Source organism: Hevea brasiliensis, chromosome 9, assembly GCF_030052815.1.
Source record: "Hevea brasiliensis isolate MT/VB/25A 57/8 chromosome 9, ASM3005281v1, whole genome shotgun sequence".
In the NCBI taxonomy this organism is placed as follows: Eukaryota; Viridiplantae; Streptophyta; class Magnoliopsida; order Malpighiales; family Euphorbiaceae; genus Hevea; species Hevea brasiliensis.
Genome location: NC_079501.1, coordinates 26,527,811 through 26,599,899, shown reverse-complemented (window position 1 = coordinate 26,599,899; position 72,089 = coordinate 26,527,811). Strand labels below are relative to the sequence as shown.

Below are 72,089 nucleotides of genomic sequence, written 5' to 3'. Positions count from 1 at the left end.
TCTTGATAAAATCATGACAATTTTATCAAGAACTCTCATCTCATATGAGTGTTACATATGCACACTAGGACTAGTATCTGGACATCCAATGAATCAGTTTTGTTTTCATGCATACCCCAATTCATGTATAAATGCAAACAAGTTTAGTGGAGTTGAGTCAATGTGAACCATGTATGGATAAGAGAAGATGAAATAATGTTAGAAATCTCTTTTCCCTACATTGGACTTTTAGATTAAGAGATGGGAAATCAATTCCAATGTTCTGGATATAAAATCCTTTATTCCTAGGTTTGCTTAAGTGGTTTTCTCTCTTGTTAGGAGATCGGCTAACAGAACAGCTGATTTTGTAGCAAAAGCTTTTTTCTAGAGGGCTCTTTCTTGTAATCGGCTAACTGCCATTCCTAATAAGCTTCTGTCTACCTTGTACTTTGATGTAATTTGAAAAATGCTAGTCATTAAAAATATTCGACAATTACGAATGTAATACAAGTCATTATAAAGTTATATTATTTTTATTAATACCTGACTTTGATTAATCAGGTAAAATTCGACCGTTAGTATTTGTTGAAGGCATTTGATGTTGGCCGCTGCCAGTTTAAGGAAAACATTTTGGAAACGTACCAGATCATTTTGGCCCCCGCTAATGGCATGGCAATTGGAATCGATACCAAAATTATGTGAAAAAATGATCGCCACATTACCTTATGGTCATCTAAATATAATTTCATTAACAAAAGTTGCATACATTGTTATCACCAAATTCGATTAATGAAAATTTGAGAATCATTGGAACGCGCTCACACGAGCAACAGTCCCCCATAACATCGTCATAAACGTCTCCAACCTCACCAGGTTAATAATTTACGCGCACCGTGCCCGTCAAAACTACTTTTCAAGAGCTGAAAAAATACAGTTTATACACTAATTATCATTTTTATTTTTTATATCTAAAAATTATCAAATATAATTTTAAATTACTTTCAACATATTTTTTTAATTAATATACTTCCAAAAAGTGCTATTTCTTAACAGTAAGTGAAGAAGCGTGCAATCGCGCTGAGAGTCTCAGCGCGCAAAAATTGTTCTCAACTTACACCCTAACCGTGAAACAGAAAAAACATCTCTAAACGTGAATATTTTAACAAAAAGAAACATTCAAAATTTTTCCAACTTGAATAGTTTTATCAAACAATCCACACACTAGATTACATTTCAGCAATGAAAAAACTACACGATAATGGAATCGGTTCTTTGCCTTGACTCTATCGGATCTGGACTATTCCTGCATTGACGAGCTTCTGAATCTTATTCATCACCATGGGGTTCTTCATGTGCTCCTGCGCTGCCTTGGGATTTTCTTGGAAGTCTACCAACACCTGCAAAATTCACCCAACAACAACATTACTACGCAGAAGAAAAAGAAAACCACTTGGGATTTCACAAATTCAGTCGTTGATAAATGGACCAAGAAAATTTAACAGAAGTATGAAACTTTGAATCCTTTACCTGTCTCATGACAGGATCTGATAGAATGTTCTGAATCTCCGGATCCTGCATTGCCTTGGCCTGCAAGATGGAACAAACTTTAGACCATGCTCCATATGGCGTTCAATCTTTCACGCAACCAAAGCTAATTCCCAGGCATAATCTATGTGAAAAGGTGCATAAAAGGACTAACCTGTCTCTCTTTCAATTCCTCTGGGCTTATATCACCACGGCTTGCCTTGTTAAGTTGTTCCACACATCTGCAATATAATTAAGAGCATGATCTACCATTTTCAACTACCACATTTAATTCCTAAAACCAATTTAAACGTGATAGACTCATGTCACATACCTTCTCACGCCATCAAGCAATTCCTGGTTCTGAGGATCATGTTTAAGACCTTCCTGGTATGTTTCCAGAGCCTTGTCGTACTCTTTCATGAAAAATTGGATGGCACCTTTTCTTGTATAACCCTTTGAAAAAGTTGGATCAAGCTCAATACACTTCTCTGCATCCTTTAATCCCTCAGGTAAAGCCCCCAACTTAGTGTAACATGCAGCTCTATTACTGTATGCCTGAAAGAAGCAAGTAGCAAGGAGCCATACATTTACAAGTTGTTAGAAGAATCATCACATTTGTCAACAAATGAAAATGCCTAGTCCAGTCTTTTTACCTTAGGATCTTTGGGGTTTCTTCTCAAGGATTCTGTATAATGTTTCACAGCCTCTGGATACTTTTGTTGCTTGAAATATTCATTGCCTGCAGAAATTAGTGCCACCAGACAATTAATTGCAAGCATAGATAAAATGGTTTGCCTATAGATAGAAAGCAAAAAATTTGAGTGACAAAGATCATGTGTGTTTATGTATGAGTGATATTATTTTCTTTCTTTTACAGGTCAGAGAGTAACGGAGGATAAGCAAGGAAAACTAAAGGGGACCATTTACAATTTCCAAAAGATTATAGTTAAAGCATCATGACGGTAAATAATAAAAACAGCTAAATTTTGATATGTGGAGATACCTTTCTCACGCTCCTCATCAGCCAACTTTGGATCAAAATATTCTTGTTGCTCAAGTTCCTTCTTTGCCCTCTCCGCATCATTTAGTTTCTTCAATGTGTCTGGGTTGCGGTGCTCAGTAAGAGCTTTCTGGAATGTCTCAATGGCAAGATCATAGTCTTTTGAGCATTTTGCAATTTTCACCAAGGTAGTTCCCTTTCTTGTCAAGGCTCTTGAAATCATCTTGAAGTCTGATCTAAGTTCTCTACCCCTCTCAACAGCTTTATCACAGTCTTCTATACATTCCTCGTACTAAAATTGTAGAGCAGTTGGACCAGAAAAGGATTTAAGGTTGATGAATAAACAAAACATTTTGATTACTTCAAGAATTTGACAAATTAAAGTTTCAATAAAAATAAAACAAAAAAAATGGTAAGGATCAAGATATTCAACCACCATATCAAAGAATCAAACTCCCAAAATTGACAATGAAAAATCTTGTACTCTATTTCACAAGCACAATATCTTATCATTACCCAATGATTTGTTGTTAGGATGGTAACAGATTTTGATAACTAGATGCCTCACTTAGACTAACAAGTAGAAAACTATTGAAAGAAACCTGGCCAAAATCATGTGCTTGTAACTCAAATCATGAATGCCACGCAACCCAAAAGGCTTTGCAAGATGAAAGCAAGTTCTACACATATCTAGAAAAAGATATCCCCATCTGATAGCAACACTAAAATTTTATGGGACATATAACAACATTAATAAAATTGAACATAAGTACTGATTCAGCAGGAAATTATGAGTTGATCCAAGTATTATGTCCAATGCCTGCGTCCAAGAAATAGAGCATTCAATCCAGGCACCCTTTCACTAAAAAAAGATTTATTAGTCGGTCTAAGCAAAATCGAAATAGCATGCAAGGGGAATTTTTCAAGACAGTATTAATAATTAAAATGAAGCAAAACCAGCCTAAGCTCTAGATTAACATAAAAGAAATAGAAGCTGTAGCATAAAATGCAAGAAAAATACATGCAATTCCTAAATTCTCTATAAACTTAACTTTCAATCAAAGCAAATATACACAAACTCAAATTAAACTAAAAACAACATATGTTTTACCTTGCCCATCTCAAGATAAACAGCAGCACGATTTGTCAAATATGAAATATCCTCGTCGTCAAGCTCCATTGCCTTCGTGTAATGCGCAATTGCAGTCTCGAAATCCTTTTTTTTGTAAGCTGCATTCCCCAACTCCTTCTCTTTCACCGCTTGAGCTTTCCTCTCCTTCGCTTCTTTCTCCCCTTCTGAGACCTCCATTGGCTCTGGCTCCGGCTCAGAAACCATCTCCTCCTTTGTCGGCTCTGGCTTTCTCTCCGGCTGAGGAGGCGGCGCTTCAGCCTCCGGCACCTCCATATCTTCTCCAGCATTTGGTGCTCTGAATTTCACATTCAATAAAACCCCCAAAGCTTGCATCACCCTCTGATCTTTCAAGTAAATATTCAAATTGTTAGGATTCTTCTGAATCTCCTGCATCATCTTGACAAAATCCGGTTGCTGAAGATACATCCTTGTAGTTGGATCCGCTGTCAATTTCGCCCACATCTCCGGCCCAGAGAACGCATCCCCAAAGGGATTGGGCGGCGGCGGGGATCGCGACCTGGAAGCAGCTGCCTGAGCATCAGCCAAACCGGACTTCAACGCTTCATTGTTGGGATCAATCTCCAGCCCCTTCTTATAAGCTGCGATAGCATCCTGAATTTGGTTTAATCCCAAGTGTGCCGCGCCAAGGCGGGAGTATCCTTTAGACCAGTCGGGCTTAAGTTCGACGGTCTTCTTGGCATCGGCTAGCGCGTCAGCGTAGTTGTGGAGCGAAGCAAGAGCTGCAGATCGGTTAGAGTAGAGGACGTGGTTAGAGGGGGCAAGCGAGATAGCATCAGTGAAGTGTCTGACGGCTCCCGCATAATCGCCGGCTGAGAATGCGGCGTTGCCTTTGGCTTTGGCTTCTTCGGCCATGAACGGAAAGCTTCAGGAAGGACAGGAGTCGCAAGAGTAAGCTAGGGATGGTTTTCGAAGAAATGGCGATCTGGGAGCAGTGATTACAGAGAGAAGTAAGGATTAAGAGAAATGAGGGGTATTATAGGCAAGCAAGTTGAGGACGAGAGAGTTCTGGTGATTCGAGAAGGTGTTCTGGAATGTTCCGTAGCATACGTGGGCTTGGATTGGGCTTTTATTTACTTCCTTTACGATTTAGTCTTCAAGTATTACCATTATTAATAAGTTAGTCCTAAATTTTTTAAAACATATTGAAACGTTCCTAAAATTCATCTCCATTAATAATATAGTTCTTTCATTTAATTTTCTTCATTTATGTAGTTAGGGAATCACGAAAAGACTAAATTGCCCTTATTATTTAATTCTATTTTCTTGCTTAAATACTCTCAATCTATATAATTAAATGAAACCCTAACATTCACCAACTCCCATCTTCTTTCCCAACTTCTTCTAACTTCATCTTTTTCTTCTTCCTCCTCTCTGTATGTAATTTATCTCTCTCTCTCTCTCACTCACTCTCTCTTTTTTTTTTTTCACTTCCTGTTAGCAAATCATCATCATTCTACTTTCTAGATTATGCCCTTTGACTCAAACATTAAAAAAAAAAAAAAATCTTTCCCCAGTGATTTATGAATGAGAATATAAGAACTAATGTGTCTTATAAACTTGAATGGTATAACAGCTGATGTTATTCCTCTTTAATTTTTGTAAGAATTTTTCTACAAGAATGGGCTATAACCTTTTTCCAGAACAAGACACATTAGTCCTTACATTTTCATTTTCTTAATTATATAGTCTTCATAGTTTTTAATATCCAACTTATTAGTTTCTACCAAACACCATCAAAAGTCCAGTTCAAATAAAAAAAAAAAAATACCATCAAAAGTCAGTCTTTTTAACATTTGCAGTTGACATTCTCATATACTGCATCACAGCTGCCCATTATTTCACTTGTTCTAGACATAGCTTTTGAGTGAGTGAGGAAAAAAATTGGGAAATGGAGGGAGAAGAAGAAGAAGATGATGATGATGAGGTTAAGAAAGGCAGGAGATAGGTGAGAAACTTCCATGAATGAGACCTAAATGGGTGATTAAACTTCCATGAATGAGAGCTAAATGGAAACTCCGTTAGAGAAATGCAGCAACTCTTGTAACCAATAAGAGAATCTTGTTTAATTGATTGTATGGTGTATGAATTGTGAGAGGAAAAGGAGGAGGCATTATTTTCAATTTTCTGTAGTGTATGAGGATGTTTTAATGGGCGCGAGGGTAATTTTGGTTTTAGAAAGTTCCTCTCTTTTTTAAACGATAAAATTGATGAAAATTGGATTGAAAGATTAAACCGTTAATGAAGGTAAATCTTAGGGATGTGTTAATGAGTTTTTGAAAATAAAGGAATCAACTTGTTAATAATGGCAATATCCAAAGACTAAATCGTAAATCACCCTTTGTTTAGTTCCTTTTATTTAGATCTCTTGATTTGCCATAGAAGGGAACATCTCTCTAATTTTTAAAGAGAGATTTTTCTCTATTTTCTTTTGTTATGTGCATGAGGTTTTCGTTGTTCTTACTACATCTTATAGGGCTTCTCCTATTCCTTCTAGCTAAGGAAAGGTCATTCCTCAAATTAGAGAGTGAGTTGCTTCCTCCTCACCTCTCGGTTAGGATGTATATGCTGTTGAGCTAAAAGTGAGGAATTGTTGTTGTGAATCTTTGATGTGGGTGTAATCTTGTATGTGGTATGTAGGTTTGGATCTGTGGGGAGGGTGGTTCATTCGTGTTATTAGTTTGAAGGGTGGTATCTCAAAGGTTTTTAACGTAAGTTGAGGATGGTGGTCATTGGTCCCCTCTACCTAGAAGAAAGTTGGACGTCGTGCACTCTACCATTCTAAATCCATAATAATAAATCCATGTTCGATCTACTTGAAGCTTTTGGCATTGGTTTCGGAGTGATAGGCTTCTTTTTGGCCTTGGAGACGACCTTTTCTGTCAAGCATGGGTCCAGTGAAAAGGGGTTCCTATTCTCCTTGCTCTCTTCTTAGCGATTGTTGTTAACCTGTGGGAGCTAAAGTAACTTAGCGACATAGACATCTTTGTGTTGCACGGAGAGCTAAGCATGCTGGGTATGGAAAATGCCTCTAGGGTTTTTTGGTATTGGCCTCTGAGTTTTATTTTGTTTTGAGATTTGGATGGCTGAATCTTATTTGTGTTATGGATCTAATCCCTTTATAATTTGGCCTTGGGACTTATACTGCAATTTGCACTCCAATGAAATATTTATCTTTAACAAAACAAATTTGTCATAGAGGACTTTTAATTTTTATTTGGGTAAATTACTATGAAGTTTTGGCAATTTGTCAAAATTAACTATTTAGAGGGCGTTTGGTTTACGGATGGCAACGAGTCGAGTTTTTGCGGGTATCCGATCTGACCGAACCCTAATAGGACGGGTTTGGATATTATATAATTTGGTTCAGGACGGATTTGGATTTGAAAAATAATACCTGTAGCGGGTTCAGGTTGGGTTCGAATTTTATATGTTGGGTATCCGTTATCCGAACACGTTTACATAAATACTTAATTAAATATAAAATATATATTTTTATAATAATATTTACAAATTTTTATATATTTTATTTTATATAAAATAGAATTTAAATATTTTATAAAATTATTAAAATTTTAAAATATAAATTATTAATTAAAATAATTTTTTGTACAAAATATTAATTAAAATATATAAAATTAAAAGAGTTTAAGTTTTTTCGAGTAATAATAATCGGGGGTTTGGTACAAATTTGGATAATTGAGAATAAATTTTAAACGGGTTTGGGACAGGTTTAGATTTTGATAATATTGATCGGGTTTGGATTCGGGTAGAGTGATTTTTGTAGGTACCCTACCCATTGCCACCCTACCCATTGCCATTCCTAGTTTGATTTGACTTGTAAGTCGATTAAATCTCTTATATTGAAGTAACTGTTCATGTAATGTAAGCGGCCAAAATAGTTTGGGATTAAGGTTTGGTTGTTTTAATTCTACATCTTAGCTTATACAGCTCACCTATAAGCATACAAACGAAGATGCAGATTGAAGTTAAACTGATGTCAAACTTGTAATCCCAGCCAGCAAGTTGTTTGTGCGCCAATTTTCTGAAACTTTAATATTTTGTACCTTCTGCCCTGTTTCTGGGATTCTTTTATCTAGTACTTTTTATGTTGTTTTGACAAAATTGCAGTCTAAATACTGCATTCTTGCTTAATTTCTGTTACACCAATGTCCACGTATGACCTGGCAGTATTGCTCATGGCATGAAATAGGGGCGACAGTTAACTAATAGACATCCGACCATATATTATCTAGACCATGTGCTGTAATTTTGCAGCCAAGCCCTCCGCCAAGAGTTATTATCTTAGGAAACTCAAAATTCTATGGGCTATTTCTTGTCTCGTGGACGAGTTGCAGAGAGAGAGAGAGAGAATGTTGGAACTTGGAAGTGACGGGATCAAGTAAGCATTGGCCATGAATTGAATGGAAACTTACATACAGTTAGAAACTCTTAAAATATTTAGTCACCCATGAGTAGTAGTGGAGGGCATGGATGTGATGAACAAAAGTTGATGTTCTTTATCCATACATGATGTTTTGGGGAATTAAGTCTATGAAATTAATTGTTTTGTCTTGTAAGGGAAATGATCACTAATTGTCTGTATAAATCTCTTGTAAGGGAAATGTATAAATCTCTTGATTGATATCTAAGGTTCATTTGCCTAGCAAGATGTGTTTTTATTGTTGCTTGTAGGATTTGCAACTTGCAAATGACACGGTTGAACTCGTGAAATATTATTGGTCATCGCTTGCATCCTTCAACCTTTATCTCTCTCTTTTCTTCAAATACTTTCCCTTATCAGTATGAGGAACTTTTACGTTCTTTTTGGATGGCAGTGGAAAGTAAGCTAACAAAAGTATAAAAATATATATTTATTAATTAAATATAATATATATCTTTTTCCTCTATGTTTCTCGTGTACATACTTGGGACTGGCCATTTATATATTTGTGATGCATTGGTAGGAGGTACCAGGCTAGGGATTTGATGAAAGGTGCTTCTAGTAGCTTACATGCAGCTTTCTTCTACTGTGAAGAGCAAGTTCGAAGTTATGATTACCATAACTGTGTCTGCCTCCTTGAGCTTCCACTTGATATGTGAGAGGCTGCATTTGCCCTGCGTGCAGGATTGGTCTATTGCGCCTCCTCTGGTGACAAGAAACTGTAGATGAGATTTATGCCAACAAGTTGGTTGAGCACCCAGCAGCACAGGCCCTCTCATCAGTGATATCTGACAATAGAATGACTAGGGGATGGTTGAAATGGTCTCTTGAAGCACACTTCAATGATGCAAGAAAAGAGGTAACTGACATCCCAGAAACCTTACGAGAGTACACTATCAATATACTATATATGACACTTCAAGCTGGTGGCATCAGGTTGCAGCAGACCATGCTGTATCTCATATTGGTTAGGCAAGTCGTCTCCTATTGCTACTCGGGTCATTCCCATATCATGCCGGTCGCAACCGTCACTTCTTATATATACCAACTGATGTGGCAGCAAAACATGGCTTATTAGCCACGGAGGGAGGTCAATCAGAAGTCCACTTGGATTTGCGTGAGGGCTTATGTGATGCTGTATTTGAGATGGCGTCAATAGCTAATGTCCATTTGCAGAAAGCTCATGCATGAGCTGGAGCAGTAGCTGCTGAGGTTCGCCTAGTGCTTTTGCCAGCTGTTCCGGTGCAGGTTTTCTTGGACTCCCTGAGTAGGGAGTTTGAGCCAAGGTTGGAACGAGTTCCGGCCATTCCTCCTTTGTGGTACCAATTGAAATTAAAGTGGTCTGATGGAGGGGAAAATACTGACAAGTTAATAATACCTTAAACGGGAAAATTAGTGGGGTGGGCAATGTGAGAGAATTGTCATACTTTAGGTTCATGTACAATCAGGGGATTGTCTTCTACGAGAGACATGATGCTATCTTCAGTTGCGAAAGCTATGGCTAAACGTTTAGTTTGTGGAATATCCTTGATAATAGAATTGGCTTGAAACTTGGCATTTTCCGGGCATCGGCATAGGATCTCACGGCTCGCCTTAATCCAAGGCCAGGTTTATTTGGACAGAATCCTATGTGCCCAAAACTCCATAGCTCCATTTCTATGGTTTGTAGCCCAGGCAAGAACTTCGAAAGTCCAAAAGTAGAAGAGTAGAACCATAGCAATTGAGCCTAAACCAGGCCTCTTACAACAAAGTCAGAACTCAAAATAAAAAACACCATTGCCCAACTAGTCTATGATAGCTGCACCATCACTTCGACAGTCAAGTTTGGATGGTGTTTTCATACCTTGATGGGATGAACTTTCAGATTAATCATTTCACCGTTTTCATTTTTCTTCTAACACCAATTTTGTGAAACCTTGGCTAAGCCGCCTTGGTACGCAAGTGCTTGTCACCACTTTCATCTTTTGTCTATTTTTAAAATGGAATTAATTATTTGTTAATATCTGTTGTCATTAACACCTGTCTCTCTATTCACTTTTAAACTTTTTTTTTTTCATTAATCAAAGTAATTGAACGTTTAAAATATTATGAAATCTTATCAATACCCCCATCAATAAATGCATTTTAAACTAAAAAAGAATTATTTTTTCTGCAGAATTTTTTTAAAAAACACATTTTTCACATGAATAAATCATTATTTTTTCCAAAAAGATATTCTCAATAAAAATTTTTCAAAAAATTTCAAACAAACATTTGTTTCTTTTTTTAAAAAAAAATTAACACTCTTTTAAATATATGATGATTTTTTTTTAATTCTAAAAATTTACTTTTAGAATTTCTTAAAAAATTTTATTATTCAAAATAAATTTGTTTGACATATTTTTCTCGAAAGTAAATTTCTCTAATTTCTTTTCTTAAAATTTTTTTTTTCAAAAATTTTCCTTAAAAAATAATTTTTAAAAAGATTGAAAATGTTTCATATTCCAAGAACTAAATAAAAATTTAATTAGAACTTAGAAGTAATAATGTCGCTCGAATGTGAATTCATCCCAACCTTTATGAATAAACTAGCATATGCATTATGCATGAGTAATTTATAATTTTTATTTTTTAATTTTATTTTTAATTATATTTTAAATAAGATAATTTATTATTATTAAATTAATTTTAAATTAAAATTTCTCTCTTATTTAGTTTAATATAAATAAATTTTTACCTGCTGTAATAATAAATTTTTAATTAATTTATGATATAATTAATTAAAATACCTGTTTAATTCTTTATATATATATATATATATATATATATATATGTATGTATATTAGCTTTCATGATTATTTTATTTAAAATGTAATAAAGGTTCTTTATTCAAAAAATAATTTAAATTTTATAAAATATTTATATTTTATCTCATAATTTATATAAATTAATATTTATTTTTTTAAAATTTGAGAAAATAATATTATTTTAAAATTATATAAATATAATATTTTTTGTTATTAATATAGTAAAAAATATTAAATTTCTAATAATAAATTAAATTATTTAATTTTAGTAATAATGAAAATATATAACATTATTATTATTTAAAAATAACATTCTATTGTATTATTTTTAAAAAAAATACTATATCTAAGTGCAAATTTTTTTATTAATTTGATATATTTTTTATAAAATAATTCTTTGACAAAAATGTTATAAATTTACCTAAATTTATAATATGAAATAAATACATTTCATAAATATTAAAATTTTAAAATATCGTTATTTTTTATTAATATAATAAATATGAAAAATATATATTATTTTTTAAAAAATAGATTCTATAATTTTAATGTTGTAACTTTATTTTTTATTTATAGCTAAATTTTCTATACAATCATATTTGTAATTTATTTTTGAAATTCGACTTCTATATAAAAATATAGTTAAAAGATAATTTATACATACAAATATAGATATTTAATTAAAATTTAAAAATAATTTTATTGAAAATTAATGATAATAAAATATAAATAATCAAAATGTTAGTTATAATTACATTCGATAAATAATTATAATGAAATAAAATATTTAAAAGTTTAAGAAATATTAAATAAGAAATTTATAAAAAAATAATAATTAAATATGTTTAAATAAATAAATTTTGAGAATGATAATTAATAATTTTTTTAAAAAATAATAAAAAAATAGTGCAAATCAAAAATGAATTTGAGAGCATTTAGGTGAAATGAAGATACTTGATAAGAGGAGAGTACTTAATAAGTATCAAATGTCTCATAGGATATACTATATATAAATAAATAAATGAAAACTATTTAAATAAAAATTAATTTATAATTAATTATTATTTAATTGAAAAATGATAACAAAAGTATTTAAATTCAATTTTTATAACAGTAAAATATTTTCTATTTACTTAGCCGTTTCAATTAAATGGCTATAAATTGATCATAATGATAATAATAATAAGTATTAATTAATCTTAAGAAAGTAAAATAAAAAGAATATTAAATTATTAATATAAAAAATATTACATATTAATTATAAATAAGTTAAATCTCTATATTTTATTTTTATAACCTTTATATAGACTCTACCTTTGTCTCTCAAATTTTTTAAAAAAGATTTTATAATAAAAATAATAAAAAATATAATAATATAATAAAATTATTTATTGAAGATATTAAATAATTTAGGGTTAATTAATTTATATGATAGTTGATTATGATATTATAAATTAATTGTCAATTTTTTTAAACTAATAGCCTTCAATGATGATGATGATGATGGAGGATATGATGTGGCAAAAATATAAATGATATTTTTGCATAAATGAATTTATAAAAAAAATAATATAAATAATTTTTAAATATTGTATTTAATTACAAAATATATTAATTTTTAAAAATTAAATTTTTTAAAAAATAATAATTTAAATTATAAATATTAAAGTAGTATTGTAAATAATAATGATAATTAAAATAAAAATAAAAAAATTAAATAATAATTAATATAAAAAAGAGTATTTATGGAATGTGACACGTGGTAAGCTTTTCGAGAAAAGTGCCACGTGCCATTTCTTGAGAATACTACTCTACTTTATATATATAATATATAAATGAATTTATAAAAAAATAATATAAATAATTTTTAAATATTACATTTAATTAAAAAATATCTTAATTTTTAAAAATTAAATTTTAAAAAATAATAATTTAAATTATAAATATTAAGGTAGTATTGTAAATAATAATAATAATAATTAAAATAGAAATAAATAATAAATAATAATTAGTATAAAGTTGAGCTGAAAGGTGATATGTGACAAATGATATTTTTAAATAAATGAATTTATAAAAAAATAATATAAATAATTTTTAAATATTATATTTAATTACAAAATATATTAATTTTTAAAAATTAAATTAAAAATAATAACAAATTAAATTATAAATGTTGAGATAGTATTGTAAATAATAATGATAATTTAAATAGAATTATAAATAATAATGATAATTAAAATAGAAATAAAAAAATTAAATAATAATTAGAATAAATGAGAACATTTATGGAAGGTTACACGTGATAAATTTTTAAAGAAAAGTGCCACGTGTCATTTTCATGAGAATACCACTATGCTTTATATATATAATGTATAAATAAATTTATAAAAAAATAATATAAATAATTTTTAAATATTACATTTAATTACAAAATATCTTGATTTTTAAAAATTAAATTTTAAAAAAATAATAATTTAAATGATAAATGTTAAGGTAATATTATAAATAATAATAATGATTAAAATAGAAATAAAAAAAATTAAATAATAATTAATATAAAAGAGAACATTTATAAAAGGTGACAGAGTCAAATTTTTTAAAAAAAAGTATCACGTGTCATTTTTTTTGGAGAATATCACTCAACTTTATTTATATATATATATATTAGGATAAATTAAGAGTTTAATACGCCAAATGCCTTCATCCTCCACAAGGCAGCATCCAGCATTCTTAACTGTCTTGTTTTAAGGCATCATAACAAATCTTATTAATTTTTCTTTGTTTATAATTTTTAAATTAAATTTAATTAGGAGTAAAATATAATTATAATAAAAATTAAATTTAATTAATTATTAAAAATCAATATATATATATATATATATATATATATATATATATATATATATAACACGCCAAAAAAAGTTTATTTTATCCACAAATATTAAGAAGGAAACTGTAAAATTATTATTATTTTTCATAAATTCTTATTAGTATTAACTTCCTATTTTATAATTTATATGATATTGTATTTGATATCCTAAATTTGACAGAATTCTATTTAATGTGAAAAGAGAAAAAAAAAAAAAAAAAAAAAAGAATGGGGTGAATTCCTACGTACATAACATTACCAAAAAAAAGGCCTGAAAATTCGTTCAGTTTCTCTTATCTTTTCCTTTGAATGACGTAAATGTCACAATGTATAGTAATGTATTATCATAATAATTTTAATTAGGGTACGTTTATTCTCAAGTGACAAGTCGTTACGCTAAAACAAGTAAAGAAGTTTCTCTCTTTTTAGAAAGAGAGCCTCTCCTTTTTCTTTTTTTTAGTCTCTTGTTGTCCACGTCTTTCCCTTGCCTTTTTGGATGGTGGAGGTTCCTCTCTCTCTGATCAGTCTTATGGGTTAAACCCTCCTCATTGGATAGGGTTTGTATATAGTTTTGGTATGGTTTTTGGGTTCAGATTTAAACGTCAAAATGAGAGTTTTTGAGGGAGCTAGGTTGGATTGCTTTAGTAATTGTTTATTGTTCTGTTTTGAGTGTTTTTCTGTGGATGGTTTGGGCACGAAGGTGGAGAAGATTTGGGTTGCATCCAGGCTAGCAACTTTTGTCCAGTTGCACCTTGAAAGTGCAGACCGAATGGATGCCACTGCCCTCTGACTACAAGTAGGGGTGGAACCAAGAAATTGGATCAATGAGGTGAAAAAATTTTGTTTTACGCAATTCAAACGAAAAGAAATTATTATATCTAAATAAATTATTGATTGGTGTAAAAAAAAGTATAATAATGCATGTGAATTTTTTTTATGTAATAAAATATAGTAAATTTTAAATAAAATAATTTTGTAAAACAATAAATTATTCTCATAGTATTAAATTTACAATTGTATTTAGCAAATTCATACATTTTGGAATCATTTGCATTTAAGTTTTCTACAAAAAGAAGTAATACAATATTCATATTAGTAAGCTTTTGAAGTTATAAATTTATTACCATATAAAATAAAACTATTTGATGATAGTGTAAATTGGTGATTTGATGTATTTTTCGTTTTAACTCATTTATTATATATATATATATATATATATATATATATATATATATATATATATATATTATTCATATTCAAAATAACTATATTGCATTTTTTCACAAAATGGAAAAGAAAAAAAAATAAAACTATTTAATAGAGAATAGAAAAAAACGAACAAAGAAATAAAAATTAAAGAGGGAAAAATTGTGATTCTTGTGAATATGAGAAGGAAAAATAATATTGAGAAAACAGTTCAGATTTTATTGGAGTATAATATTGAGAATATAATTTTATTTACACCAGCAGCAGAATATAATTTTATTTCTTATTTCAATTGACTTAAATTAAAATTTTATATAAATATATAGAGAACATCTTTTTAATTTGATAATATTTTAACTGTTACATAATTATTTTTTTAAAAAAATTGGATAAATCATTTTTTTTATTATTCATAAATTTTAAATGAATTTTCTATATATATATATATATATATATATATATATATATATATATATATATATTTTTTTTTTTTTTTTTTTTTTTTTGAAACTTTCATCAAGTCAGTGGGGTCAATTGACCTCACTGACTTGCTAGTAAAACTGCCCATGACCATGAGAGATTGAAAGGCTGTTCTAATCTCTGCCTCCTCCTAAAGTCTCTGTTTTTTTATTTTTTCATTGGTGGGAATTGGTCTGAGTCTAGATATTTCTTCAACCCCGTGGCTTGTTCTCTTCTGGTTTCATTTGAGCTCTTTGCTACCTTACCGTTCTTTGTGTGCCTTGTTTTGCAAGTGTTTCCTTTGACCTTAAAAATGGTTTGTGTTGCCTCTGGAGGGAGGAAGACTTCATGGTGCTGATGATCCTAAGGCAGCAGCGCTGGCACCTAGAGAAGACGGGTCTTGCTATTCAAATCTGTACCCGATTAGGATAAGGTTTCTACAAGGGTATGGGTTGGGATCTATGTAATGAGCTGAACTTGAGTTAACTGAGTTGACTTTGTTGTAGCTAGAGTTTAGAGTTTTAGCCATGGCCATGCTAGGCTGTAATCTTGGCCTTTTCAAGCTTTTTTTGAATGCATCTCTATCTTTAGATAAAAAAATAATTTTAATTAATATTTTATTAAATATTAAGTTAATATATTTATGAAAAAAAGTAACTATCAAATTTATAATATATATAAAGTATAGATAAAAAGGGATGATCAAACTTAAAAAAAAATCAAAATTATTAAAAATTATTTATATATTTTTATATATTATAAAATTATAATCAAACTTATAAAATATAAAAGAATGGGTAACATGGGATGAACAAAATTATTAAAAATTATTTACACATTTTATATATGTGTGGTGGTGTTTTTGCTTTTTAGATTGATTTAGCTCCATTTTCCTATAATATTATTATGGAATTTGGATATCAACACTTAAAAGGTGGAGAGTTGACTAGAGTCGCAATTCAGATGAGAACCGGGACAAAATCAGAAGGGATGTGGGGCAATAACTCTCCCTTTGCAAATGTCCACTACCCTTCTCTCATTATAAGCCTAATGACTTAGTTTCGGGATAATGTGTATGGAAGAGAGAAGGTGTTAGGCACCATTTTTGCTTGGACTTACCATAGAATAAGGGTCTGCCTTCATTTGTGTTTCCAAAAGCCTTTTTTACTATATTTTTATTAAGGTTCTTAATTATAGAGAATGCAATTTCTAAGTTATACACATTTAGTTAACTTAATCTACCATAACATATGCATGCTGCAGCCCTATATCATGCTTTGTTGCCATTTTAACGGTTATTATCATATTTACCTTATTGCCCTAACTAGTATGTTTCTATATTGATTTGCATGCCTCTAGTATTCATACATATTGAAGGCAAATCTAGTATAATCACCCCATGCATGCCATGTCTCTATCATGCTTCACTTCTTTTAGTTTTCCTAGGTTAGTGTTACTACATTAACTTACATGTACTCAGTGATATTAAACAAGATAAGATGTTAAACATCCACATAATGGAGGGAGGAGAAAAGAATTACATATCTACAAAAATAACTTAGAACTAAAGAATGGAGGAAAGAAAAAAGAATCATATCCCAAAATAATAAAACTTTAAAGCAAAAGATCTAAATTTTATTACAAGACCCATTAAGTGTGATACCTTGTGCAAGAGGCTTTGTAGTTCCCATTCGTGTCACGATCCACTATATATGCTCATAGGATTACCTTGTCGGCTTTAAATCTTACTTGCCATTTTTTAGTACCATGACTTGCCTTATTGGGGGTTGTTTGAACTTACCATATTTAACATATCACTTACCATACTTATTTTTGAAAAGAAATTTTACTTACTATATTCATTTAAGAATAGAAAATATAACTTACCATATATCTAATTAGCATATTAGACCAAGGAAATTACATAAACAAATAGGAAAAGAAAATTAAAAAGGAAAGAGCCCAAATCCCATGTTGTACCTCCTTTCTTCCAAACCATGTCAAAGATATCCCATAAACATCACAAAACAAATAAACATGTTAGTCTTCAAACAAATCTTAATAAAAATTAAGAAACAAAACTAAATTATATGAATTTTTACATGGCAAAAGGTCGTTTTAAGCTTTAGCGAAATAACCCAATAGTTACATAAATTCTGGTTAATTCATTTAGTTTGTTTGAACCCTTGAGATTCAAAGAGAGGATAATAAAGCCCAAATTATCCATAAAACAGACTAAATAAACCAAAAAGCCAAACACGTGCATCTCACATGACTTGTGGCCGTTAATAGGTCATCCACTCCATCAATGTTGGCTCCATATGTTTATTACCTCCATATTTAATTTCATATATTAAAAATATATAGAAAAGGCAAATATATTACCACTTCACCATCTTTTATTCTGAAGATAAACTCAATCCTACTTCAACAAACAACACAAAGAAACCACCAAGTGCATGGCAGCACAGACACTTCCATAATTTCAAAACATTACAAGTGATTCCTTACAATCAATGATTAGTGAACAATAAGTAATTCTTTTCTGCTACAATTACACCACTAAGCCATAAAAGGATAACAATAGGTACTAATCTCCCTACTTAATCTGCTCTAGACTAGTTAGATTAGGAAGACAAAATAATGTCAACAATGAGTCAACACAATACCAATGCTTTAACAAAAATGAGGATAAGAATCATTCCAACAAAAAAATTTGGGTTTTTAGGCATTAGCTATCACACTAACATCACCAATAATTCCAATGACCATTCCAGCAAAAAGCCTACTAAGGCCACAAGCAAGATGAGATGAAAAATTTGCATACTCATCAAATAAGTAATATGATTTGGCCTCAAGGTTAATTCTATTACTGATAATAACTACAATAATCAAGCCATATATACCCAAAACACAAGCCATAACAACTAGTACAATCAACTTCATTACAAGTTTGGGCCTCATCACTCCTATATTTGCCACACCAACACCACTCTTAATTGCTCCATATGTTGCTCCCATACAGGAGAAGACAAGAATGACATAGTTGTCAAAGAAGCAAAAGAAAAGAGTAATGTCATTGCTGTTGAAACTAGAAGACATGGTTGATTAATGGATATAAAAATGATGACATTTGGATCTAAGATCACATAAACCATCTATGCTCTAGAGTTTTGATCTCTCCTTGATTCCTTTCTTTTTTTTTTTCTTTTTGGTCGTGAAAGAAACTTAAAAGTTAACTGTACAAAAGCAAAGTTCCTTCAACATGTATATTATTTATCATTTGTTACAGCACACTCCAGCTAATAGTGATCTCCATGTTCTACATGGATGATGTGCCTTCTGCTCACTTTGAATTCATTGCATCTTGAGCAACAGAAATGTGCCTACACTTCTATAGTCTTGTGCTAGAATTGATTACACTATGGTAAGGCAAACAAGACATCCTCATGAGAGGGAGGGGCTTTTAGAAAGGTAAGGAGTAATGGGGAGATATTGAAACAAAACTATTCTAGACACTTTCAAGGCATTTGAAGGATACTCGGCTCTTAGTAGCATAAAGAGTCACCAGTGATAATAATGGATTCGTTTCTAGTTTGCCACATAACAAATTTGCATGGAGAAGATAGAACACATATCTCCTAGGTCCTTTGCTTTGTGTTTTTTATTCTACTATATTTAAGTGGAAGTATCTCAAATTAAGCTAAATGAAGAGTTAACAATGTCAGGATTGGGGTTTTTTTTTATATACTTTTTTTGAATGTTAATGGTTAAAATGGACCAAATGAATTAACCTAGACTTAATTGATTATTTGGCTATTTTACAGATTTAAAAAGGCCTTTTGCCTTTTTATATTATTTTATATAAAGGCAGTAAAGATGTCAAATACATGAAAAATACTAAACATGCACCAAAATTCATGAAATTTTATGAGAATGTTTGTAAGACATTGTATAACAATTAGAAAAAAGAACCATGCAAAAAGAGTAACAAAAAAAATTAAAATCGAATTGCAAATTGACTACTTGTTAAACATGTCCAAATTCTATTCACTTATCTTAAAATTAAATTTTGTACAAAACTACAAGGAATTTGAAGAAACTCAAAACATGAAAAAAATTATCTGAAATCTTAAACTTAATTTTAGGTTCAAGAATCACTAATAAAGGTGAAAGCTACACTGAGATATAATATCATAAAATTTGGGTATGTCTAGAATTGTATTTAATCAGTTGCATAACTTTGAAAAATCACAACTCACTATAGAAAACTCGAATTGAGATGATCCAAAAATGAAAGTTACATAATTTTTCATCTAAAATACAAGAAAAATATGTATGGAGCAAGAAAAACCACTTAGATATGAAATATAAGCTAGATAGTAGTAGGGATACCCTAGGACTTTCATAGAGTTTATGAGTTTGCTCTCAAACTTTGTCTTAATCTATTGACAATTATGGCTCAAAGGTCCTTAATAACAACAAAAAGAGATGAAGATAAGATGATTTACATGATTTATCTATGTGTTTTTAATATTCTTACCTTTTGAAATAAGAAAAGAAGAAAAAAAAATTAAGTGAAGTGCAAGAGAGGGGAGTCGGCTATGAGAGAAGTGAGAGTGTGGTTGCCTTTGGTGTGTGCAGCGTGTAAGAGTGCAAGGGTAGAAAATTTTTGTGTTTTTTAATTGCCAATTTTGCTCTAATAGAAGTTAGAGAGGGTATTTATAGTGTTTTTACTATTTAGGAAGAGAAATCTTTATCCTTTCAGAAAAGGATTTGACTTTTCAAACTATTTCCTATTTAATATGATTTTCTTCCTCTTTTCCACTATCCCAATTTGTTAAGAAGATTTGGTTGTCTATATTTTTTTCCTTTTATTTATTTTTTATTTACTTCCTAATTAATGAAAATTTGTCCTAAAGTCCAAGAAAAATGTTAGATTCACTCACTCCCTTTCTCCTTTCAGCCAAACCATTCTTGGAGCTTTCTCTGGTCTAGTTCAAGCCTCATATGTTCTAGTGCAAGTCCAGCTGAAGCAATAGGACGTCATGCCTTATCTTGTGGCTTATTGGGCCTCCTAAATCCACTAACCTATTTTATTTTATTTTATTTTTTGTTAACCCTAAAACATTTTTCTATGGAAAAATCATCTTTATTCATCTCTTTAGTGCTTTTAGAAACCCTGAAACCTTTCAGAGTTTTCATCACTAGGCTCCTCACTACCTCAGAAATATAAGTCCTCAAGGCACCAAAAATAGGGGTCTAAAATATGTATATCTAGTTAATTTGCCTTTTTTTTATGTATTAGTTTTAGTTATTTTTATAAATATTATACTCTCAATTTCATTTTAGAATTTTCATAAGTATCAAAATTTTAATTATACCTTCATGTAAGTTAATTTTTTAAACAAATTCAAAGATCTATTTACTCCTCTCAAATTCATCTTTGTTATATGATTTTTATTTTTGTCAAAAGATAAATTCATTTCATTACTGTGAGTATAGAAATACAACAGAGATTTCATCATCTCTAACTAAGAAGATGTATAATGGCATAACAACTACATATGAAAAGATAAAATAAATAAAGTTTGAAACATGCAGAAAATTTATGCAGTTATAATATTAATAGGCAAGAATAAAGGAAATTCTTGAAACATGCTCTTTGTGCTCTTAGACAATAAGATTGACAATGAGGAATTGAAAATCAACTAGTCTCTTAAGATTCCACTTGCATAATTAACTTTTATTCCCATTGACCATATACGGTTGGAGTTGTGCGCTACAAATCTATTCCCCAAAGAGCATGGGTGGAGTTTTGCATCTTGGATCTACTTCTCATAAGCTTTTGCGAGAATTCTCCATCTCTTAAGAACCAGAGATCTCCAACCAAATTATATCTAGTGAGGAAGTAAAATATCTAAAATGAGATATGAAAAATCACTCTCACCTAGAACACTAGAAAGGTAGAACCCCATATCTAGTCCAAAACTTATAAGGAGGACAAAGTAAAAAAAAAAAAAAAAAAAAGAACTGTAAAAGGAGTACAAGGAAGAAAGGGGAGGGGGGGGGGGGGGAGGGGGGAAGGGGAAAGGAGAAAGAGGCGGAAAAAGAAAGGAGAGGGAAAGAGATTTGAAAGATGGGAGAGGGATAGGCTATTGGCAAGGTTTTCCCTTCCCCAAATATGTTGTAACACCCCTATATTCGGTAGTGCGTTCTACTGTTTCGGTGACCAGTGTTTGTCCGGACAGCTATAATGCTTGAAACTACAGTTAAATATTAGTGAGGAGACATGAAATAATGAAATACAATAGAGAAAAATAAAAGAAAAACAAAGGAAAATTAAAAGCAATGAAATGTGATTAAGTTCAATGAGCCAAAAACCGTAGCGATGGGTGACCGCACCGAGAAGTTACGGCGCAGGCAATAGCCAACCCAGGACTGCGGGAAACCCTTGAAATTAAGTTTTGAGATATAAATAAAGACTTATTAAAGTATAATTGACATTAAAAATGTCCAAGAAAAATTAATGAATTAGTACAAAGAAAAAATGAAAAATCAAGAAAACGACAAAAATTGGTGTTACCAAAAAATTGGAAATACAACCCAAAGAGGGGCATTTTGGTCATTTGATACCTAGAGTTGGCTTTTGACCTAAATGTCCATGAAAAATAAGTGGTATTACATTTTAAAAATTTAATGAAAAATAAAATTAAAGATAAAATGTAATTTAAGGGAATTTAAGGCCATAATTGCAATTAATGGAAACCTTAGTTATTATAATGTTTAATTAGGATTAGTGGAGCACTAAGTGGGATTTAGTGGGGTATATAAAGGCCACTAAGGACAGATTTCTCCACTTAAAGTCATCTTCAACCTTTATTCTTCTTCTTGCCAAAATTGAAGTTCCATTGTCCTCCATTGCCGCACCTTCATAGAGCTCTCTCTCTCCATGATCAAGTCACTTTCTCCCTAAGTATCTTCACTAAATCTTATCTACACACCATGGGCAATATAAAGACAGCAAAAAAGAGAGAAAATTCCATGGATTTGTGAAGCACAAGTTGAGGTAAGTGTCCATTTTCTTCCCTTGTTTAACTAAAGTTTGTGTTAGTGTTGAGATGAATTGATTTATTGAAGAAATTGAAGGATTTGATGAGTTATGGGGATGTTCCATTTTGGCAGCCATGATTGTTGAAGAAACTTGATGTATTTTCACTTGTATTTGATGGGTAATGAGGTTAATTAAAGTGCTTAAATGTATAAGAGCTTGATTACCATGTGTATGTGTGAATTGTGCATTAAAAGTGAGGTTAGGAAGTCAATATGTGAGATTGAAGTATATATGTAAATTGGGCAGCCTTGATGTGCTTAGGAAGGCCTTAAATTCATGTATATTTAATGTTGATTTAAGAACAATGAGATGTATGTTATTGATCTTGCTTAGTTGGATTAGGTTTGAGCAATTGAATTGTTGTTAGACATGGATTTGATCAATTGAGTGTGATGGAGAATTACTTGAGTTGAATTTGTATTTGGACATTGATTAAATTGCTGGATATTTGATCACATATATTGTGGCTAGATATTAGTTGTATTAGATTGATATTGGACAACTGACCTAAGTATAAAGTGCATAATGTCCATTAGAATTGCAAAAAAATTTGCAATGCAAAGTATATTAGTAAAAACAATGTGTATTTTAGGCTTTAAATGGAAATGTGTGACCCCAATTAGTATGAGGCCAATTGGAGGTGAAACTAGACATAAAATAGGCCAACTTTCATGTAGAAGTGTTGCTCAAATTCTTCCTAGAAAATGACCTAAAAATTGACCAAATCCGGATTGGTGATATTGCAAACATGAAAATTTACCATTTAAACAACAGTCAGTATTTTGGCCATAACTCACTCAAAACTGGTCCAAATGACCTGACATTTATATGGTTGGAAAGCTTAGACATAGGGCTACAACTCTGATGAAGACCACCAAGCCCAAAAATGCCAATTACCAAGTCAAAATGATCGTCAAAGTTGGGTTACAAAAACTGGCCAAATTGACTTTGACCTAAAAATGACCTAAACTTTGCAATATAAGTGCAACTTGACCAGCAATAGTAAAATGACCATAACTTGGTCCATAGAACTCCAAATGACCTGAAATCAGTGCCAAAAATTTAATAAGACGTAGACCTACAAGTTTGTAATTCTGACTAGAATCCAGAGACTGAGGAAACTAGGTCATCCGGCTAGGTCAAAACTGCATACTAAAATCCGATAAATTGCAATAAAATGCAATACACTTGAAAATGAAATTGGTAACATATACTAATACTAAAAGACTATAAAATGTGACATATTGGTAATATTAAAATTAATTCACCTAGTGTGTATTAAAGGTCAACATTATAGGTTGACTAATGAAATGAATTGAAGGGAGTAGTACCAAGAAAATTTAGATATTGAATTTTATTGTTAGAAACAATTTAACTGAGTACTGAAATACTTTAAATTGTGTGTTTCAGTTGAAAAGGATATTGAATAGCATAAGGAATATTGAGTCAAGGCCTAGAGGTGACTCAAATAAGGTTTGTGCACAATACTTTTTATTTTCACTGCTTTTACTAGAAAATTTATTTGGAGAAATAAGTTATGAATAGTTTTTTATTATTTTAGCTTTGGAAATTTTATTTGGAAATTATTGTGTTGCCTACTTTGTAAATGGAAATTTTGAGATAAAATATGATTTGTGGTTTGTATGAAATATTTAAATATTGTGATTTCAAATTGTTTTTGATTCATATTTGGCATTACAATATTACTATGTTCCTCCTTCATTTATGGGGTGAGTATGACTATATTCCTCCCTCTTTGACTTGCAAGTCTGAGATGAGTATAGATGAGCACTTATTATCTAGCTAGCCACCTCCCTCATTGATTTTGATTAGTGGGGTGAGTATGTCTTGTCGTGGTGTACAATATGGCATGTTCGAAAAAATTTTTGTCATAACCTAAGTTGTGTTATTGATTGGCAATACTGTGTTATTCAATTGTTTATCAATTTTGTGTTATATGAGCTTTGAAAATTGTGACATGAAATTGTGAATTATTTGAATTGTAAATTGTCAATAAAAATTTTATATACCGCATTTTAAATTGTTATTGTGCACCATTGAATAAATTTTACTCAGCGATAGCTTTTTCATTACTGTCGCAGGTAGACGGACAGATAAAGCAACAGAGTAGGCTGCTTGTGCTACACTTTTGGGGTTTTATTAGGTATATTGAGTATACCACCTCCTTGTAATTTTTATTGTAATATATGTGAACTGTATGTATATATTGTATTTGGTCTTGAGCAGTTGTAAACTAAAGTTGTAAAATAAAGTAATAAATTATTTGTCCTATCAAAATGTTGTATTACAATTCTCTTGTTTCAGCTTTTGAAATACTCATTTATTTTGCACTTTATCTTTGGAATTGCTGAAAATGATATTGAATTGAATTTGAATTGTATTGAGGATACTGATTTGAGTTGAGCCATATTGGAGTTTGTGATTGAACAAATATATTGGAAGTGCTTTTTACTGATTTTTGAAGAACTGTTTTGCTCCAAATACAGATGGCACTCTGTCGAAATTTTTACAGAAATTATTGATACTTCAGATTTTTTATTTGATTTCACTTTAGTAAAAAAAAATTTAACACCTGTCAAAAGTGCTCACCACTGTAAAAAAAAAAAATAAGAAAAGTTTTAAAATCTCTTGTAGTGTATTTAATGAGTTATCAGTAGATGAAGTTTGGTAATTCATTAGGTATACTACGGGATTATGTTATACCTTACGGAGGGGTAAGGTATGACATATGTGTTTCTTTTATTTATTTTTTTTAAGAGCTTTGGGAGATATTCTGGTTAGAGATTCAAATCAAGCCTTGATATGATGGGATATGTTGTAATGGTGAAATAATATGGACCCAAACCAAACTTTTTATTTTAAAGAGAAAATAAATGTGATGTCATGACCCAACTCTACGGGCTAGACCAATACTAGGACTTGGGCAGGCATAAAGCCTCCGAAGTCTATAGTGAGTCTTACTGCTCACTAAACCCATAATTAGACCCAAACTCTATCTCAACATATAATAAAATATATAAAATATTATAGTATAATTTGGGGAGTATAACTTAACCCAAACCAACATAAATCCATAACTAGAGGAGCCCAGCTCAACTCTATTACTTGACATAAACAATCCATCTAATAATTAAATGATTAAACAATACCAGATATTATTACACACTAGTGTCATGGCAAAGTTCTAAGAGTGAAAAAATTAAATAAATAAATATAATAAAACTAGTAACTAAGCATTACAACAACTTGCGGGAGAAAATGCATGTTAGACTTTGAATAAAAATACTTCTCCTATAACCTGGGAAAAAATATTGAACAAGAATGAGTATTCAACTTAGAGAGTTTAAATACTGAGTATACATGCAAATTCTATAATTATCTAAAACTAGTGCAATCCTACCAGAAAATACACATTCATCACATATAATAAATAATTTATCTAATATTCGCATTAGAAGATAATTTAGAGCTACGCATGCATTCAGTGCATCACGCTAATATATAACTATGGAAGCAGATATTCTATACAGCTTTCTTAGTACAAATCCCACAAGCAAGCCCAACTCAAACCAAACTTTCACTTAAATCCATGTGCAGGGGCTAGCGACATCAACTCAAAGCCTTACCTCACCCCGACTTTATCCATAAAAATCAAGTTTCAACGAATCTAGCTCAAGCCGCAACTACCCGTTCAATCCATATCCATCATATACCATGTATATATAACACACATAGCTCCAAATTATCTTTAGGGTAGCAAACACAGACAATTAACAATAGTTAAATACGCCGCAATAACCTAATTTATATAACTAAGCATGTAAATATAATATATATAAAACATGGGCATGCCAAGAATATAAATAATAGTAAAATTACAAAAATAATCAATATTTAACTTATAGACTGATCAATTAAAAAGAAGAAGACAATTGGCCCCAGTAGCCTATAGACACACTGACCTCTATCAATTGTCTGACAAAAAGTAACCAACTAATTTAAACTACAGAAATGAGAATTAATCTTAAGGTATTACTGAAATTTCAACAGAATCTCTCCTATAACTAGACCTAACCTCTCTGCAACAAAACTCAACAATGGCAAATATAGAGCCTCAGACCCACAACAACAATCATAATATACCCATTTGAGGCCTACAAGAAACCTAATCTAGGTCCAAATTTCTAAACTCCAGCTCGAGTCCCTAACTTCTCTACAATCCAATAATTATTTTCAGTGCTCCAAAACTATGAAAATATTCTTGGAGGTCCTTCATATCATCTTTGTATTAATTAAATTCATTTTACTCAATTTTACTAACTCAGGAATATTTAATAGATTTATTAGCTAGGCATAACTTAGGTAAAAACTACACAACTTGAGTTCAGGTTTATCTTTGTCAAAATTGTGGAACGTTTAAAAATGTTGGAATCAACTGTAAACTTAACCACCTTTCGAGACAACTCATCAGGCATTCGTACTAGGTCGAAAATTTGGTCCCAAGTGCCGATGAGTTATCGCTGATCCTATTACACTTAAACAAAATCCATAAATTATTAATAATTATCATATAATTATTTTTAATTTAAGGTAATTGAAAAGGTGTGAAAATCTCACCAAGCGATCTGGATTGTCCGATGTCGCCTTTTCTAAATTATGTTTGATCGGAGTAGGATTGATCACATCTCGAAGATTTCGTTGCACTGAATTCAATGGTGGTATTGGATCGTCGATTTGACGATTAGATTATCCTGGATCTGATCGAAAAGCTCTACATTTACCCATTTTTATCTCCTCGATTCTCATGTTTTAGCCACCAAACTTGCTACCGCTGGTCAAAAAATGAAGCTAGAGGGTAGATGAGTCATTTGCCATCAATAACAAGTCTAGCTGCTGCCAGGAGCCACCAGAATTGGCCTTGGAAAGTAACGCTTTGCGTCACTCTCTCTCCTCCAAGATCGCGTCGGATCTTTATTGGACGGGGTGCTGCAGTCGCCATTTGGCTGCCTAGTGGTTGCCTGAACAACCGCCGTTGCCAGGGTGAGTTACCGGAGTGATGGCCATCGTAGAAAAAGAATAAGATGAGAGGAGGAGGGAGTAGCGGGGCGAGAGATTTGTGGGGAGGGAGGGGGAGGGGGTTCTGCATTTTGAAATTTGTTTTTTTTTTTGTTTGTACTTTTAATTACATTGGAAATCCCTGAACTTTTCTAAACTTTTCACTTAGGTCCTATTTCTTCTTTCAATTAGGTCCAACTCTAATTTAACTCTCTTAAAATAAAGGTTTAAGTAATAAAAATAATAAATTCAAACTTGATTAAAATATTTCAAATAATAAATGCTAAAATAATAATTTTCTATATTTTATAATAAATTTAAATACCACAAACTAATAATAACAATAATCTTTTAAATGAAATTTGTAATATACTCAAAGTATTTACGCAATAAATTTATAATACATTTTAATTTATCTCTAATAATAATAATAATGTGATTAAAATAGTTGTTTAAATTACAATAATATCAATAAAATAATATTAAAATTAGCTTAAATTTAAAATTTTTTAAAATTTAAATTATTACATGTGATAGAAATAATACATACTCCTTAATAAAATCACGATAATTTTATTAGAGATGCTAAGCTGTATATTTAGGATCTTAAAAGATCAACCCCATGCACCGAGACACTAAGCAAATTAATTAAATAATATGTGATTGTACAATTGTTTAATTATAGAGTGAAATGTTCTCATTTTATGCATCTAAATATAATTTAGTATTAATAAAATATTCTATCACATTTCCTTCACTAAATGGGTAAGGTAACTTGTTTTCATAATTATTAAAAATGCGAATTAATTCATACCTTTTTACGAGTTAAAATTATTAAAATAAGTCAAAACATATATAAAATCGAAATTAAATAAAATTGAGTTAAAACTGTAATTTTAAATAATAAAATTGAATTAAAAAATAACATAATTTTTTATAAATATATGATTTTATAATTTTATATATTTAAAATTTTATAATTTAAATTATTACATTTTAATTTATCAAAATACTCTCATTTTGTTTATTTCAGTATCATTTTTAGAATTTTTAAGTTTTTAAACATTCTAATAATTTTTTAAATCTTAATTAAATTTCAAAAAATTAATTTTTCAATATTTTAAAAATATTCTTTTAAAAAACTATCCAATTATTTACAAGTGAACAGGATGTTACCCCCGTAAAAGATACTAAATCCAGACCATCATAACGGACAAAAATCTTAAACGACGGAATTGGTGGTGGAAGCATCAACAGAAGCATCAACAGAAGCATCTTAGGAATCTTAACAAAACAACCCCAAAATTCCTTAGCTTTTTCACCTGAGTAAAACTACAAGAAAGGCAATCAAGATCAAGAACCAGCAGTGAAACCCAAGTGAAAAACAAGAACAAGAACACAGATGCAGCCCCTCAAATACAATCAAGCGCCCACTTGCTTCAAGCCGCAGCGTTTGTGGGACCCACCATTCTCAGCCACCTGCCAGACGTGTCAACCCCTTCTTTTGCATGGCGCCTTCCACCGCTTTACCCTCCTGACTTTAAATACCACCTCTCACAACTTTCCTTTCATACTCACTTCCTCTCGCTATCCCTGGTGTGAAATTTCCTCGTATTCCACCGTTTCTAGTTTTCTTGAACCTGCACTCTCTGCATGGATGCCCATAAATTCTCCTTGTTCTTCTTCAATTATGCTCTGTTTCTAGTTCTTACACTGTCTTTTATATATATAGAAGGCTGTTTAGCCTCTCGTTTCAACCTGTTTGAACCTGGTATTCTGATGCCTTCTGACGAAGTTGAACCAGGAGTTGATGATGATCAACTTGGAACAAGATGGGCGGTTCTCGTGGCTGGATCAATGGGTTATGGAAATTACAGGCATCAGGTATAAAAAATAAAAAATCTAATTTCTCTTTCTTTTCTTGAATGTAAATTTCGGTTTAAGGGGCAGAGAAAGGGAAGAAAAAGAAGCAGGGTTTGAATTATTAACATTCACAGACAAGCTTATTAATTAACTAATCAATTTACTTAATTTTTGTTTTATACTAGAGATTGATAAATTTATGGGTGTCGATCTTGCAGGCCGATGTTTGCCATGCATATCAGCTGCTAAGAAAAGGTGGCATAAAAGAGGAGAACATAATAGTGTTTATGTATGATGATATAGCTAAAAATGATTTGAATCCTAGGCCTGGGGTTATCATCAACCATCCACATGGAGAAGATGTTTATGCTGGTGTGCCTAAGGTATATATATGTGAATTGATGCTAAATGCATACACGGTATAGTTCTTGTCTCGTAAATACTCTGTGACTTTTTTTAACTAATTTGTGGTTAGGATTGATTATCTAGTATTTATCACGTCTCCCTTGTTCTGCGTTGGTTGGTTGGCTGCTATCTTTGATGTTGATTGATAATATATGATGGTACAATAAATAAACTTAATTAGAAACCAGAAACTGTCATAATTGTCGTTGACAGTGATATGTAATCTAATTAATTTGCAGGTTGAAACTTAGGATCCTGGAACACAATGGTGGTTCGTTAATTACTTAAGTTTAATTGGTTTGGGCAAAATATCCTTTTGCACTAAAGAATATTATAACAGTTCAATACACATGTAAATGTATAGTGAAAAGGTTGATGCCATTGTTGAGATTAAAATAAAGTGACCCATGAACTTAAATTATGAGTTTATTGGACTTTTCTTCAAAAATATCTTTCACAAAAAATATCTTTCACACTTTGGCTTGGATATTTTTTATTGACATGACATTGATTCGGCAAAACTCTGTTGTTGGTATCGAAATAATTAGCTAACCGCCTAACTTGCTTAACACTGTGTGCCCCTGTATCATGTTCTTTTCCTTTTTTTTGTCTGAAATTGTGGCTTGTGTGCACAAGGAGCATCATGGTGCTACTGGCCCAAATGACTGGTGCTAGATAGCTGTCGAAATCGCTTTGAGAGAACCTCTTTTTCTTTTTGATTATCTAGACCAGGTCCAGATGTAGGGTGGGACCATGGGTCCCACATGTGTCTCGGGTCTGAGTAGGATCCATGGCCTTTATATGTGAGATCTTGGAATAACAAGTGCAGTCTTTCCAATTGCAACTTTCATACATATATTGTTAGACAACTTGGACTTCTTTTTCTTCAAGCAAGAAAGAAATGGAAATCTCTAATTGAAGAGAAATAAAATGATTATGGCTGGCAGAAGTCATTTTGGATACAGTACCTTAATGATCACTTGACTGTATTAATTTCATGGGATATTTGCTATGCATTTGCACCTAAATTCAGATTAATTAATTATTAATTGATGATCATTGATTCCCTTGATTGTCAATTATGTTGGCATATCTTTACAGGATTATACAGGTGAACACGTTACTGCTAAGAATCTGTATGCAGTACTTCTTGGGGATAAAAGTGCTGTCAAGGGTGGAAGTGGCAAGGTAGTAAATAGCAAGGCAAATGACAGAATTTTCTTGTACTATTCTGATCATGGAGGCCCTGGAGTTCTTGGTATTTTAAGTTGCCAGTTTCTTCTCCCTCCCTCTCTGGGCTGGTGTTCTGTGTAGAAATTAAAATTGATTTTCTGTGTAATATAATGCAGGGATGCCAAATCTGCCTTTTCTGTATGCAATGGATTTCATCGAGGTTTTGGAGAAGAAACATGCAGCTGGGGGTTACAAAGAAATGGTAATCAAAGAGAGATTTTTTTTTCCATTGCAATTAGAACAAATTTTATTAATTAAATTGCTTACAAAGTTGGATGTGTTCTGAATGCAGATTATATATGTAGAAGCTTGTGAAAGCGGGAGCATTTTCGAAGGGATTATGCCCAAAGATATAAATATTTATGTCACTACAGCATCAAATGCACAAGAGAGTAGCTGGGGAACTTACTGTCCAGGGATGGAAGCTTCTCCACCTCAAGAATTCATCACTTGTTTGGGGGATTTGTACAGTGTTGCTTGGATGGAGGACAGGTGTGTGTTTACATACAGAAAAATCTGCTTCTTTTCTCGTCACTCTTCCTTACTTTTTTTTCCTGATGCATCTGCAGCGAGTCGCACAATCTGAAGAAAGAAACGTTGAAGCAACAGTATAAGACGGTAAAGTTGTTGCTTCATATGCTTTGGCGTTTAATTTCATATGATCAAATTTATGTGCAATATAGTTTATGGATTTTGCCCATTATTATTTATTAAAGGGTTAATGTGAGATTTTCTTTTGGATTTTGTGCAGGTAAAGGCCAGAACTTCTAATTATAACACTTATACTGCTGGATCTCATGTGATGGAATATGGGAATGCAAGCATCAAAGCAGAGAAGGTCTATTTATATCAAGGTTTTGACCCTGCAAGCCTGAACTTCCCTCCAAACAATGGCCATATGAGTACACCTATGGATGTTGTTAATCAGAGAGATGCAGAGCTTCTCTTCATGTGGGAAATGGTGAGTGTTGTAGCCTCTTAAAATATTGACATACTTGATTTTGATGCTATGGACAATTGCAAGTGACATTAGAACACATGAAAGAAATTCTTGTTATAGTAATCTGCCTGTTTCCTGCAGTATAAAAGGTCAGAAGATGGATCAGAAAAGAAAAGACAAATCCTCCAGCAGATTGCAGAGACACTTAGGCATAGAAGGCACTTGGATAGTAGCGTAGAATTGATTGGAACACTATTGTTTGGACCCAAAAAGAGTTCTTCCATGCTTCAATCTATCAGAAAGCCTGGTGTGCCCCTGGTAGATGACTGGAATTGCTTAAAATCAATGGTAACATAAATCATCATCTCCAGTATTTTTTCTTGTTTGCTTCATCTTCATTACACTAATACACTGATAATAAATGAACTATTTAACACCTGACATTGAAATCTCAGGTTCGCTTCTTCGAAACACACTGCGGATCATTGACCCAATATGGAATGAAACACATGCGTGCATTTGCCAATGTTTGCAACAGTGGGGTTTCTCAAGCCTCCATGGAAGAAGCTTCAATTGCTGCGTGCAGTGGCCATGATGCTGGACAGTGGCATCCTTCAAATCAAGGTTATAGTGCTTAAAATTTAGGCAGAAAATGTGCAAGTAACATTATTAGCCATTGTATAGTACACAGTTACAAAAGAAAAGCCACAATTCACATTCTCAGTTTTCTTGCCATGCAGCTTCTGTCATAGAACTAATATAATAAAGCTACAGTTATAGATTCCTGTGTGGTTTTGTTCACACAATGATCTAATGCTCAGTTACAATGAATTGTCGATTTGTATTGGGCCCATCTGGATGATAATTCTATTGTACAGTTCAATATGATAGTGACGATGGCTTGCAGGTTTGGTTGGTCCACTTTTATTTTATTGTTGAAATGTTCATATTCTTGATATTTATGAGGTAGGCCACACGGTTTTGACATTGTAAAAGTAATTTTGGAAGAAGGCAATAAGATTTTATTCCTCGATAGGATATGGACATTGATCTTAAAGTTAAAATAATGCTCAAACCTGAAAATGAGGAAGTGGTGTTGGGGACCAAGAATGAACCACCGGTATACCTGCCCAATTAGAGAACCCTTTTAAGAATTACCAGATGGGGGCCAAAATTATAATTGATCCTTGCGGGAATTCCCCATCACACTTTATGGCTATGCGTGTTCTAGGAAATTCAGGCAGGTTCAATTGTTGATTGAAGGGTGAATCCATGAGAAGATCCTGGAGCTCAATCACAGAAAGGTGAATAGAAGCTTACAGAGAGATTAGAGATGGAATTCCCCATCACAGTTTATTGGTATGCGTGTTCTAGGAAATTCAGGCAGGTTCAATTGTAGAGTGAAGGGTGAATCCATGAGAAGATCGTGGAGCTCAATCAAAGAAAGGTGAATAGCAACTTACAGAGAGATTAGAGATGGACAGAGAGAAAAGAGGAAGTCGATAAATGCAGTGGAAATTGTCGTTTTCAGCTTTGAACTTGATGGGGTGACACGATTTTGATTCTTCAAGTTGAATGAGTCCTCTTTTTAAAAGAAATTTCAAACTTATTATTGGCATTGAAATTGAAAAATTCATAATATTATTTTTATTTTTTCTAAATGAAGCGAGTTAAAAATTTATTATTTTTTTCTTTTTGTGAATATAATTGTAAATTGATTGTTAGTTTAGTAACAACTGACTTAAAAAGCAATTGATTTAACCATTGATTTTTAAATCAGTTGTTAGATTTTTAAAAATAAATTATTTTATTAAAAAAATTAAAATCACAAATACACTAACTCTGTTTTATTCTCTGAATGTACTTTTTGGGTTCGAGCGTATGGGATTCTTTTCAACTCTTTTTCTTGCTCTACTGCAATGGTAATTACAAACATGATAGGTCGTTTTGTTGATTTTGATAACGATGATGTGCTAGGATGGTCTACAGCTTTACGCTTCTGGGTTGCAATTCCACTCAATAAGCCAATGCGTCGTGGAGTCTTATTAAAAATAGAACCAGGAGAAGTTAAATGGATCAAGCTGAAATTTGAGAGGCTTCCCAGATTTTGTTATGCCTGTGGTTGCGTGGGACATACCTACCATGATTGTTCTCTGAAGGTTTCTGAGGCTTCATTGCAGTATGGGGATTGGTTAAGATTTATCCTAGGAAAAACATTCCAGCTCCGAAACCAGGTTGATAAAGAAAAAGAGGCTCGTCTGGTTGCTGAATTGGTTGAAGCTACTCATCATTCTACGACCACTCAGTTTCCCGAACAACCTATTGATCATTTTGTTCCACATTCTGTTGAGTTGACTGTTTTACCTTTCAAGGAATCTTTGGGATAGGTCCTTGAAAAATTAAATCTCAATGGCAATCCTACAGTCGAACCAGTGTCATAACCTCTTGTTACATCAATGGCCGGTATGGTTATTGAATCCTCTCTAGATCACGACAACTCGGCTGTATTGGCCCTTTAACCATTACAAGGGAAAGGGCCCTCTACATGAAATAGGAAACAAAGGATAGTGGAGCACGTTTCTATATGCGAAATTGTCATTTCTTTGGGTAAATGGGTTGATAGAGATGATCATGGTTCAGACCTTGTTGATGCAGAATCTTTGGGTAAACAATATTGGTTATTAGTTCTATCCTCCAACACTTTAGAGGCGACCTCTAGTGACGGCCAGGTTTGCTTACAGCCATGAAACTTCTCAGTTACAACTGCCAGGGGCTTGGGAAGCCACTGGCAGTTGGTCGACTTAGGTGGTTGTGCTCACCAAAAGCTCCCTCCATCCTTTTCCTCATGGAAACTCATGTTCATGAGGTTAGGATGGATTTTATTAAGCACATACTTGGTTACAATTACATGTTTGTTGTTTAGAGATCTGTACATGGTGGTGGTTTAGCCTGTTGGTGGGATCATAATATAATTCTTCGACTTTTGACTTATTCTATGCATCACATTGACTTTAGGGTCAGCTTTGCTGGTAAAAGTGAATCTTGGCATTTCATAGGTTTTTACGGCTAGCTCGAGTGGTCTAACAAGCATCGGTCTTCGCAGTTTTTAAGGCATTTATCTTCTGTGTCCTCTTTTCCTTGGGCTGTAATTGGTGACTTTAATGAAATCCTAACAAATGATGAAAAGGTGGGTGGCAGTAACAGACCTAATTCATCCATGCAAACTTTTCATGCTGTGTTGCACTCATTTATATAGGCATTTTATGGTAGTTTTGCATCCATTTTGCCCTTATATTTTAATATATTTTATGTTTTTAGCTTTATTTTAGCTTATTTGTTAACTTTAGTTACTTTATATTTAATTTTTGTAATTTTGTTATTTTTAATAGGTTTTTATGGCAAATTGAGGGTCAATGAGTGCATTACGAGATGATTTGAAGAAATTTGGAGCCCCTTAAGCATGAAGGAAAGTTGAAGAAATCAAGCCTTGAAAGATTAAATTAGCCAAAATTTGCTTGAGACTTTGCTTATGATGTTGCTTAGGGTATGCCAAATTGCTTAGCCTTAAGCTTGGGTCAAGCCGCAAGTTAAGCACAACTTAAATCTAACACATTCAAGCTTTCTTCTCAAAACCTACCGAGATTTACTTAGGGTCCTGCTTAGAGTAAGCGGCAGTACTTAAGGTGTAACTCAGTTCAAGCTAGAAGTCAAACATGAGCAGAAAAACTCCTTTTATTGTTAACTTTAAGCAGATAGTGCATGCAGAGGCCGAAAATTGCTTAAGATGTTGCTTAGGGTAAGCAGTACCCTAAGCAGATTGCCCAGGACGTGAATAACTCTGCTGACCTGGATATTTTTACACCTCATTTCCTACCCATTCCTTGGCTCTTATCTATTTTTAGGGCAACTTTTGGGACCATGTAAAAGCATCATTTTCTAGTTTTTTTGCCACAGGAAGTAAGAAGAGGAAACAATAAGAAACAAAAAAAAAAAAAAAAAAAAAAAAAAAATATATATATATATATATATATATATATATATATATATAGAGAGAGAGAGAGAGAGAGAGAGAGAGAGAGAGAGAGAGAGAGAGAGAGAGAGAGGGAGGAGGATGCCATCATTTCTGAGGAAGAGGAGTTGCTGCAACCATCTTTGGAAGCTCTAGAAATTAGAGTTTTGGGTTCTTCTACTTGAGTTTTTCTATTTTTAGTCCTCTTATCATGTTTTTCTTTACTTTTCCATCAATCTCTCTTGTAAATACCAGCATGAGTGAGTAAACTCTTTGGATTTCAGAGTTGGGAAATATGTTTTAGATTAATTTATGGATTTGGACTGGTTATTTCCATATTTTATATAAATATGAGTTTTAATTCCTTTCTTGTGTTCTTGATTTACTTACCTAATGTTGGTAGCCATTGGGTATTGTGTTAATTTTTGATTGAAGAACCGAAAGGTCAAGGTCATTGATAGATAATCAAGGATTAGAACTTAAAATTACCTAGATTTAGAAATAAAGTAGGGTTTTAAGAGGAATTAAAAATTGGTTACAAAACTTAATAGGTTTTAAAGTAATCAAATATCATATAAAAATAGGTTTGGTTATTTTAAAATACACTTTGGTTTACTTGAAAAAGATATCAGAGGAATTTAGAATCTATCACCTTTAAACTCTATTTTCCCTTAAAATTGGAATACCCAAGACAAATCTCAATTAATTTATGCATAAACCCCAAACTCTGGAATCATTTTTATCATAATTAAACTTTGATTCAAATTACCCGTTATTAATTTAGTTCAATTGCACCTAGATTTAGAATTTATTTACTTGCTCTTTACCATTCTAATTAGATTTATTAATTTACTTTGCTCATTTATATTCACCATTTATTCATCAAACATACGCCCAAATAATCGCTACATTCATAGTTTGGTACTCAAATGGCAAATCCTCGCGGAAACAATACTTGACTTATCACTTTCTTACTTGGTGCGACTCGTATACTTGCGTATTACACTGCATCATGCTGCTCTTGATGATTCTGGACTATTTTATATGGATTTGCTGGGCTATCCATATACATGGGATAATGGAAGGAATGGGTAGGATTTTGTTGAGGAGCTTCTCGATCGTGTATTAATATCTCCTTCTTAGCGTGATTTATTTCCCCTAGCAACTCTATCACATTGTTTATCTTTCCCCTAGCAACTGTTTTTGGTAAGTTAATTCCCAAAATCTACCGAAATTTGCTTGATATTGCTTACCCTAAGCTGTACCTTATGCAAATCCTGCTTAACCCTAAGCAAATTTGTGCAGACCCTAAGCAACACTAGAATCTTTAATTCAGCAATTACTACATGCTTAACCTAAGCAATTACCCTATGCAAGTCATGCTTAATCTTAAGTAATTTTATGCTTACCCAAGCAAAATCCCTTGTGCCACAAGAAAACCTACCAGCAGCAAGCTGAACAACAGTAAAGCCTTGACAGCAGAGCCTGAATAGCAGCAGTAATTTAGTACTAGTTTTAGTTCTTCAATTCAGTGTTGGTTTCTGTTTTAGGTTTATTTTGCAGTCTATTTATTTTAATATTCAAACTTTAGTAATAGTTGCAATACTTTGGTAATTAGTTTTTATGATTATATTCACATTCATTTCCTTTAGTTTAGTTTATTTTATTTTATCTTCTAATATGAATATAGTTATTTTATGAATGCTTCTTGGTTTAATTTTTGATTTAACTGTTAGATCTTATTTTATTATATATTTTCCTCCTTTTGCATATTATTTTTGTACTTTATCTTTTATTCAGTTTTAATTTTGTTGATATTGATGAGTGGCACTGTTTACCTTAAGCTAAATATGTTCAACATCATCATGAGGTAATGGTTTACTTGCTATTCTTAATGTTTTTAGCGTGTTGCCAGTGCTTAAGATTTTGCTTAACCATATGCAAATCCTACTTACCCTAAGCAATAGGTTAAGCAACATCTTAAGCAATTTCTTAAGCAGTGTAAATTCATACATTTGGAATACTTTTTCACATTTTTCTCTCTAAAGCTTCATTATTAATATCATTTTGAGCTTAATTTTGGAATTTTTGAGCTTATATTGATTTAATCCCCAATTGCATATATTTCCTTAATTGATTAGTTCACAAAATTTTTTCCATCTTTGCATTCATTTTAGAGATTGAGGACAATATCTCATTTGAGTTTGGGGGTGAGGGCAAAATTTTTGCAAAATTTTTAATTTTTTTTTTTTAAATTTTCATTCATTCATTTATTGCATTTCATTCATTCATATATAGATAATCCACACACTTATACATATATCACACATATGTCTATACTCATACACCTGCATATAGTTTCCATATAAATTACACTTAGTTTTAATTTGATTTATGCATTAATTTTAGGATCATGCATATCATAAAAATAAAATTTTACCTTGTTCTTAGAGGATTGAGAATTGCTTTGAAGAACAATTGACCTAACTTTTAGAAGGATTTGATGGATTGAAAGTTCTCGATAAGTGCAAGGTTATTAGATTCTTGCCTTAGTTTATATCTTCTTAGCTAAAGGCCAACCAATCAATTGCATTGAGTTTAAGTGCCTAGAGAAAACTCTAGGATAAAAAGTAGCTAATTGATGTCTCACCAATTCTAGAACAATCCTTCTAAACCTTTCAAGGCGAAATCATAGTATGCACTTAAGAAAGAAATGATCTAGGCATTCTTTGGATTTTAAACCCATATTTTAGCCTTAGTTAATCTCACTTTAAAATTTCCCTTTGAAACTAATTTGAGCGTACATTGATCCCCCTTCATTTTTTTGAAACCCACATTATTGCCTAGCCATAAACCCAAACACTTATCTACCTTTCATGAGAATAATTCTTTGAGTGATAGATACACTTAAAATAAAATAATAAAATTAAAAAAAAAGAAAAAAAATAAAAAGAAAAAAATAATAATAATTAGTTGGGAGAAGTGACTAAAGTAAAAATGCTAGCAAATTCAATTATGGTATGTAAAGTAATTCACGAACCAAGTACACAAATAAATGAGTTTGGAGATGAATTAAAAGAGACAATTATAATTCAAAGTCAATGTTATTTATGTAGTCCCTCCAAAAGCTTTAAAATTATATACTAGCATTGGTGAATAGTTGTAAAATTCCTTCTCCCATTTGATAAAAAAATGGTTGTGTATCTTGATCTTTTAATAATTTGATTATTCTCATGCTTTGTTACATTTATCCTTTCTTTGTGAGCCACATTATCACCCCCTTAGCCCCATTTCAATCCTTGAAAATCCTTTTGATCTTTTGATGGTGTTTTGCTACATTAGTGGAGATTGGAATAGGAGAATTGCCTATGGGATTGGGATATCATTCATCCATTCATTTACTTCCATCATTATCTGAGACACTTTAGTTTATGGATTGCTTTAGAGTCTATTTAGGCATAATTATTCTTTGTGATTGATTGGTTTGGGCTTGATGATATGGATAATTGACCTAAGGCTAAACGGTAATAACTTTGGTCAGGATTGAATTCTTTGTACCTTGAAAGTGGGTATATGGTTTGTTGGTGGCTAAAAGTAAGCCTGAGAGCTTGGATAAATAGTTTTCATGAATTTAAAGGAAAGTACCCCAATTGTATTAATTGTTTTTAATTTGCTTGAGGACAAGCAAAGGTTTGAGTTTGGGGGAATTTATTGCACTCATTTCATATAGGCATTTTAGGTTAGTTTTGCATCCATTTTGCCCTTATATTTTAGTATATTTTATATTTTTAGCTTTATGTTAGCTTATTTGTTAACTTTAGTTACTTTGTAACGATATGGCTCCAACCACTTTATATATCATTACTTTTTGAGTCCAAGACCATCTCCGTGCTTTGCTGATGTGGGATTTGCCTAACGGACCTTTAGAAAGGTCCGTTAGGCAAATCCCACATCAGCAAAGCACGGAGATGGTCTTGGACTCAAAAAGTAATGATATATAAAGTGGTTGGAGCCATATCGTTACAATTGGTATCAAAGCCGCTCGCGTGTCCTCTTGGGCGATGGGGGGGGCAAACCTCAGCGAGGACGCTGAGTCCCGAAAGCGGGGGAGAAAGGTCCCTTAGGCAAATCCCACATCGGCAAAGCACGGAGATGGTCTTGGATTCAAAAAGTAATGATATATAAAGTGGTTGGAGCCATATCGTTACATACTTTATATTTGATTTTTGTAATTTTGTTATTTTTAATAGGTTTTTGTGTCAAATTAAGGGTCAATGAGTGCATTAGGAAGTGATTTGAAGAAATTTGAAGCCATTTAAGTATGAAGGAAAGTTGAAGAAATCAAGCCTTGAAAGATTGAATTAGCTAAAATTTGCTTGAGACTTTGCTTATGATGTTGCTTAGGGTATGCCAAATTGCTTAGCCTTAAGCTTGGGTCAAGCCGCAAGTCAAGCACAGCTTAAATCTAACACATTCAAACTTTCTTCCCAAAACCTGCCAAGATTTTCTCAGGGTCCTGCTTGAGATCCTACTTAGGGTAAGCGACTGTGCTTAAAGTGCAACTTAGGTCAAGCTGGAAGTCAAGCATGAGCAAAAAAACTCCTTTTATCCTAAACTTGTCGAGATTTGCTGAGAGTCTACTTAACCTTAAGCCGACAGTGCATGCAGAGATCGAAAATTGCTTAAGATGTTGCTTAGGGTAAGCAGTACCCTAAGCAGACTGCCCAGGACGTGAATAACTCTGCTATCCTGGATATTTTTACACCTCATTTCCTATCCACTCCTTGGCTCTTATCTATTTTTAGGGCAACTTTTAAAACCATATAAAAGCATCATTTTCTAGTTTTTTGGCCACAGGAAGTAAGAAGAGGAAACAATAAGAAACAAAAAAAAAAAGAAATATATATATATATATATATATATATATATATATATATATATAGAGAGAGAGAGAGAGAGAGAGAGAGAGAGAGAGAGAGGGAGGGAGAAGGATGCCATATATATATATATATATATATATATAAAGAGAGAGAGAGAGAGAGAGAGAGAGAGAGAGAGAGAGAGAGAGAGAGAGAGGGAGGAGGATGCCATAATTTCTGAGGAAGAGGAGCTGCTGCAACCATCTCTGGAAGCTCCAGAAATTAGAGTTTTGGGTTCTTCTACTTGAGTTTTTCTATTTTTAGTCCTCTTATCATGTTTTTCTTTACTTTTTCATCAATCTCTCTTGTAAATACCAACATGAGTGAGTAAACTCTTTGGATTTCAGAGTTGAAAATATGTTTTAGATTAATTTATAGATTTGGACTGGTTATTTCCATATTTTATATAAATATGAATTTTGATTCCTTCCTTTTGTGCTTGATTTACTTGCCTAATGTTGGTACCCATTGGGTATTGTGTTAATCTTTGATTGAAGGACCGAAAGGTAAAGTTCATTGATAGATAATCAAGGATTAGAACTTAAAATTACCTAGATTTAGAAATAAACTAGGGTTTTAAGAGGAATTAATGATTGGTTACAAAACTTAATAGGTTTTAAAGTAATCAAATATCATATAAAAATAGGTTTGGTTATTTTAAAATACACTTTGGTTTACTTGAAAAAGATATCAGAAAAATTTAGAATCAATCACCTTCAAACTCTATTTTCCCTTAAGATTGGAATACCCAAGACAAATCCCAATTAATTTATACATAAACCCCCAACTTTGGAATCATTTTTATTATAATTAGACTTTGATTCAAATTACCCGTTATTAATTTAGTTCAATTGTATCTAGATTTAGAATTTATTTACTTGCTCTTTACCCATTCTAATTAAATTTATTAATTTACTTTGCTCATTTACATTCACCAGTTATTTATCAAACATAAGCCCAAATAATCGCTTTATTCATAGTTTGGTACTCAAACGGCAAATCCTCATGGAAACGATACTTGACTTATCACTTTATTACTTTGTACGACCCGTATACTTGCGGATTACACTGCATCATGCTGCTCTTGATGATTCTGGACTATTTGATATGGATTTTCGAGGCTATCCATATACATGGGATAATGGAAGGAATGGGCAGGATTTTGTTGAGGAGCTTCTCGATCGCGCATTAATATCTCTTTCTTGGCGAGATTTATTTCCCCTAGCAACTCTATCACATTGTTTATCTTTCGTGTCGGATCATCTTCCAATTATTCTTGAATTTGATGGGACACCACCAAATTTACCTCTTGGTCCTAAACCTTTCCATTTTGAATCTATGTGGTTGCGCGAGTTGGTCTATATCTGATGGTTTTTCTTGTGGTGATTCTTAGACCTCTAAGGTTGCATTTTGCACCACAAATATGGTGGATTGGAGGAAAAGCTCTTTTGGTAATTTGCGAAAATAGAAACAAGCGCTTCAAGATGAACTCATGCATTTGGGCTTATCCTCACACTCATCCATCCTTGAAACAAGGAAACAATTAAAATCAAAACTTGCAGAAGTCTCTTTAAGGGAAGAAATGATGTGGAGACATTGTTCAAAACAACTTTGGTTGAGTGAGGGAGACTGAAATACGAAGTACTTTCATTCCATGGCATCTTCTCATGGGCAAAATAACTCCATCTCACATTTATTTTATGAAAACAATGTGGAAATCTCAGGTTCTGCTCTACAGCCACACATCTTGAGTTTCTATTCTTTTCTTTTTTCATCTGGAAGATGTGGTAATGTTTCAATTAATCTAGCTTTGTCCCATGCAAGGTGTCTCCTGAAATGAGCTCTTTGCTTATGCAATCATATGATTCCAATGAAATTTTCTAGCCTCTTGAACAGATGCATCGAACAAAGCTCCAGGCTCTGACAGTTTACCTCTATTATTTTTTCACCACTTTTGACCTGTGATTGGGGGTGATGTAGTTCATTTTGTTTAGGATGTTCTCAATGTTGGCCCAATACCTAATCATCTTAATCATACCTATATCTGCCTAATTCCTAAGGTGAAAAATCCTCACTCAATCGGTGAGTTTAGACCCATCAGTCTATGCAATGTGGTTTTCAAGTTAATTACAAAGACCGTTGCTAATCGATTGAAAGGCATATTGGGTTTTATTATCGATGACTCTCAAAGTGCTTTTATTCCAGGCTATTTGATTACAGACAATGCCCTTGTTTCCTTCAAGGTTTTCCACTATATGAAAACTTGTGGTCCTTCCTATAAACACTTATGTCAGTCAAGTTAGATATGGCAAAGAACTATGATAATGTCGAGTGGGATTTTTTTGAGGCTATGATGCTTAAATTGGGTTTTTCCCCGTCCAAGGTCTCTATGGTAATGAAATGCATGACAACGGTTACTTACTCAGTCTTGGTTAATGGAAGGCCCGTTGGTTCTTTTTCACCCACTAAGGGTCTCCGTCAAGGGGATCCATTGTCTCCTTACTTGTTCCTACTCTGTACTGAAGGCCTTATCAGCTTAATTCATGATGAAGTGCAAAAGGGTTCTTTACATGGGATTCGAGTTTGTCATAAAGCACCTCACATATCTCACATTTTATTTGTCAATGATTGTATATTGTTTTCACAAGCTTCTCTTTTAGAGGCAACTACTGTCTCCTCGGTGCTTCAGAGGTACGAACTTTTATCTGGTTAAAAGGTTAATTTTCACAAATCTGAATTGGCTTTTAGTGCTCATGTTTCTTCAATATTATGCAATTCAATATCTGCTCAATTGGGTGTTCAGGTTGTTCCTAAACATGAGAGGTATTTGGGTTTACCTACAATTATTAGTTGATCTCATAAGGCAAATTTCCAAGGCATAAAAGATCGATTATGGTCTCGACTTCAAGGATGGAAAGAACGATTCTTATTTGCAGTCGCTAAGGATCTTTTAATCAAATCTATAGCTCAAGCAATCCCATCTTTTGTAATGCAATGCTTCCATCTTCCCTTTTCCTTTTATGATGAGCTTAAATCGATGATTAGCCATTTGTGGTGGGGTCAGCACAAGCAATTGCACTAATGTTCATGGTAGAAATTGTGTCTTCCAAAAGATCAAGGCGGTTTGGGTTCAGAGATTTCTAATGCTTCAACAAAGCTCTCTTAGCTAAACAAGGATGGCGGCTTATTCAATTTCCAACTTCCTTGCTTGCTAGAGTTTTACAGGCTCGTTATTACCCACGAAGTACTTTTCTTCAGGCCTCTGTTGGTTCAATTCCGAGTTTTACTTAGAGGAGCATATTATATGGTCGAGAGATTTTATTGAAGGGTCTTTGGTGGCATATTGGTAATGGAGAGTCTGTTCAAATCTGGCATGATCCATGGATTCCACAACCGACTTGTTTCAGGATCATCTCTCCCCCAGCTGTATTGCCTGCAGATGCCACAGTTTCTCTCTTAATTGACCAACAATCTCTATCTTGGAATTGGGATTTCCTTGAGTCGGTCTTCCTCCCAATTGATGTTGAGCACATTCGATTAATTCCATTAAGTTCTTTCAATCGACCAGATTTTCTGCTTTGGCATTTTGAGAAATCTGGACTCTACTCTATTCATAGTGGATACCGCATGCCCTTCAGCTCTACTCTGATCATCTATCTCATACTGCATCTTCTTCCTCCACTGCTAATCGCATATGGAATTCCATTTGGAAAATACTTGGTTCACCAAAGGTTATCAACTTTGTTTGGCATGCAGCACTAAATATTTTGCCTTTGCGAAGCTTGTTAAGTGGTCGCTTACCATCTATTGTTCCAAATTGTCTTCTCTACACCTAGGAAGAAATAATTATTCACCTCTATCGGGTTTGCTCTCAGGTTAAACCTATCTGGCAACATGCTGGTCTGCATTGGGTGTTTAATGTTGATGAACACTCCTTCAAGTTCTGGTGGTTGGGTATCTTGGCCAAATTTGACGCTCATTTGTTGCTTCACATTGCATGTTTGTGTTACTGCATTTGGACGTTTAGAAATAAGTTATTTTTTTGATAATCTTCAATGGTCTCCTCATGATATTATTTCTCATGCTAATGTTCTTGTAGCTGAATTTTACCAGACTGCTACCCATTGCATAGCTACTTCTCTTCCATCCCAAAGGTTTCTAGCTGACAGATGGTGCCCTCCTCCTCCAGGTTTCTTGAAATTGAATGTGGATGCTGGAATGTCTTCTTCAGGTCTGGTTCAACTGAGGGTTGTTTTTAGAGATGAATTTAGTAATGTTTTATCTTCTGCCATCAAATGCATTTTTGGCTTATGGACATCAAATATCTCTGAGGCTTTGGCCTAAGATTAGCGGTGGAATTGAGTATTCCTTATATAATTGCATAATCGGATTGTCAGCATCTTATTGGGCCATTACAAGCTAAGGAGACTCCTCATAGTCCCCCTGGGTATGTGCTTCAAGATTGCTTTGAATGGTTTCACTTGCTGAACCATTGTTCTTGGTCATTCCCTAAAAGATCTGTTAGCCAAGTTGGATGATTTCTCTTCTGAGGAGCAAGAATTTGTTTGGATTGAAGGTATTCCTAATGTTGTTTCTGCTGTTCTTGCCCTTAATGTGTCTTTGCTTCAGTAATGATGTATCTTGCCTTTCTTTGGTTTAATAAAATATCGTTGATTATAAAAAAAATTTAATTAGTTGTAAAAATTATTTCAAAATTAATTAATTTTTTTATGAATTATATGATAATATAATTGATTAAAACAATACTGAAGTTCTTTAAAGAACTTAATTTATTAAATAGATTTTATCAATATTTATTGAAATGAAAGGCATTGGATTCCAATTCACAAATTTCTAAATTCTTTCAACCACAAGAAAAAAAATTCTAAATTCCAACCAATCAAATAATGCCTCATTAGCATAGAATCCAAGGGATGAACTGGACTCTCCAATGATACATTTTCGGTGATGAATAGCTAAAGCACAAGCTGACATGATTCCTTCTGCACTTAAATTTGGTTTCGTCTTACAATTACTTATACGCAATATATTTTTATATCTTCATCGCTCGGAATCACCTCTAATATTAATTTATATATGCTCAAATTTAAATGTGTTATAGTTTACGAGTTCAATCTGATTAAATAGAGTTGGCTTCTCTAACTCAGTATTCTGGCGAGCTGAGTTTGACAAGCATCGATTAAATTCAAAAACAAAGTGAAAAAAAAAATGCTAAATATTACTTATAAACTACTGAAAATTTACAATATTAAACCGTAGATGGTAAAAGTTGAATTCTTAATTGATGAGACTATCCTTCGTGAGCAAAGAAATTGCTGATTTGGTTCTCCTACAAGTATTGATCATAATTTCCTAAAAGAAGGGGGAAAAATTGAAATTTGTTGTCACATCACCAATACTTTTATTGTTGCTTCCCGCTTCTGTTATGGCAATTACCCCATGCTGCAACTCTCCTCTTCACCTTCTCAAACTCCGAATACCCACACGGAATTTTTATTCCACCCGGATGATTGTATCCGTACACCCGCTCTGCATCCTTCAACAGCTCCCCAAACAGCGGATGATTGAAGTATATCACAGGCACCACCTCCCTCCTCGTGTCACCATTTGATTCTCCCACGTAGACCGCCAAGTGTCCCTTGGGCACCTCCGTCGGTTTCGCCTGACCCAGCCGGATATACCCCCGATTTGAATTTGCAGAAGGAGAAGCTTTATGTCTTAAGTTACGAGCTAAGGCCAAGATTTTGGAGAAAGGATTGAGGGAGCGAGTTGTTTGGTCCAAGAAAGAGGAACGAGGGGTAGGTTTTCTCCTGGATCGGATTATCCATTTGAAGACTCTGACAAGCCTGCGCCCAAGCCTGAAACCTCTAAGCTTTTTCATGGTGGTTTAAAAGAAGAGAAATTTAGAGATTAGTATCAAGAAAACGGTGTTAGAGAAGAATGAAGAGTGGGATTACAGAGCACTCTCTCTATTTCTAAGCGCGTGTTTAGTTTGGAGAGTCAAAGCTGAGTCTTCACCTATATATACACGTGTGGTTGATATGGTTCAGAGAGCAGAAAGAAGAGGAAGATAAGACAACTAAAAGTTCTTTTCTTCTTTTTTTTTTTTTTTTACTCTTTTTTTGTCCATAGTTTTCTAGCTGAAGAGATAATAACAACAAGATAAAGAGCAGAGACGAGAGATGGGGAAAACAAGGGGCAGGAGTCAGCTAAATGAACGCCCTGATGTTTCTTGGCCTTTAGAGTGTCCCTGGAAGCCACATCAAGTTGGGTTTACTAAATTGTTAAATTGCAGTTACAATAATTAAAGAAGATTTTTAATACAGAGCCTGTCTTGATTTTGGACATGAAGTTCGTGCGCGTCGTACCAAGAAAAAGTTAAAAAAAGGTCAACCTGAAACTTGGTGCTTGCTAAATATTGTAGAATTATTGGCAATTGACGGAAAATGTCGGCATTTACTTAAATCATGCCCATTCAATTTTTTAGACTAGTCTATGTGGAATATCTCAAAGTATTTACACATCATTCACACTAAAGAAAATAAAATGCTCATCAAAGTCAATCATGTCTAGTTTCCGAGAAATTCATGCTTAATGCTAAGTAAGAGCAAGCAAGCTTTGAGTTTGAGCTAAAAGAAAATTTCAAACTAAGATTATACTTTTCCATGCCATTTAAAAGAAAATTCAACACTATGCTTTAATTTAAAATGAAAACTTCAAATCTTTAAATATAAATAATGACTTTCTATCAATAGAATTTGATACTATAATCTATTTTTCTATCGATGTTTGGTAGATTTTTTTTTATAAAGTTGATATTTAATGGTTTAATCTCTTTTATGAATTATGGAGATGGTAAATTTTTATAATGATGGGTTATCATTAATTTTTTTAATTTAAATTATTTCTGAATAAAAAATTTAAATTATTATATTTTTTTTCTCTTATGTGAAAATTATGCTATACATATATTGATCGAATGATGCTTATTAAAAAATGAAATTTATGGGAGATGATTTAGAAGGATTTCTGTATAGGCAATTGAATAGTTTTGTCAAACTGACTCAATTAAAAATGGATGATATTGATTTAAAAAAAATATATATTATTAATTATTTTTTGAAATGAAAATTAACTAATCAAACACGTAATATGCAAGATAATGGAATATGAGTAATGTACAAAACCTGAAAATCAAGCACATGCACGTCTCTTCACTGAAGAATGAACGTGTTTTGCTTTTCATGGTTTTGGAATGTGTACGTACGTAAGTGTAAGGTTACTGTTAGAGGTGATGCTCAAATAAGAAAAGGTGGATATTTTAATGGAAAAGCAAGATAATGCGATGCTTTTAGTGTATAAAGCAAATACAACAAAACACTTGAGGGCATGAACAAAACGGAAATTAGTTGAAGCGATAGCCAAGATAACTCAACAGTTATTGCTAAAGGGGAGATGGGTTCTGCAAATTGCAAGGCCTCTTGTGGCTGCTGGTGCTCCTACACTTCAATTGGATCTTCCTACAATCTATCCCATAATCCCAAGCAAATAAAATTTAATTTAAAGCGATCACAATCATGTTTATTTAATTATTAGGTATGCGACTTGATTGAAGCATAAAATTAGAAATCATGGTCTGCAAATTGTTTCCATTCGTCCCTCCTACTCTCTGCAATGCAGATACTAAAACCCTTTAGCATATGCTTTTTTGGTGTGACCATGCCACAGCTACATAGTTTTTAAGTACCTCTGCTTACAAGTCGGATCCTATTGGGTTTGCATCTTTTCCGCAATAGTGGATATCAATTGTTGAGGAATTCCATCGCGTTTCTTTTGTGTTAGACTCATTAGCAATCACCTACTAGATCATTTGGAAAAATCGTAACAAGGCTAGTTTCAAGCATTGCCAATTAGATCCTCAAGAATCAGCTTTTCATTTTCATGCTAGCCTCTCGAGGTTGGATCAAGCCCCATCTCTTATGTAACAACCTAAAAAAATTAAAAAAAAAAAAGAGAAAGGGGGATGGGACTTGGCATGTGACAGTGGATTCCACTGTCACTGCCAGTCACCTTAAAAAAAAAAAAATTTTATCAAAACAAAAATCGGGAGGAGGCTGCGCCCCCCCCCCCCCCCCCACAACAAATTTCTCTCCTCTCCTCTCCTCTTCTTCTTTCCTTCTCCGGTGACCGGCCAACGACCGCCCAAGAGGTGGCAGCAGCCCGGAATCCAGCCAACAGTGGAGAGAGAGAGAGAGAGAGAGAGAGAGAGAAAAGGGTCCCAAACTTTGAATGCTCGTATCCGGCGATCCCGATATCCGATTGGAGTGATTCCAGCAACTATAGACTCCTAAGAGCAAGCCCTTTCAAATGAGACAAGCCTCGCCGGATTTGGTGGCCGTTTCCGGCGCCGGCGAGGAGAGAGAAAATTAGTTTTTTTTTTTTTTACTTTCCGATGAGATTTCTGACAATCCGACCGATGGATCAACGATCCAAGACCACCTATGGACTTAGGAGGAGGAGAGGAACATTTTGGTGTAACCAGTTCCCGCAGATGTCACCGGCGACCGACGGCCGGCCACCGTGCGCGGTGGTTCCGGCGGTGGCTATGGTAAGCTTTGGAGATGATTCAACTTCCAGAGGCTTCCTCATAAATTTTTGAAATTTTTGAGACACAGATAAGTTTCGGGTAAGATTATTTTCATTATTTCTCTGTCTATGGAGCATAAATGCAATGTTCTTTAAATAGAAAAAATTTGAGAAAAATTCTAAAAAAAATATATGATGAAAGTAAAATTATTTGGAGATATTTTATGGTGTTTGTTGAATTTTTGAGTAATTATAGAATATTTTTGAAAAATATAGATGGATTTTAGTTAGATTTTTAGCATATGGGCATATAAGATTATTTGAAATTATGATATTTAAATTTTATATGATTGATTGAAACTTGAGGATGAATGTTTAAATATGTGAATATTGAATTGGGTTGAATTAAGAATGGTTAGCTGTTGGAAACTTATGGAATTGAGTAATATTCTTGAATAAAATATTCATGGGTGATTAGAAAATTACCATTATTTTTGCGATAGCTTTATAACTTTATTAAGGACCGTGGGGCAAGATTTTAGAATTTTTAGAGTTTCTTTGAGTGGATTTTTGCAAAATGTCAATTATAGGAACTAAAACGTAATTTTTAAGATTTTGAGTATTGTTTCGTTTGGAGGGCTCAGGAGGGGCCATATAATGATGATGAGATATGGGTTGAGTTTAGAAGTGCTATTTGAACCATTTTTGGCAGGTTGGGTAGGTCCCAGATATAGGAAAAACTCTGTCAGATTTTTGGCATGAATTAGGTTGTCTGTTGTCTCTTTAGAGTTTTATTTTGACTTAGTACTAATAAATTTATAATTTAATTATTAGGTGATTGATGTCAGCTATTTTTCTCCATCCAGCAGCCACAATAGTCTTCGGTGTACTGTGAGTAAAATATTAATTTTAATTGTAATTTCGATATTATTATATGTTCAAGCATGTCCATGCATCACTTATATGTATGTATCTATGTAGTTAAATAATAGGTACATTTTACATTGCATTCATAAATGTTGAAGTGCCATGGATGTTGTTGTAGTAATTTGGAGCAGTGTGCGTGCGTTGGTGTGCGTGTAGTATAGTATTGGATATGGACAGGACGGGTAGACACGGCTTGAGATCTTCGCTGGGACCCGGTCCTTCGGGGTAGACAGACTTGAGTTCTTCGCTGGGACCCGTATTGGTTTATTAAGCGAAATTCCGGCTTGAGTTCTTCGCTAGCAGAGGTTGGATTAAGAGAGCTGTATAGGGGATCAGCTCCCATATATTTAGGGTTTGACATTACCGGGTGTGTGAGTGCTCCAAATTACCTTTTTGCTGTTATGATGTGAAAATATTGACGATGTTGCATTTCACTCTACAGGGTGCATTAGTTTTAGATAGTTATAGATATTATGGTTAAAATTGATATTTTACTCTCTGAGTCAAACGCTAACTCTTGTTCATCATATTTTTCCAGGCTATAGGAGAAGACCTTTTTTAGAATAACCTGTTCCTTTCCTCGTAGGTTATGAAAATAAAAATTTCTTAACTATATTATTATTAACTAAATTTGTAATTTAGAACTTCGCATGTACTAGTAGTAGCATTAATCCTGTCAGGGACTGTATGAATTTAAGTTTTTGTATTAACAAATGAAAAATTTTTATGAGTGTAAAATAGTTTGTAAATGATGTAACAGGGTTGAGCTGGACTCCTCTAATTTTAGTTTCGGATAATTGCTGGGCTAAAGTTGACCCGAAATAAAATTATAACAATTTAATTTAAATTATTTTATATATATATTGGGCTTAAATTGTGGGTCTTGTCATGGGTTGAGAAATAGTTAGACTTACTAAGGGTCTCGGGAGCTTTAAGCTGGCCCAGGTCCTAGTGCCGGTCCGGCCTATAGGTTGGGTCGTGACATCTTAGGATCCCTTCAATCCCTAGAATCTTTCTTTCTTCTTCCACAGTTTCTTGGATTCCCCCACCCCAAGGAGTTTTGAAATTCAAATCTAATGTTGCTTGAAAGAATAATTGTCAGGTTGCTTCTATTGCAGTAGTGGTTAGAAATTTTAAAGGCGAAATCATTGATGGTGTAGTAAAGAAACTTATTTGGGCTAACCCTTTAGCCGGATAAGCTCAGTTTAATTAAAAAGCAATTAACCCTTCTATCTGATCCTCTATTCTCAAATTAACATATTCAAATTTCAGTTGCAGCAATTAAAAGTATTATTTCTTGTTTTAAAGAAGTGTAGTTCTCTTTAATTAAAAAGCAAGCTAACAAGGCAGCAAATTGTGTTATAAAATTTTTATTTAAAAATTTATTACCTTATAATTTAATATGTAATTTGCCATCAAAACTTTGCTCTATTCTCTCTGATGATGCCCTTATGGCTAGTTAATCCAAAGGATTTGCTTTTCAAAAAAAAAAAAAGAAAAAAACATGGGCTGGAAATGACCAGATTTGCTTAGACAAGCAAACAACACCTGCCGTCGTGTCGCATTCCAATGCTGCTTGGACCTTAACCTCCGCCGTAGGTTAACATTGGTACGGTTGTGGAAAGGGATATTTATTATTTGTCATGAGTGGTGACGAATCCTCCCAGGTTAACATCCTGTAGTACTTCTGAATTAGGCAGGTATTTTATAGTTAAGCTCAATTTAATGCGTGTTTGTAATTATAAATTAGTTGTTAGTGCTTTGGGCCTGACTAAGCAATTTTGTCCCATTACATAGTGATGAGTGCAAGTAGTCTTAGCTAATGGGCTAATTTAACTATTAAATCAATGACTAATTAATAACATGAAATTTTATCTATTTTTTTAGTCTAAGTTTGATTCATTATTTATTTAAAAGATAAATATATAAAATTTATATATTTAATAGATGAATCTCACTATATAACTACTATCTTATATATAATGGCTGTTTTTCATAAATTTTAATTGAAGAGAAAGTCAGGAATTTATAATAGAGGAAGGCTATAAATAAACTTTGCTCATAAATTAAGGCCCAGTGGCATTTCTTCCAAGGCTTTTTTAGTATAGACATTGAGTTGTACCAGCCCAAAATTTGAAGCCTGTAACTGGGTCAAGCAAGATTCCAAACCTATGGCTCAAAACTCAAGCTCGATACAAATAGAGTTCATAGAAGTAGATCAACTCACTTAAAAGGGTTTTCCATTGTTATTTTATTAAAAATAAAAATTGAAGTCTATTTTATTTATACTAATATATAAAATTAATGATGAGAATACATCATGTGCTTAGTTTGATTGGATAAATTCATATTTGTTCTTCCAACGTACCAACAGCATAGTATCATATACTCATCTTCTTCAAAAGATGAATTAAGTTGTCATCAACATCAATGAGCCCCTCAAATCATGTTAATCTCCACTCCATTTTGTTAAAACGTATGATTTCATTGATTAGTTGCAGAGTTACACGGTACATGGCTCAGGTACAATATTGATTCTTAGCTAGTAGGACCATCACCCAAGCCCAAAAAGAAATAGGCTCACATTCCGCACAACTGAAACACTAGGACTAAATTGGTGATCGACTCAAAACCACGAGATCCCGGCAAACTAGAGAAGGGAGCGATGCAGCGCTGCTAGCATAGCATATCAAGCCACCCAGCTGCCAAGGGATGATGTCATTCTCATGATCAGTTCAAGAAGAAACACACATTATATGAAGCTTCACCTGTTCCTCGACTTTAGCTGATGTGGTTTCTCAATTTGATCTAAAAGTCCCCTTCGCAATTAGTGATAAGTAATATATATCATGTGTCAATTTTTGGACAAGGTATTTTGTACAAGGTACCTTTCCTGTATGGTCGATGGTAGATTCATATTGAAACTAACTAAAAACTTACAAGAGAAAAATATTTCATTTGGTCTATGAGAAATAGAATAATGATCAAGAAGGTGACTACTAGCTATAACATGATAGCCAATACGCATGATAACCATCCATGTGATTTTATCAAGAGTAGTTTGTATTTTCTGCGAAATTGAGTGGCTTGTACACAGAGGCAGAACCCTAAATGAGATTAAATGTGAACACAACGCTGGGCACATAGCCTTATATAAGGATTCAGAATTGATGGCTTACCTTATCTTGAGGAAGCCCCACAACAATCCCTACCCAGATTGCTTGTTTATCAACTGTAACTGCTTTGTGGGACAAGAGGAGGCTTATTTAAGGTGCATAATATCCCTATAGAAAGCTCTCTTTCTCTGTCTGTCATGCAAGCACAACAGTTCACATTGGCCATGCGAAAGGGTTAGTGCCACTAAACCAACCATCCACGAGTGCCCATCAAGGGCTTTGATGAAAAGCAACAGAAATAGCAACCTGGCTTTTTAGTGAGACAAAGAGAGAGTTTTGCTCTAAATATTTGCAAATATATGCTTCGCAGTTGGACCAGCTATATGAGCCATTTTCTTCTAGATAAATATTTAGATGGTGATGAATGACGAGTGATGAGGTTTAATTTAGCTACTTTTTACAGTCAACCCTCCAAATGCTAGAATGATGTTTAATTTGAACAAGCTAGTCATGAAAAAGATCCTCCTTCAGGGCCTGAAATGAGTGAGTGGAGCTTCAATAATCATGAAAAGTTGGTGGATTTGACAGTCCAGATTGAGGGCAGTGGATCTGTTTGTTATTTGCGTTAGATATCCTGATAATACTCAATTATTAATGGTTTCAAAGCAGCACTGACACCTAACTAATCTTGAGGCATCAATAATAAAAAGTCTTAATTGACTATTATCAATTCTTATTCTTCCATCACCAACTTCAAATATTTGCCATTCTTGTAGCTTGGTCCCTCCAACTTCTTCATATTATCTGTATCTCCATTTCCCGGTACTAATTAATTAATACTCTAAGAAATTGTTCTTGGCATGCATCAAACTCTTAGATCTGTTGAAAATACTGGAGAGAAGAGAATATTTTAAGTATATTTTATATTATTTTTCAAATAATTATTAAAATAATTATATTCCTAATAAGAAAGACCTTTCTAGTTTAAAATAAGTATTATCCATAACGATATCAATGTATACACACTAATGTAATATGAAATTTCACATAAAAAAAAAATTCAGCATTTTCACATTGTGTGCTTATAAAATGTTTGTTATGCTAAGAGCAAGCTGGTCCCTTATTTCTGAGTGGTGTGATTAGCTCCATGAATCTACAAGCACAGTTTAACCATCACATAGGCCACCAAACGACAAGACGTTACACTCTTGCTCTGATTTCACCTTTTTATGCTCCGGACAGTGGTTTATTGTTATTATTGCAAAATTAATTTGTGTATAGAATATATAATATATGATGGTGATGATTCAAAATTCCACTCTCTTGCCCTTTATTTGTTGTCATTTATTATTATTATTATTATTATTATTATTATTATTATTATTATTATTATTATTGCCATAATTGGCATTTTTATTCTGAAGGGGACATATAAACCAAAATGCAATCATATAGCCTTCTGATGCTATTGAAATTAATATTAATTTCAATTCCTAAAATATGGTAATTGATTAATCAAATACTTGCAAAAGAGTCACATCCATAGAAAAATTAATTGTCATTGTTGGGCATCAAGCCAAACTGTAAAATGATGGTGCCCCCTTGTGTGCATGTGTTTTTGTGCAGGAACATACCTTTCTATTCAGTGGTCAACCCCCCATTATCATTTAAATCAAGGAGATTATTTTTGTTTTTAGTCTCATTATTAGAGAGGTGGGGTTACTGTTTTATAACATAAATATACATAGATGTGCCTGCTGGCCCCTTTTATTTTATTCTCAGAAGAAAATTAAATTATTTTAATAACAAAAAATTAACAAATTATTGTGATGAGATCTGAAGTTTTTTTTATTAATACACACTAACCCTTTTGAGTAGGACTCTTTTTGACCCGATGGTAACTTTTCTCCTTTCCAACTTGATCTTTTGTGCTACGTATTTAATTGAAGTTGAGTAAACTTGAGTAGTGGACCTAATGGTAATGCTATTATGCAACTAAATGAAGCAATGTCAGGGTTAATGAGTGCTTGTATTTTTTGATGAATGAGACACTTTTACTAACTTGTATCAACTTCATGAGTTAAAATTATGCTTGTCAAACTTTTGTTGATGAACAATATAGTAAATTTACCCCTCCATTTATTGGTTTAATTTGTCTAATTTCCACCAATATTGGGGAATTTTCCTATATATGATATAATGCTGTAAATTATCTGAGTTAGAATAACTAAAATTGAACTAATCAGATCCATTTTTTGGACACTTTCGTGTTTATCCTTATAAATATGTTGATGTAATTGAGGTTGAAACATCATCACCTACTGATAAGAACAAAGTCCACCAAACAACAAGAGGATAAGAGAATCAAAGATTTGAGGTGGGATATGATATGAAAGAAGTGGTGACTTCCGCGATGAGTACAATATATAGTGTGAGGTTAGCAAGTGCCACACCCGTCGCTAACTTACAAAGACTGATATAACCTGAAAAAACTGACAGAGTTTCCTCTAAATCTATCGCTAAAAGAAACTATGAAACCCGTTAAAATACATTTGATCTATAAAATATGGCTCTGTACCCATCAAATATATTTAGATACACAAATATTCATATATCCTCTCTATAATGGATCAAAATAAAATATTTGTAGATCAAAGCTTTTGGCAATCTTTGCACATGTATAATAAACTAAAACAAAATAAATATCCAAAAGAAATATATTGGTTCGACCTCCACTAGACTCTATAGTTGATAAAGTGAAAGAAAGGATAATACTGAAAGAGAGGCTGCTAGTGGTGGAATCAACAAAAGAATTTGAAATATAAAAAAATTAAGAGGGTGAGTACAACTGCTTAGTGAGCGGATAAATAAATAACAAAGAAGAACAGATAAGGTTTTAATACCTAATAGTACTAATTCTGCTATGTTAGAACATGTTAACTGAATAACTATCATTTAATCTAAATCATATAGCTGAGCTAAAATAAAATTCATGCTGTAATAATATTACTGAAATAAATATATTAAAATTATAAAATCTACAATATCCTCATACACTCGCAATATGCTTCCTGTAGATGCTGCTGGCATCTTAGGCGCAATAATAAACTCTGGCAGCCTGAGAGCAATGCTGGCATCTTGGACTCTATAATTACATAAAAATAACCCAAGAGCAATAAAAATACTGGTCATACATATGTGCAGAGCTATCCCCAAAGGGCGATCACCTGATATTCGCCCCAAAGGTTATGTGTATATTAAACGCTGTCTCAAAGATAGCATAAATATAAGCCGAGCTGAAGGTGTTATCTATTTGGTGCATATATTGAGTGTATTCGGCTATTTATTCAGTTTTAATTGTAAATTTCATTTTATTCAATAATAAAATATAAAATTACCACTCTCTGTTCCTATTTTCATACTTAGAAATAATATAAATAAATTATATTTAATCAAATACTAGTGTTATATATTTATCCATTCACTTTTACTGGAGACAGACTGAAGCCTAGACAGTTGGAGCACCCTTAATATCTACTATAAGAGTTGCATCCTCTCCTAAAGTTAAAGAAAATAAAAATGAATTGAGAGAGGAATTTAAATCCTAGGATGGAAATATCAAATATGAAATGCATAATCTTATTCTTAAAAAAATTCTAAGAGAATCCACCTATATTTTAATATAATTCAAATGTTCCCAAATTTTCCAATGACTCTAACAAGCACTCTATAAGCTACAACAAATCATAGGATAATTAAAATGTCCGTTTGAAACTTGTACAAAGATACCTATACTTTTATCCACTATTTCTTCGTTTCCTACATTCATCCATTCATAATATTTCCATTCACTTTCTTTATAATTCCTACCAATTCTATTTTTAAAATAAAATTTAGCAGCATAATAATAATAACTTCAATTCCTTAACTCATTCTTAAAATAACATAACTAAATTGGAATCAAAATTAATGTTAAGCTTACTCAGCAAATCTTAGGACATATATGAAATTTCTTTACTCAATTCTTCAATAAACAAACTTTACTATAAGTTATTCAATAATATTAAGCAACTATGGAAGCTCATGATATAGCCTAACAATCTAAAATAAAGAAAATTCAACTTGAAAATCCTAGTATAGAGAAGTTGAGGTTTGGCTACCTATTGTCCATATCATTCTTTAGTTTCATTATTACCCTAGAGGAATATCAACAACTTATTAAATTATGGAAGGAGGAAGCTATTAGTGCTACCTTGATTAAGAAACAATAAAGAAAGAATTAAAGACACTAGAATTGAAGAGGATGGCTGCTGCTCCCCATTCTTCTCCTTTACTTGGAATAAAGATTGCAAGGTGAGAGAGGGAAATATGGCTCATGAGAAGGATCTATTATGAATCGGGACTTATGGCATGTGAAAGTGATGTAATTTAGCAAAAATTATAATTGAAGAGTTAGGTTTTTGGGCAAGGGTTTTCAATTCCCCTACTCTTGTTCTAACAGAGGTTTTGTCTTTAACCTCTTACTCTGTTTCATTTTTAATGTGTAGAATTTTTTATTTTTTACTTTTATTTTCTCCTTTTTCTTAGTTGTTGTTTTATTTTGATTGGACCAAATGTTATAGCAAGTCTCTGGCTTGTTCTTTTTGCAAGAAGGAATTGGGTGGTCACATGCTTAAATGTCTAGGTCTTTTGTAAGGTAATCATGTTTAGTGCAATGCACATTGATGTGGCCCCAACCGCAAGTGCACGGATCATACAAGTAGTATAGAAAAGATATCATTCCCTCGAAGAGTTGTGCTAATGATTGAATTTTTGATATAAAAATTGATTAATTCAAGCTAATTTTGAAATTCAAGTGATAGATTGATAGAATTTGAGGTAAGAAATTTATATATGCAAAATCAACAATCTAATTATCAATATGAAGATTTAACTAAATTTGCGGTAAATTAATGAGCTAATTGAAATATGGAAAGAATTAAAATGACAAGCAATTAAACTCGATTAAAATTAACAATGGTAAAAGGGCGATTCCGGAGTTTGGGAATTCATATTCAAGCTATTTTGGGATTTTTAAATTGGTTATCCAATCTTATGGAAATTATGGATTTTAAGGAGATTAATTCTTAAATCCTTTGAATACCCTTTCGAGTGAGATAAAGAGTGCCTTAATTAACTTAATCCTATTTTCGTGGAGTTAAAATTAATCAAGACCCATTAAGTTCCTTAATTAATCTGTAAATCCTCTTAATCCTTAGTCTATTTCTAGATCTAAGTTAATCAAGTCCAATTTCTTGATTATCTATCACAGGATTTTTTCCTTTCGGTGCTTCAACCATGGATTAAGAACAATACTTAATGGGATCCTACACTAAGCATATCATTAAGCACACAAGAAATAGATAAAACCTCATAAAAACCATAAAATATGGATTACCCAATCAAAATCCACAAGATATCTCAAATATTACATCTCAACTCTAGAATCTATGAAAAACTACTCACTATCCATAATAATTATAAGAAATTCTGAGTAAATATATAAATAAAACTTGAATATATGCTAAGAACTAAGCAACCCAATACAAGAAAGGTAGAAAATAGAGAAGAAAAGAAGAAAACTCTAAATCTATTTCAGAAATGGAGAAGTGACGCCTCTGCTCTGTTTTCTAATGTTTCCACTCTGCTGTTGCTCTTTCTTCCTTTCTCTCCTCCCTTTTCCAAATGAGATAAGGACATATTTATATTCTTCTGACAAGTAGCCCTAAAATGGTGTGTTTAAGGTGAAGTTCACGTGAGAGAATCTTTCTACCAGTTCATTATGAAGAGTTGCACAACTTATGCAAGCTTCTTATGCAGGTTCCATGTAAAATTGGTGGTTCCAGGTGCTTTCTGTGATGTTGCATAAGCTATGCAGGTTGGTCATGTGGGTTTTTCAAGCTTTGGAGTTTTCTATGAAACTGCAAAGTGAACTGCATAAGTTATGTAGGCTCTTATGCAGATTTTGGCAGGTTTGTGAGCTCTTTTCGTGAAGCTACATAATAGGGGAATAGAACTGCATAAGTTATGCAGCAAGTCATGCAGGATTCCGTGAAGCTGCATAAGCAAGGAGTGAATCTGCATAAGTCATGCAGTAACTTATGCAAGTTTCGGCCAAAGTAATTGTCTCTTCAGTGAAGTTGCATAAGCAGGGCGTGAACCTGCATAAGTCATGCAAGTAAGTCATGCAGATTTCGACAGGTTTAAGAATTTACTTCTTCTCCCTGTGCAGAACTGCACAACTTGTGTAGCAGATTATGCACATTTCGGCCATTTTGCGTTTTTCAACTTTCAAGTTTTGTTTTTGATATCTTTGGCTATAGGAATCACTCCTCATTGGCATAATTTCTTTTTAGTCCCTCAAAAATATCATTTTACCTACAAAACAAAGCAAAATTATAAATTAACTTAAAAATTGACAATTATAGAAAAATATCTAAATAACTAACAAAATTAGCTAAAAGTGACTAACAAGTACATGAAATAGCCATGAAATCTAACCTAAATGACTATGCAAAATGCATGTATCAAATACCCTCAAACTCAATTCTTTGCTTGTCCTCAAACAAACTTTAAAATATAATACAATTTAAGGGGTGCCTTGCCCAAGAGCTATGAAAATTATCTATGAAAGTAACTTAACATACCTTTAGCCATACCAACAATCCATATACCCATCCTTCAAAATGCAAAGAATCTAATGCTTATCCAAGCTTTCATCGCTTAGCCATCAAGTCAATTATCATCCAAAATTCTCAAACCAACCAATAAAAAGAGAAAGTCATGCTCAAAAAGAATTCTAGAACAATCAATAGCCAAAGTGTCTCTATATAGAATGATGAAATTTAATGAGTGAATGAATAAATTTCCAATCCCATAGGCAAACTCCCTACTCCTATCTTCACTAATGTAGCAAGAACTACCAAGAAATCAAAGGTCTTTTAGGGATGTAATAGGGCTATGGGATTCAAAATGAGGTTAAGAAGGAAAAGGGTAAAAGTGATTCAAAGCATGAGAATATTTTCAATCTTAAAAACATAAGGTACACTTATATATATATATATATATATATATATATATATATATATATATATATATATATATATATATAAAGAGGAGATAAATCCACAATGAGAATTTTCAAGTGCTAGCCTATTTTACAAAATACATAAAATGGAGGGACACTTTGATATTTTAAACTTGTATCTTGTATCTTTTCATGATGATTATCCCTAAAAATGCCACTCCCAAACTCATTTCCTTTAATCGCTTTGGGTGAATTTGTGACGCCGCTCACCCGTCTATAGTGTAGCCGAGCAAGAAGTGCCACATTCGGTGCTAGAGCACCCTATTTTATCCTGTCATGTCCATTGTTAATTTTAAACCTTATAGAAAACATGTGAATTTTTTTTTATATATCACAATTTATTTCTGTGGAAACCTGGGGAGAGTCCACTCTATTTTATTAACATCTGGCGGGTTCCATTAGTTACCTGTTAAAAATAATTTCATATTTGTCTTATATATCCATAGTCATGCCATATCATATCATTTCAAGAAATGAAACTCATTCATTCATTCAGATGGAAATCTACATGCAGAAATTCATAACTTTATTTACAACCCAAAATAAATTTATAATTTTTATTTACATCACAAACTAGTAATTACATCATGATTATATGCAATGAACAAAAATACTAGTCTATACATAGGCCCTACCAAAATACAAAAGACTAATAAGGTGAACTCTGGATTGTGTGTAGATCTGGTCAACTGCGGTAAGAACACTACTGTCGCGGCTGCTAATCTCCAGTACTTACACGATGGAAAATCCAACGCGCTAAACAAATTGCTTAGTGGTGCATAATCTTAAAGCAGAATAGCTAAATGGTTTAAAATGACAATAAGATGTGTAATTTCACAATTCTAAGTCAATGGCATATTTTATAACACTTTGGAATCAATATATTTATCAGGATTTTATTTATACATATATTTCATTTTCAATCTCCTTAATCTCATATCAGTAAATTTGTCATCAATTCTAAGTCATTTATAAATTTCCTGCACTTTGAGAATAAATTAATTATCATTATCTTTTCTGTTCATTTCTAATACAGTCTAAGTCATTTATGACTTTTCTGTACTTTGAAAATAAATTAATTATCAGTATCTTTTTTGTACATTTCTTATATAGTCTAAGTCATTTATGACTTTTCTGTACTTTGAAAATAAATTAATTATCAGTATCTTTTCTAGGTATTACTTTCATTATCTGGCTTTTTAAACTCATATTAGAGTCTTTGGAATCATATCAATGTATTTTATGTCATATCGGTGTATTTCATATCATATCTGTATTTTATGTCATATCGGTGTATTTTATGTCATATTTGTATTTTTGTGCTCAAGTAACCTATAACAAACTAAAATGCTGGATACATGGGAGTATACGGGTTAGACATCCATATGTCTACCCTGTATACAGCTGTCAGGCACGAGGCCTGCTGTCAGGCTTATAAAGCTAGAAATAAGGTTAGGCACAATGGCTAATAGGTAGGCATATAGCCTATAGAACAATCATATCAGACATATATTGTCAGTTCATGATTTGCTCTGTAAGCAGTACTGCTATCTGTGGTCCCTAATTGGTATACCAATCGATCCAACTATATACATATAAGCCTAGGCATACTTTGGGCAAATTAGTACTATTAAGCACTTATAGTTTTATTATTTCATGCTATGTACTATTAAGGGTTCATAACATTCTTTTATTTCACTTCATATACTACCTATGCTTTATACCATTTCCATGTTATTATAATGGGAACATAGGTCCTAAGCACTTATTCGTATAACTTATGTATTTATCATTATCATTATTTTATGTCATGTACTATACATATTTATAGTATTGTTATTTCATATATGATGAAAACACAAGTTCTAAGTATATTTTCCTATGACTTATGTGTTTAGCAAACCATTTAGGTAAATTTACATTTTATGTATCAACTACTTTCATGTCAACTTGTAATGGGAAAGTAGGTCCCATATACCTATTTCATATAATTTAGTATGTAGTGACTTATTAGGGTTAATTTCCTACCATAAGATAATTTATCTTATGGACCTTTCTTTAGTTTCAGTTTTTGTGTCTTACTTTTACCTATCCATATGATCAGTTTGTAGATACTGTTTGGCCACACTTCCTTTATGAAAGTTGTTCTTCTATGTCTTATCTTTATTTTCCTTTTGAATCATGTCAATTTGATTTTTAGAACTCAAGTTATGGTCGGATAACCATAATTGACTCATTTCTAGGTTCTGGTTCCATAACTGGGCAGCTTTTGGACTTAGAGTTTACCTAATTAATGGAATATGTTGCAGTCACTTTTAGACATGGTGATCTCCATAAAAATTGTTGTCCTATGTCTTATGATCATTTAGAAATTTGTATCACAATTTTTTAAGTTTTGTGGAATTATTAATGGCTAATTAACTTGGCTGGACTCCTATACCCTGTGCCAATAGACCTTAAATTCAGGTTAGTGACTGCAGGTCACTTTTTAGGGTACTTAAATTCATAATTTGTAGAAGGTTCCTAAAACAAAGTTTTAGCCCTATCTCTTAGGTTTCTAGAAAGGTATGGCTCATCTCAATTGGATTTTTCTAGTAGGAGATATGACTAAAAAACTGTGTTGGGGTCAAATAAAGTTTGGTCAGATTTCAGGTTTTATGTATTGAATTGTTCTAACAATTTGACCTAGTTCTCTTGATTTATGGGCTTTGGTCAAAATATCAATTTTGTAGAACTATGTCTTGTGGACATTTTTTCACTGGTTTCATTTCATTTGAGTTCTTGTAGACCAAGTTATGGCCATTTTGCCAAAACTGGTCAGGTAAGTTTGTGTCCAGCAGTTTCTGGGCAACACAGGTTTGGACAGTTTTGTGACCCAACTTGGGCCAGCAATTTGGTTTGGTTTTTGGTATTTCTAAGTTCAGTGGTCCTCATGAAAATTGTAGCCCTATATGTAAATTTTCCAATGGTATCAAATTCATGTCATTTGGACTAGTATAGAGGGAGTTATGACCAAATGAATATGTATTGTTCATTTGGTCATTTTCTGGGTTTGGTGCAGGGTCATTCGGATTTGGGCAGTGTTTAGGTCAAGATTTGGACAGAATTTGGACATGGTTTCTTCATGAAAAATAGGCTATTGTAGGTCTAGTTTCACCTCCAATTGGCCTCATACCAATTGAAGTCACACACAATCAGTTATGATTCAACAAACTCATTGGACTCATTGAGTGCCAACCTGCAGAAAAATGACACTCCCAAAATTCAATCTCTCCCAACTTTCTTACTTCAATTTACATATATAGCACTTCAATTAGGCAATAAATAGTCTCAACCAAGTAAATCTCAATAAGTACACAACAATCCTCAAATCATGTACACAAACCCTAGTTTCAAGGTTTCAAACTTAATCAATTCACTCCTTTTCACTTCTCATACATATACTTATATCAATCATCACCTTTAAACTCATTTACATCATTTGAACACATCAAAGCCCAACACATTTCATGGCTGCCGAAAATAGTAATATTAGGAGTTCATGGATTTGTTTTAAATTTCTTGAAATTTCTACTTATCTCAAGCCATTTTTAAGGATTAAAAGAAAAGTGAGGGTAGAAAAGCACTAACCTCTTATGACCTAACTTCAAGTTTTCCCAAAACTTCACTATTTCCAAATTTCTTTGCTTTAAACCTCTTTGTCTAGGTGTAGGACAAATTTTTAATGAAGGGAACTATGAGTTTTGGTGGATGGATAGAGAGGAATTCAAGCTTGAAGCTTGAAAGAAAATGGTGGAAGAAGAGAGCATGTGTACTGACCAAAAGAGGGAGAGAAGAGGGAGGAAGAAGATGGTTGGTGGCTTTTGTCATCTTGTGTCAATATAGATATATTTGTATTGTACTTAATTTTTATGTCATAAGCTTAGCTTCTTTTCTTTTCTTTTCCTTTTTTCTTTTCTCCTTCTTTTCTTTTTCTTCCTAATTTAATTCATAATATTAATTTGTGTTAATTATTTTTATTCTCTAAATTTTATTTTGACATTTAAGTCAAAATTCACCTCTAGGAGTGAAATGATCAAAATGCCCTTCATAATGCATATCGATAATTTTTATTATTTTTGTACCAATTTATAAATTCTCTAAATTTTAAATTTATTTTTCTCTAAATTTTTCCTATATTTTTTTAATATTTATTTCTTTAATTTATGCCTCATCACTATAGTTTAGGTGTAGTTCCAGACATTCTGACTGTCCGAACAAACATTAGTTGTCGGAACATTAAAATGTACGGACTACCTATGGTGAGGGCATTACAGGATTTCTTTCAATTTGAATGATAATAGTGAAAAGCACATAGACTAGCACTTTTACAAGATGACAAGCATTTCTTCTCCCTTTTATTATTATTTTTTTCTTTTTTTTTTATATATAGTGTACCTAATACTATAAATAATTATTCTCATGAAAAGGGTTAGAGTGTTTGGTTCATTGGCTAGGTAGCAATAAGGGTTTCAAGAAAAATTTGAAATACAAAGGCTCAAAAGGGTTTACAAGAGTTAGTTATAGTGAGAAGAAAAGGCCAAAGGTTTAAAATGAGAAGGTTTAAGTCAAATAATGCCTAATCATATCTCTTTTCAAGTACAAGCTAGTATTTCGCTTTGAAAAGTTTAGAAAATTTGTTCTAGGATTGGTGAGACATCAATTGACTACCTTTTATCCTATAGCTCTCTCTAAGCACTCCAATCTCTAAATGACTGCTTGGGTGGCTTTTTGGCTAAAAAAATATAAGCAAAGGATGCACACTTCAAAACTTTGCACCTCTTAGGAAAACTTTCAATCCACAAACCCAACTAAAGGTAAGTCAAATCACTCTCATAAGCAACTTCTCATTACTCAAGGGATTTGGCAAAAGATTTTATTTCATGAATGCATGATTCCTAAAAATGAGCAATGTATTAACTAAATGGAAGAAATCTATTTGTATACAATATGTACAATTTCAAAGTGATGTATAATGTGTATGTGAATGTGCTATATATGTATGTATATGTAATATGTATGCAAAATATTTGCAATATATATATATATATATATATATATATATATATATATATATATATATATATATATACACAAATGGAGTGAGGTGAGATGAGATGTTCCTGTACTCAAAATGTGAAAAATTTAGCAAAAATCAAAATGCACACCCCTAAACTCAAAATTGGACATTGTCCTCCATGTCTAAGGTAGTGCAGCAGAAAAATTCAAATCAAAGAGGAATAACCAGGAATTGTTAAATTTAGAAGCAAAGATAAGGAGGTACCTGGTATAGAGCGGTAATTTAGCATCTAAAATGTGAATAAAAATGATGATGATGATGCATAAGGAAGTTGCACAGGTTATGTAGAATAAATGCTTTGCAGAACAGTTGCATAAGGAGACTGCACAAGCTGTGCAGGATGGCATGAGTTGCATAAGGGACTGTATAGGCTATGCAGAACAGTTGCATAAGGAGAAATATAAGTTGAAAAGTAGCTGCATAAGCAGTTTCATAGCCTGTGCAGTATACTAAATAGCTGCAGTATAATGATATATCAAGGAAAAACTTGAAAACAATTGCATAGATATGTAAATATATACAATCTATTGACAAATATGCATAAAGGAGCAACAAAGGCAAATAGAAGCATTGAAAAACTAATGGAATAGCCATCCAATTGTATTTCAAGAAAATAGAATTCAAAACAAACTAAAATTGTTTTAGTAAATTTAAAAATAAAAGCTCCAAGAAGTTGAACAAGAGCAAAATAAAAATTAATCTATTTCAATGGCTTAGCCCTTGTCCAAAGGTGCTGTTAGAGGACTGGATGGAGCTGGCTGCTGCTGAAGGGGTGGCTCTGGAGGAGGTGATGGAGGTGGAGGTGGCATACCTAGAAAAGCCATAAGCTGCTTCATTATCTCTTTCAACTCTTTCTGCTTATATCTAGTCTCTATAACAAGATCGAAGAGATGATCATGACGATCCTTAAGGGTATCAAGACCAGATTCAAGCTTCCTATCCATAAAATATATATCATCACTAAGCCTCTCAAGATAAGTGAATATGGCTTTAGTGTTGAAGGGAGGAGGTGTTGTGGAGGAGAGGGTCCAGCTGCAGATGGTATTGGCTGTGCAGATGTTGCTAGGGTATCATGTACAGACTGAGCAGGTTGTGCAGGTTCAGCAAAAAGCTGTTGGATTGGTGGTACAGATTGTGCTTCTAGTTGTGCAGGTGGTCCTGTATCTGTTACTGGTTGTGCAGTGTTAGATGGTGGCAAACTGAATCCAGTCTTGTATAAGTGAGAAGCATTAAAATATATAGTGTATGAAAGTACTAGTAAAGGATGCTTTTCTGAATCAAAGCCAAAATGTTTAGCTATAATAGTTATGAGCCCTCCTATGATTATATCACCTATAGATTTGGTTGCACTGTGCAAAACATGTTCACAAAAGAAGTAACCAGGAGATATTTTAACTTTGTGAGAAGCACACCAAAGCATGAATATGTCAGATTTTCCAACAGCACCAGAGCTAGTCCCTCATCCCAAGATAGTGCTAGTAATAAGCCTATGGATTAATCTAAGTGCTGGGTCTATTATTTGGGAAGTCTTGGATCTGCCAGCATGAAAACCCTAAGATTGGTTTGTAATATCTCTCCAAAATTGAACAGTATTCCAAACTCCTTTATCTGCTACCTCAGTGCCTGTATATGGGACCCTAAATAATCCATTAATAGCAAACCCAAAGATAGTATGGAATTGGTCCAATGATAACTCCCTATCCTGCCCTAAGCACCGAAATTTCATAATTAGCTTGTAATCCATCTCATGCAGTTTCAAGGTAGCATAAAATGAGAATATAAATTCCAAAACTAGGGCTGGATAAACTAACTCCTGTCTATGCACAAATTCAATCCAACCTAGACCATCAAGTTAGGCAATAACACTATCAAATAAACCAACAGATTGGAGGGCATCTGTAACACCCCCGTTTGCATAGCCTGATAAATTTCACTGTTCCGGTAACCGGTGTCGGTCCGGACAAATAAGGGGATTAGAACCATACTTAAGACAACTAGTGAAACCATAAACACCAATAATTAGTGAATGCCAATTAGTTTAGTATAAATAAGAAAAACAGAACATAAGAAGTTAAACCAGCCGAGAGTCACAGCGATGGGTGACCTCCTCGGGAACGACTGCGAAGTCATTTTAAACTCAATTTTCGAACCATAAAATGTGACGCCGCGGTCCTTAGGACCCTTATGAACATAGTGGAAAAGAGAAAATCACGAAAAAGAACTGTTAAGTCAGTCAAATAATTAGGTTAGGGAACCGAAAGAAATATAGAATTATTTGCAAACCGGGATGAACCGGCGAGGGGCAATTTGGTCAATTGACCCCGAGAGCTGACTCCTGACCTAACTGTCAAATAAAATCGGAGAAAATAAAATTTCAAAATCAAGAATTAAATTAAAGAACTAATAAAAAAAAATAAATAGAAAAAAAAAGAAGATGGAAAAGTCAAAGGTGATGACATCATGCATGATGTCATAAAGGATTAATTAATTTATTTTATTAATTTTGGATTTTTGGTCTTCAAAAAGGGGATAAGACTAAAGAAAATAAAACAAAAAAAAAAAATTAGAAAAGTGTCTTCTTCTTCCCTTGGTTTGCCGCCCCACCTTCTCCCTCTCATCTCCATGGAATTCTTCCATTTAAGCTTACAATTAAGCTTGATTTTCTCCACTTAATCAACATAACTCCCTTAAATACCTCACTAGAACTTGTAATCTCAACTCAGGAAGAAGAGTATAAGAAGAAAGAAGGGCTAAAGCTAGAGATTGAAGCTTTAAGTTAAGGTTAGTATGTTAACTCCTTATTTTTTTATTTAAATGCATAATTAGTGTTTGAAATGAGCTTGGAACTTGATTAAATGAAACAAATATGGGGGAAGGACCATCGCTGAAATTTTGATCTGGTTGAAGGGAGTATGAATTTCATGAATTTAATGAGTTGAATGAGTATAGAAACCTTAATTAGATGAATGATTAGCATTAAAACCATTAATGTAGTTAAATACAATGAGTTAGTGAGATTAGGGTTTGAATGTTAGGGTTTGTGAACCAAATTTTGGAGAAATGCATAAATGATATCTTTGACCAATTGTGGACTGAAAAATGGTCAACAATGACCAAAGGAAATGTATGGGAATTGTTAGAATGGAAGACAAATTCGTAGGTCAATTGCAGCATGACCAAACCAACTTTGAAGGACCAAAACGGAAATTTTACAAGTCCAATTGATATGCCACCAATTGGGGATGAAAATAGACATAAAAGGGCACAATTTTCATTAAGGAACCATGCCCAAAAACTGACTAAAACTTAGTGAAACAATTGACCAAAGTGAAATGAGAGCAGGCTGCCACTGCACCAAACTGACCAAATGAATAGTAATTGTTCATTTGGTCATAACTCGAGCTAGAAAGGTCAAAATGACCTGAGATTTTACCAGTAATTAGATAAGACATAGATCTAAAACTTTCATGAAGAACACCATCCCAAATTATGCCATTAACTTAGTCAAATTATTGAGCAAAGTTGAGTTATTGAACCTGCAACTCTGCAGAATTGCCATTGAGCAGTAAAGTTCCAATGGCTATAACTCTCTCTAGAAAACTCTGATTTAGGCGATTCTTGAACCGATGGAAACCTAAGACATAGTAGAATATTTCATATGAAGAAAGTTAGACCAAATTATGAACTTAACTTGATCAAATTACTGAACAAATTTGGATAAAAAATCTGCCAGAACCATAGTTGCAGTATGAACAGTGCACGTGAACAGTAACTGTATTTTGGCTATAACTTGAGCTACAAAACTCCGATTGGGGTGATCCAAAAATAAGAATACACTTAAGACAATAAGGAACATTTTCTATGAAGGAAGTTTTGCCAAATTCCAACAGTAGATTGACCAATGGAACAGTGCAACTTCGGAGTACCAAAACCGAAAATTGGCAATTTTGCCAAAATGACCTAAGCTTTGAGAAAATGACCAAAACCAACAAGTTTAATGACCAAAATGTGGTATGTGGGTGAAGTTGGAGTTTCCATACCTATTAAGCCTTAAAAAGTCAACAATTTGACTTGAATAGTGTAGTGAATAGTAACCCGAAACACAAAAACTTCGAGAACGTTGAATTTAACGCAATAGAGCTAGTTAAAATGAAGTGAAATTTATTATTGGATTTATGCTAAGTTATGGTACTGAAACACTGTGAAATTGCACGCTGAAAAAGACTTGGAAGCCCTGAAAGACTGAGTCAAGGCCTAGAGGCGACTCCAGTCAGGTTTGTGCACAATAAATTTATGTAATTGTTTTCCAATTGAAAATTTGAATTGCTATACTTTATGAAGTCGCTGTGTTATTTACGAATTGTGTTGCCACTTTGTGACTACAAAAATGACTTTGAAAATTGTTTGGGATCTCTTATAAATTATTGAAAATAATTGTTTTAAATTGATTTTGGATTCACACTTAGCATGAGAATATCACATTTCCTCCTCCATTTATGGGGTTGAGATCGTTTATTTTCCTCCCTCTCTGGCTTGCCAGTTGAGGTTGTAGATCGGATGAGTACTCATTAGCTAGCTAGCCACCTCCCTCATTGATTTCGCTTAATGGGGTTGAGATTGCTTTGTCGTGGTGTACAACACGGCATTGATCGGAAATTTTGTGTCATTGCTTAAGTTGTGTATGACTTTGGCAACACTGTGTTTATGAAATTGTTTGACTAAACTGTGTTTAATAGATTATTTGACAAAATGATGTTATTATGAACTTTAATATTTGTGAAATGTGATTGAGAAACATTTATATTGTGTTTGGAAATGAATGATTTATTTATTGCATTTTAAATTTTTATTGTGCACCATTGAGTATTTTTATACTCAGCGATAGCTTATTTTGCTGTCGCAGATAAGAGCAAGGAGAAAGCAGCAGAGTGAGCTGCTGTTAAATCGAGGACTACTCTGACCATTTTGTACGGGTATTATTTTATACCCTTGTAGATAATCTTGATGTAAATATAAAAATATTGTATGTATCAATGTAGTTGAGCAGTTGTAAAAAAATTGTAATAACATTATTTTGGATTCTCTTTTGTAAATTTAATATTTGTTCATATGGATTTGCTGCTTTATGCTTTGTGAATGGAAATATTAAATATTTTGAGATGAGAAAACTTGATTTGTATTGTGAAATTATTTTGAAGTGCATTGAATTGAGATGATTGAGTTATTGAAGGTTGGGAGTTGTGAAATATTTTTGGAAGTGCTTTTTACAGGTCTTTGAAGAACTGGTTTCTCAAAATACAGAGGGAACTCTGTCAAAATTTTTATAAAATTTGCGGCAAAATTAAAATGGACAAAAATTTTTACTAGTATTTAAACTTTGAATAAATAGTTTTTAATTCTCACTAAAATGCTCACCACTTCCAAAATGTAAGAAAATCGTTTTAAAATCCCTTGTAGGGTACTTAATGGGTTATCGGTAGGCGAAGTTCGGTAGTTCATTAAGTATTCTACGGGATCATGTTATGCCTTACAGAGGGGTAAGGTGTGACATGTTTAAGTGGTATCAGAGCCAGGTTTTTCAATAAATTTTGACTATGTGTATGAACATTTTATTGATAAGTACAACTGCTCAAGTGTCTTTAATTGATACATATGACATATTTGCATCATGAATATGCACTAACGGAGGTCAACCTCCTTGTGTTTGATCTCAGGAAGTAGAAAAATTTGGGAAAATGGAATGGAAGGAGGAGATCATTCCGAAGAACAATCTGTTGAGGCTGAGGTTCAAAGGGAAGCCCCAGCACTCCAGAATGTGAGTGGGTCAACCACTCCAGCTCCTGCAGTTTCCTGCTCAATTTATGCAGCAGATGGCTGCCTTCTTTCAGCAAATGGCGGGTAATGTGCCACCCCAAGCTCAGATGCCAGTACCTGTAGCACAACCACAGCCCTCAGCTAGGCAATATGAAAAATTGATGAAATTTGGGGCCACCGAGTTTAAAGGCACTGTGGATCCCCTGGAGGCAGAACAGTGGTTGGAAAGAATGAAACGAGTTTTTAGAAAGCTACAGTGTACAGAAGAGCTGAAGTTCGAGTATTCAGTATCTCTTCTCCAAGGGGATGCATATGAATGGTGGAAGACCATCCCCCACAGCCTGGTTGAGCCACCTGTCCTTACATGGACAGACTTCTTGAGGGAGTTTCGACAGAAATGG

The 72,089-nt window shown here is 32.9% G+C and overlaps 5 protein-coding genes and 1 pseudogene across 6 annotated transcripts in view; 3 read left to right on the top strand and 3 right to left on the bottom strand.

The window, feature by feature from the left end:
• Positions 1–519, top strand: part of LOC110636328 (elongation factor G-2, chloroplastic) — a 4,694-nt gene extending 4,175 nt beyond the window's left edge. The window contains exon 4 of one of the 2 annotated variants that reach the window (XM_021785981.2): positions 1–519. This exon is cut by the window's left edge and continues 281 nt beyond it. The gene's annotated coding sequence lies outside the window, so the exon portion shown is untranslated. The other variant, XM_021785982.2, reaches the window with a different exon arrangement.
• A 585-nt stretch (positions 520–1,104) lies between these two features.
• Positions 1,105–4,694, bottom strand: LOC110636320 (hsp70-Hsp90 organizing protein 3). The gene is made up of 7 exons (XM_021785974.2): positions 3,618–4,694; positions 2,510–2,798; positions 2,160–2,245; positions 1,838–2,061; positions 1,679–1,745; positions 1,507–1,566; positions 1,105–1,376 (listed from the first exon to the last, which is right to left on the bottom strand). The coding sequence occupies exons 1-7, from the start codon at positions 4,509–4,511 to the stop codon at positions 1,263–1,265; spliced, it is 1,734 nt and encodes a 577-aa protein (XP_021641666.2). The 5' UTR covers positions 4,512–4,694; the 3' UTR covers positions 1,105–1,262.
• A 3,951-nt stretch (positions 4,695–8,645) lies between these two features.
• Positions 8,646–9,464, top strand: LOC110636315 (uncharacterized; annotated as a pseudogene).
• An 8,680-nt stretch (positions 9,465–18,144) lies between these two features.
• LOC110636334 (V-type proton ATPase 16 kDa proteolipid subunit-like) lies at positions 18,145–18,522 on the bottom strand. The gene has a single exon (XM_058154174.1). It carries the CDS (start codon positions 18,520–18,522, stop codon positions 18,145–18,147), a length of 378 nt encoding a protein of 125 aa, XP_058010157.1.
• A 10,653-nt stretch (positions 18,523–29,175) lies between these two features.
• Positions 29,176–32,936, top strand: LOC110636311 (vacuolar-processing enzyme). Its single transcript, XM_021785967.2, has 9 exons — positions 29,176–29,494; positions 29,692–29,856; positions 30,980–31,136; positions 31,228–31,313; positions 31,404–31,603; positions 31,681–31,729; positions 31,863–32,072; positions 32,193–32,399; positions 32,507–32,936. Exons 1-9 carry the CDS (start codon positions 29,264–29,266, stop codon positions 32,687–32,689), a joined length of 1,488 nt encoding a protein of 495 aa, XP_021641659.2. The 5' UTR covers positions 29,176–29,263; the 3' UTR covers positions 32,690–32,936.
• A 13,261-nt stretch (positions 32,937–46,197) lies between these two features.
• Positions 46,198–47,199, bottom strand: LOC110657455 (auxin-responsive protein SAUR36). The gene has a single exon (XM_021814658.2). It carries the CDS (start codon positions 46,879–46,881, stop codon positions 46,402–46,404), a length of 480 nt encoding a protein of 159 aa, XP_021670350.2. The 5' UTR covers positions 46,882–47,199; the 3' UTR covers positions 46,198–46,401.
• Positions 47,200–72,089: the final 24,890 nt, after the last annotated feature.

What these genes read in the sequence shown, in the direction of transcription:
- LOC110636334 (XM_058154174.1), bottom strand. Translation starts at nt 18,522, where the DNA reads ATGTCTTCTAGTTTCAACAGCAATGACATTACTCTTTTCTTTTGCTTC.
- LOC110636320 (XM_021785974.2), bottom strand. Translation starts at nt 4,511, where the DNA reads ATGGCCGAAGAAGCCAAAGCCAAAGGCAACGCCGCATTCTCAGCCGGC. An exon ending in AGGAATTGAAAGAGAGACAG is followed by an intron (nt 1,567 to 1,678) that starts GTTAGTCCTTTT and finishes TCCATCTTGCAG; the next exon opens with GCCAAGGCAATGCAGGATCC. An exon ending in CAGATCCTGTCATGAGACAG is followed by an intron (nt 1,377 to 1,506) that starts GTAAAGGATTCA and finishes TGAATTTTGCAG; the next exon opens with GTGTTGGTAGACTTCCAAGA.
- LOC110657455 (XM_021814658.2), bottom strand. Translation starts at nt 46,881, where the DNA reads ATGAAAAAGCTTAGAGGTTTCAGGCTTGGGCGCAGGCTTGTCAGAGTC.
- LOC110636311 (XM_021785967.2), top strand. Translation starts at nt 29,264, where the DNA reads ATGGATGCCCATAAATTCTCCTTGTTCTTCTTCAATTATGCTCTGTTT. An exon ending in TTTATGCTGGTGTGCCTAAG is followed by an intron (nt 29,857 to 30,979) that starts GTATATATATGT and finishes ATATCTTTACAG; the next exon opens with GATTATACAGGTGAACACGT. An exon ending in GGAATTGCTTAAAATCAATG is followed by an intron (nt 32,400 to 32,506) that starts GTAACATAAATC and finishes TTGAAATCTCAG; the next exon opens with GTTCGCTTCTTCGAAACACA.